Source organism: Onychostoma macrolepis, chromosome 03, assembly GCF_012432095.1.
Source record: "Onychostoma macrolepis isolate SWU-2019 chromosome 03, ASM1243209v1, whole genome shotgun sequence".
Classification (NCBI taxonomy): Eukaryota; Metazoa; Chordata; class Actinopteri; order Cypriniformes; family Cyprinidae; genus Onychostoma; species Onychostoma macrolepis.
The window spans coordinates 14539470-14611558 of NC_081157.1; the positions used below are offsets into that span (position 1 = coordinate 14539470).

The 72089-nt window shown below is 38.0% G+C and overlaps 1 protein-coding gene, 1 long non-coding RNA gene and 1 pseudogene across 2 annotated transcripts; 2 read left to right on the forward strand and 1 right to left on the reverse strand.

Moving 5' to 3' along the window:
- Positions 1-8425: 8425 nt before the first annotated feature.
- On the forward strand, positions 8426-12697 carry LOC131537260 (uncharacterized). Its single transcript, XR_009270218.1, has 4 exons — positions 8426-8882; positions 8985-9058; positions 10403-10437; positions 12007-12697. It is a non-coding gene; the product is annotated as an uncharacterized LOC131537260 (long non-coding RNA).
- Positions 12698-16424: 3727 nt separating this feature from the next.
- LOC131537173 (uncharacterized) lies at positions 16425-18719 on the reverse strand (annotated as a pseudogene).
- A 9496-nt stretch (positions 18720-28215) lies between these two features.
- On the forward strand, positions 28216-30557 carry LOC131537213 (uncharacterized protein C01G6.5-like). Its single transcript, XM_058770518.1, has 2 exons — positions 28216-28502; positions 28598-30557. Exons 1-2 carry the CDS (start codon positions 28218-28220, stop codon positions 29234-29236), a joined length of 924 nt encoding a protein of 307 aa, XP_058626501.1. The 5' UTR covers positions 28216-28217; the 3' UTR covers positions 29237-30557.
- Positions 30558-72089: the final 41532 nt, after the last annotated feature.

Sequence of the window (72089 nt, forward strand, 5' to 3'; positions counted from 1 at the left end):
ATTATACTGTATGTAAAATGCAGGCATCAGGGAGCCGCTATTAATACGCGGGGCATTGAAACTGCTTTTGAACGATCGCGTTATAGTTTCGCTTTCGAGATTCGCGATCGCACATACTTTGTTTATACTATGGAGCGGCAGTACTTACCACACATTTTACAAGATCAGATGCTTGTCAGTGATGCTCAAGATCTGTAAATCATTCGCCATCATCCGCAGTCATCTCTCCTCACTCTGTTTATGTGGTAAGTGAAATCTTATGTAACTGTAATGCAACAGACTACTACTAAGAAGCTAACCATGTCTCTTTAGTGGCTCGCATTATTTGCTTTCCGTGCTTTTCTGAATACAGACACCAACCCATCCCTGCACTTCACGTCCCCTGCACAGCCTGGAACACAACATTTATTTCCACGATATGCCATTTTCGCTGTTGTCCTCAATCATTTCTTTACAATACCTGCAGAACTTTTGATGATTCGGCTGTGTAGGTTCTGCTGGAGGCTGGCTTAGAACATGGGCAGGTAGACGTTATGCAAATGTTGGGGGCGTAGTGATCCCGACTGTTACGTCACAGTCAGTGTTAAGTTCTGATTCGCCTGTTTTTCAGTAGTCATTTTTATGCACGAGATTTACATAAGAAGGAGGAAACTATGATGTTTGAGGCTCACGGTATGTCATTTCCATGTACAGAACTGTTATTATTTAACTATGCCAAGGTAAATATAGTTTTCCATTCTATGGCACCTTTAAAACTAGCTACAGTGTGGATACTAGCCAGCAGTCTGCCCAAGGACAACTAAACTAATAAAAATACTAAAATAATGGTTTAATTAATATGTAGAAATGTAGAAAGTCTATGAAAAACACAATTTACCAAAACAAATGTGTGTGCATGTATATGTTTCTGATTGTTTCAAATGTGCAAGATGTGACACTGTATGTGTTTTGTAGTGTGGGTCATGGAGGGGAGTTCAGGATTAAAGCAGGACTACACAAATGTATGTCTACACACACACAAACAAATACACAAACACACATTTAATGATGTGTTTTGTTATAAATGTTGTCTCTTCTTGTGTTCAGATTTCTGTGATCTCACACTGGAGCCAATCACAGCCAACAAAAACCTCATTCTGTCTGAAGATAACAGAAAGGTGACATATGTGGAAGAAAATCAGGCATATCCTGATCATCCAGAGAGATTTGAAAGGCTTCCTCAAGTTCTGAGTAGAGAGAGTCTGTCTGGACGCTGTTACTGGGAGGCTGAATGGAGTGGACAGGCTGAAATGTCAGTGGCATATAAAGGAATCAGCAGGAAAGGAAAGCGTGCAGACTATTGGTTTGGATTCAATAATAACTCCTGGTGTCTGGCCTGCTTTAATGACACATTCTGTGTCTGGTACAATCATAATGTCACTGACACACATGTCCCTTTAAACTCTTCTAATAGAATAGGAGTGTATGTGGATGTGTCTGCTGGCATTCTGTCCTTCTACAACGTGTCTGACACACACAAACTCACACACATACACACATTCAACAACACATTCACTGAACCTCTCTATGCTGGATTCGGGCTTATAGCTTATGCATTTAACTCCACAGTGACTCTGTGTCAGTCTGAAAACACTGTGGGCAACAACACAGATGTCACATGCACACGTGAATGAAACAAATACTCTCACTTTATATACCTTTAACGAACACATGCAGATATTCTAATTTAAATGTGTAGGCTCATTTATCTTTGCACAAAATCTGATGAATAATTTAAATAATATGTTTCTTCAACAAGGAATCAGTATTATAGCACATATACATTTTTGCTTTCATATTTATGTTGAATAATGTCCTAGGGGCTGTTACATAAAACAAGTTTACCAAATAAGCCAGGCTTATTTTAGATTGACTGACTTATTTTGAACCAAATCAAATGACAATAAGTCTTCATGTCTTTTACAGTGTGTTTATTTGTCTCAAATCTTAAATCTAAACTTGTAGGGTTAAAAAAAATCAACACAGTAGTTTATTTCTCTGTCACAGTCCCCTCAGGCCACAGAGGTGCTGATAGTGATCAAGGTCTATTAGTCAATGTGGGGCTGATGGGTCAATTTGAGTTTCTCGGGTACGTATTCACAATGTTTAAATATGAGAATCTTAAAATACTGCTTAATTATTATTTTATTGCATTTTTTGTTGTAATTCAGAAATATTAGGCTGACCATACATGCCATTTATCCCGGACACATCCTTGCCATGATTGGTTTTGGCTTTGTTTTCCTGTTTTCATCCTTGCTGAAGGTAATGATCGAAAAGTAGTTTGACCAATAACATGCAAGCAGTGTACATACTGGACCAATCATGGTGTGTGAGAAGGTGGGATCTACGGTCAAAGTGATGCAAATACGCGTACATATTAAGTGTGTTCGACTTAAAGTGGTGCGGCTCAGTCAGACTGATCAGTGTTTGACATCAAAGTACCTCGAGAGCTTTTTGAAAGCATAAGCAGCTGTCTGTATGGGACTTTGATGTTATACACCGATCAGTCTGCACACGCAAACAAAGCCAATACCAAGATATTTTAGGGAATATAGAAATCCTGGCCAGGAGGCGTCTGGGAAAAGTGTAATCATCCAGTTAGAATGCAATAAAGATGCAGATTTTACTTAAACTTTTATTCTTCACTTGGGCTGTGTGTGTATATTGTAGTTAAAACAATTGTGTTTATTCCAGTATCTGTGTTGTTAGTGTACAGTATGTGTGTACTTGTAATTTTAAACCCCATCCCTTTAACCTTTTCACTCATACAGTTTTTTTTAACAACTTTAGAATTTTAAAACATATGACACTTCCGTTTCCATGGTGACACATCAAGCTTGTCACCTGAAAGTGCCACTTGCCAGGCCAGGAGAACATATTTCAGTTTTTTTTTTTTTTTATTTGAAGGTGCAAAACATAATAAACATTTCATTTTTGTCTACCTTTTCATGCAAAATCAGACATGGAAACTCGAGTCACACTAAGAAATGTATTGTGACTTGACTTAGGACTCATGAACAACCGACTTGAAAAAAAAGACTAGTTAGTTTAGTTAGTTTTTTTGGTTTAAGATTTTTGAAGTTGGTTGAAGTTAGTTTTGAACCAGTTTATTCTTAACCAGATTGGGTTCGGTTCAGTTTACTCAGTTTCACAAAGACCACGTGGACTTCAGAATGAAGTGACAGGTAGCTTACTTGCAACCACATGACATAACTTGAACAGCTATAGAACAGTCATCAAAAATGTAAAGTAATAACAAAATATTACAATATTTAGAATATAGAAATTAAGTATCTAAATAAAAATTTATAGAAATACAACCAAAATTCTGGAAATGTTGGGACATTTTTTAAATTTGAATAAAATGAAAACTAAAAGACTTTCAAATCACATGAGCCAATATTTTATTCACAATAGAACATAGAGAACATAATAAATGTTTAAACAGAGAAATTTTACATTTTTATCCACTAAATGAGCTCATTTCAAATTTGATGCCTGCTACAGGTCTCAAAAAAGTTAGCACGGGGGCAACAAATGGCTGAAAAAGCAAGAAATTTTGAAAAGGAAAGGACGTGGCGTGTGGCCAGGTATGGTGACCCATACTCGGAATTTGTGCTCTGCATTTAACCCATCCAAGTGCACACACACAGCAGTGAGAAGTAAACAAACACACACAGTTGGGGGTTCAGTGCCTTGCTCAAGGGGTCTCACCTCAGTCGTGGTATTAAAGGTGGAGAGAGCGCTGGACATTCACTCCCCCTACCGACAATTCCTGTCGGACCTGAGACTCGAACCCGCAACCTTCGGGTTACAAGTCCGACTCTATCCATTAGGCCACGACTGCCCCAAAAGATTCAGCTGGGAGAACATCTAGCAACTAATTAAGTTAATTGTCATCAGGTCTACAACATGATTAGCTATAAAAGGTATGTCTTAGAGCGGCAGAGTCTCTCAGAAGTAAAGATGGGCAGAGGCTCTCCAATCTGTGAAAAAGTGCATAAGAAGATTGTGGAATACTTTAAAAACAACGTTCCTCAACATCAAATTGCAAAGGCTTTGCAAATCTTATCATCTACAGTGCATAACATCATCAAAAGATTCAGAGAAACTGGAGAAATCTCTGTGCTTAAGGGACAAGGCTGAAGACCTTTGTTGGATGCCCGTGGTCTTTGGGCCCTCAGACAACACTGCATCACTCATCAGCATGATTCTGTCATTGACATTACTAAATGGGCCCTGGAATACTTCCAGAAACCACTGAGGGTGAAATAATCATCAACTAAATATACCATATAGCCTAGAATGCATTTTCATTAGACTGCTTCATCAGTCGATCGCACCAAAGCTGCTAATGAGGTAACTGGAGTAAAACATGCTTTTCCAATGCTACCGCACTGTTTGTGAAACCGATATGAGCGACAACATAACTCGTTCAAATCTCTGTAGCATTTCATCAGTCAGTTAGCGTTAGCATTAGCATTAGCACTGCTCTCAAGGCAGGAGTACTCAATTGATAGTTTTCACGTGACGTCACACTCTTATAGGAACGGCCACTTGGCGGGCAAAACGAAGCTTTGCTCCACTGACCGCCAGTTATTTTTACGTAGATTGCATCAAGTAATAATGTAGTATAACGCAGATATTAAAAGGCGAAATTCAGTATACACCTTATTTATGATGTATATTTTGTACAAGAAAGCAGACGAAGCCAGAATATAAACGCAATGTGCAGTTTCACATTAAATGGTTTCCCACAGAAAACCATTAGAAGGAAAACACTGACCCATTAAGCGAACTGCGTTCATATTCCGGTCTCATCTGCTTGCCTATGTAAACTATGCATCATTAACTATAGAGATTACTGAATTTGATATTTTAATATTACTGTTTTAAATATATTAAGGCACTTTTAAGTGTTTTTACAACGTTTTGTCGCACTATTTAATGATTGAAATATTGCCGCGGTGTCTAATATGGATTGAAAATGCCCAAAACTTGCATTTTGTTCACATACCTTTGTTTTATTCTTTTGAGGGGTGATCTAAATATTTGAGGCTGTGAAACATGGAAATATATTATATATATAAAACAACAGGATATACTATTCTATAATATACGATATAATATCATATATCATATAATATCATATGAGGCATGAATATAATTTTGCATATATGTAAACACATAATTAAACACGCAACGAGCTTTATGTTATGCATTTTAAGAATATATTGAAATATATTTTACATTGTTTCACATATATGTGAATATATTACCTTTCTGTATGGGAAAACATTGGCATTTTACTCAAAAATATTTTAAATGGATTTTACATGTGGGTCAAGATCGGCCATACTTATGTGGCCCATATATCTATATTTGACATCTGGGCCAAATCCTACATTTGACATCTGGCCCATGTCTTGTGTGCCGTCTTAAACCCGGTACCACCTCTGCCAATCCCGGGCCATGTTTGGCCCACATGCTGTATGCCAGCTGTGCCAGATGCATGCCAAATCTGGGCCAAATGCTGTGTGAGACAGCGGTAATATCATTGTGTTCCCATTGGTCAGAGTTAGAGGAGCTCAGCTTAGCCTGACAGTTAGCCTGCTTTAGACCAGGTTAGATTCCCAGCATAAATTGCCACAGTGACTAAGCTTGATCTAGGCCCAGGGCCGGATTTATGCATAGGCATTCTAGGCACGTGCCTATGGTTGGGGGCCAGTCACAACGAGGGTTTTTAAAAAAAATATATTATTATTATTATTTCACAGTAAAGCTAAAACACTAAGACAATTACTATATTAAAAAACAAAATATTAAAATATTGTAAAATATGTACTTTAAGTTTGTTTAAGCTACCAGAAACTATTTATTACACATCATTTTATATCCGGATCATCATAATACCACTTTAGCGGGTAACATTATTATGTGTGAAAAACATGTCTGCGACATCGGGAGCTTATAAAAGAAAAAAAAAAGGGAATATTAGAAAATTACTTAAAAAAGCAAAGAGAAGCCATGGGGCGGTTTGTTTCATCGTGGAAAGAAGATGAAAATAACAATGAAGAATTTGAAGAACTCATTACGGTTGATTCGTCATCATCTGCTCAGCCCGTTATGGCCATACCAGAAGTGTCAGAAGCTGATGTCAGCATCCCACATGAACACCTACACTGGCACACACTGGAAGCTTGGTAAGTTATTCATCTGACCCTTCAGAATGGCCAGCGAATGAAAGTGTTCGGGATTTGTCATGAGTCCGGGTCCACGATGCTCCCCCTCACCACCAGAGGTCGCCACCTCCCGTCTTCCCGGACTCATTTGCCATTACCACACACACCTGCCACTGATCACACTCCCAGCCAGCTGTTCCCCATCACCATGGACTATTTATACGCCTCACTCCCCCTACTCTGTCTGGTGAGATTATATTATATTGTTATTTGTAATTGTAGGATCCGGTCGGTCTATGCTCTGTGGACACAAGCACTGTGTTGCCGTCAGTTGTGTCCCGTCTGTTGTGTCTCCTGTTTTGTTTTTGCCTTGTTGGCTTTTCTGTTTATCATTAAAGTAGTTTTCTCCCTGCATTTGGACCCAGACCTTGTTCCTTCCGTGCACATCCCTACCGTGCCGTGATAGGATTATTTTTGTTTCAACAAACCTGATCAAAATATCGAAGACTTCTCTGCATCGGTTCGGAAATATGGATCTGTCAGAAGGAATTTAACAAGGGAGCACTTCTACAGACGGATGACAAATGGAGAGGTACATCTGAGGGAATGGTTAGTGTACTCCCCTTCAAATGGATCTGTCTACTGCTACTGCTGTAAATTGTTTTAAAAAAAAGAGACAGCCTTTACTTCAGGATACAACGACTGGAAAAATATATCAAGTCGCTTATCAGAACATGAAGGGTCAGCAGAACATATCAGTGCAGTACTAGCTGGTTCATCGTGCGAGACTGTTGATGCTTGAATAGACTCCAGTCTTGCAAAGGATGTCCTTGCGCAACAGACATACTGATGTAATATATTAAAGCACATAATTGCCACAGTGAAATTTCTGGCCTCTTGCAGACTGCCTTTTCGTGGTGAGAACGAACAGCTCACCTCACTGAGAAATGGTAATTTTTTTAGGACACAAAGGTAGTGGAATTATGAACTTCTACAACATCTGTCTTCTACAACATGCGTTGAGTTTATTCATGTCATGGCTGACAAAGTTTGTGAAATTAGAAGCGCAAAGTATTTCTCTCTGATTGTAGATTTTACTCCAGACATCACCCAGAACGACCAACTAGCTCTAATCATTCGCTACATCAAACAGGACAGTGGTGAACCTCTGGAACGTTTTCTGCAGTTCATTCCAATACACAGCCATACTGCAGAACACATGGCAAACGTGCTTATGTTGGCCATAAAAGAACATAACATTGAGCTGATGGATTGTCACGGCCAAAGCTACGACAATGCTAGTAACATGGCTGGCAGATATTCTGGACTTCAGGCCAGAATTAAAGACGCAAATCCGGTTGTGGAGTATGTCCCGTGTTCTGCCCATTCTCCGAATTTGGTTGGATCATATGCTGCAGAGTGCTGCACTGAAGCAGCATCGTTTTTTGGATTCATTCAAACGCTGTACAATTTCTTTTCAGCATCAACTAAATGATGGAAAATTCTCATGTCTTACCTTGTGAAGTGTGAAGGACGTACTCTTACTCTGAAAAGCTTATCTGCCACTGGATGGTCAGCGAGAGCCGATGCAATGAGAGCTCTCAGAGTTGGGTACGGAGCAATCAAAGAAGATCTGGAGAGTATCCATGATGATCATGAAAATCCAAAAATGACACAATATGAAGCAGGACAGCTTTGTGCAGTTATGGATAACCTGGAAACAGCAGTTTTAACAGTTGTTTGGGACGAAGTGCTTAAGACGGTCAATGGAGTAAGCAAAGCGCTTCAGCAGGTTGATCTGAACCTGTGCACCGTATCCGTTTTGTACAATTCATTGATTGATTTCATCGGTGAAGTCAGGGAAAATTTTGTTGGAAGCAAAGGGGATGGTTGTGACAGACAGCTACAAATCAGATTTTCAATGAAAGAGAACAAAATATGTTCAAGAACAAAAAAAGGTAAATCTAGCCCTGTCTAGGCCTATGTTAAATTTGCTTTATGGAACCAAATCATTTGACAATGAGTCAGACTATGAAATATGCCTGGCTTATTTGGTTAACTTGTTTTATGAAAAAAGGCAACCCAGACAGCAGTTGACTCTGTGCCGGATCCGTTTTCAAACCGGCAAATCCGTATTACAGTCACATCCGTTTCAGTGCTGTAACACGGATCCAGCCCGGGCCCGGTTTCAGTGGCGGGAACTACTGTCGCAGAGCAGATCCGGGCCGCGTCCGAAACGAGCGCGTGTTCAGAACAGAAGACGTCAAAAGATATTTGCTTAGATCAAAGCAATAAATTGTATTTTGAAGTAAATTAAAATAGAAAACCATTATTTTAAATTGTAATACTTCTAAATATTACAGTTTTTTTCTGTATTTTTGTTCAAATAAATGCTGGCTTGATTAGCATTTTGCGGAAAGAGTAAAAACAATGTGTTGTAATATACTGTTTCAATATCTTAGAGAAACCAATTTAAGTGGAAGGATATAGTTTTTTTTAAACAATGCTTACACACAACATTCTGGTCCACACTCACACCAGATGGTGGCGGTAATGCACCAAAAAGTTGTTTGCCAACCGCCAATAAACCTTAATAGAAGAAGAAGACGTCAAGAAGATCGAGGCAGACGGACTGCACGCTGTTAAAACTTCACCAAGGTATGTCACACCGTGTGATCACACTGTTCTACTAACAAATTAATTTCTTATTATGTTGTGTACTCGGTAACTTAAAGGTTTGGTGTTTTTATTGCTCCTTAGATCGGTGTTGGACCGGCGAACACTTAGGCCTATGTTATCAGAGGACTTGCTAACATGAAGAAAACGGTCCAGAGGTCTGTAATTATACGTAATTAACGAATTTTAACTTAATTACTTAATTTAAACTTTAGTAATTTTGACTGCTTCCATTAAAATTTAATGTTTAAGATTGCTGCCTGTCATGGTGGGCTAGCAGTGTTAATGTTTAAGCGCTAACCCTCAAGGCTGCATGCATTTATTTGACCAAAAATAAAATAAAAAAAGTAATATTGTGAAATATCATTTGAATATATTTTAAAATGTAATTTATTCCTGTGAATTTTCAGCATCATTACTGCAGTCTTCAGTGCTCGATCGTTCAGAAATTATTCTAACTTGCTGATTTAGTGCTGGATTTTTATTGGTGCTCAGTTATCAGTAATGATTCTTCTTATTATTATTAGATGTAAAAAAAAAAAAAAAAAGAAAAACAGTTTTTGCTGCTTAACATTTTCTGGAAACATTTTTTATGATTCTTTGATGAATAGACAGTTCAAAAGAACATAATTTATTTGAAATATATTTTTTGCTTCATTATAAATGTTTTTACTTTTATCAATTTAATGCCTATTTGCTAAATAAAAACAGTCATTTCTATTAAATAACACACACCAAACATGTGAATGGTTGAATATCGTGGTTTCTGCATATATTAAGGAGCATAACTGTTTTTCAACTGATAATAATCAGAAATGTTGGTTGAGCAGCAAATAATAATATTAGAATGATTTCTGAAGGATCATGTGACACTGAAGACGAGTAATGATGCTGAAAATACAGCTTTGATCACAGGAATAAATTACGTTTTACAATATATTCATAAAAAACATTTTAACTGATAATTACTTTTAAAATTGTAATTAAAATATAATTTATTTCTGTGATGGCAAAGCTGAATAAATAAATGCTTTTCTTTTTAACTTTTTATTCATCAATAAATCCTGAGAAAACTATCACAGATTCCCAAAAAATTAAGCAGCACAACTGTTTCCAACATCGATAACTACGGAGTATCAAATTAGTATATTATAATGATTTCTGAAGGATCATGTGACACTGAAGACGAGTAATGATGCTGACAATTCAGCTTTGATCACAGAAATAAATTATATTTTGAAGTGTATTAAAATAGAAAACCATTTTATTTTGACGAGCCCAGTCCCCTTGAACAAGCAGGCAGAACGCTTTCAAGCACACTGAATGATAGAAACAGAGGGGGCACTGAGGAGATTACATTATATTGTTTGGTATGGTTTTTATTTATAAAATCTTTGCCAAAAAATGCTTTTATTTCTGTTAACGGTATGCTCCATGTTAATTGGGTAAATGAACTGAGAAATTGTCCAGCAACACTATATAACGATCTGTTTCAATTTCAGGTTCCACCTGAGAGCCGGGACTGTCAAATAGTAAGGTGAGTCCATTTTTTTTGTTTGTTTGTTTTTTTAGTTTTCAGTGGAGTTTGAGTTATTCAAGCTATTTGAATGCCACAATTTATAATTGAGTATTGATAATAATAAGTGCCTGATAATGTTACAACTTGTGCTGTTCAAAACATACTGTTTGTTAGGGCCGATTGAGGCTTGCAGCTTTCTGGAGAAATGCTCCTTCAAATAACATCACACTCATCCTGATCAATATACCTGTTATAACAGTCATAGTCCTCTAGCAATGCTATAGTCTGTGTGTCATTTGGGTACAAACCCTTTTTCATCTCAAGTTGGTGATTAAAGGAAGTGTGTATGACACTGATGTCCCATGCACTAATTTCCACAGTGGAGCATGTTAATAAACTGTGACTCTTATGTGTAAGGCTTAAACATTGCCTTCCTTGCTTTGTAATACTAAATTAAACAAATACATTCATAACATATCTGTGTAATATGCAATTAGTTGTGTATTTTTAATATATAAAACAGGTGGCACAGGTTCCCTTGCTTTTCTTCTCTGTTATATCAGTTATTATACTTTACACCTATGGGCAGCAAGCAGAATGAACATTATCTTTGTTACACACAAAGCAGGACAAAATTACTCGATTACAGGAAAATTAAAAAATGCTAACCATGGATAACATTTATGATGTGGAAAAGAACTGGAAGTGACAAATGCTTACTGATGCTCCAGAAGGAAACACGATACATTAAGGGGGTGAAAACTTTTAAACAGAATGAAGGTGTACATTTTTCTTATTTTACCTAAATATTTTTTTCATTTAGTACTGCCCTTCAGAAGCTACAGAAGATACTTCCCAGACAACAAGCTGTGTTTAGATCCGGCCCACATCTGGCCTGCATGGATTTCACGCTGGCCAGATGTGGGCCGGATCTGGGCCAACACTATGTTTCTGTCTGGGTTACATGTTTCCCACAAGACAAAATAAGTTAAATTTACCATGATCTTCAAATTCAAAAGTTTTCACCCCCTTAATGCATTATTTTTTTCTTCTGAAGCATCAGTGAGCGTTTAAACCTTCTGTAATAGTTGCATATGAGTCCCTCAGTTGTCCTCTGTATGATTTTGAGATCCATCTTTTCACACTGTCACTGCTGGAAAGTGTTCAAATACACAAAAATGTTGGAAAAGCACAGCATTTGTGGGAGCTGAAGGATTTTTCTGAAGAACAGCAGACAGTTTAACTGTTCAGAACAAACAAGGGACTCATGAGCAACTATCACTAAACAAAAACACACAGCTGTGGATCATTCAGGGAACAACACAGTATTAAGAATCAAGTGGATGTAAACAACGGGGTCATTTTTATAAATTAAAAAAAAATTTTCTCTTGTGGACAATATGTAAATGTCTTATCCCTCTTATTTTGGTAAAATAATTAACATTTTGCAGATTCTGCAAGGTGTATGTAAACTTTTGACCTTATGTGTGTGTTTGTGTATATATGTACTGTATGTATGTGTGTGTGTATAATATATTTAATATTAATATTTTAATATTAAAAATATGTAATTTTTTTTTTTTTTAGAGACAACGAAAAGGGGGGAACTGTCTTTAAGCTGTGGAGTCAGATGGAGGGCTCGCATTTACCTCAAAAACGGCATTGCAGAAGACTCGAACAACTAGAACCAACTCAAGCACACAATGGTGACACACATTTGTAAGACCTTTCCCTGTGATATAAAATTTCCCTGTGGTAATTATTCAGATTCTTCTCATTCTCATTGTGTAACACTGTTTTAAGCTTAGTGAATATTATGTACAGTAAGCACTAGATGTAGAGACTTATACTACTTGGGGTAGTTTTAAATTAACTTTAATTTTGCTTTTGATGCAAAAATTATCAAAAGAAAAGATGTAGTGTAGTAAAAGATGTTTTGTGTAGTAATTCAATTGTTTTAATATGAATATTGTTTTAATAGTGTTCAGGACAGTAATTGTCTATACATCTAAATCAGTTCTTTAAACTTTTTGTTGTCCAAGACCTTGATATTATACCTTAAGGAAAAAAAAAAGATATTTAATTATGTATTATGTAAGATGCTTGTAATCATTGCTTTTAAAGGTATTTATCATTTCTACTTAAATAGTCATTATCTACTTGTATGATTTGTATTATCTGGGAACTGTACAAATACTGTGGCATATGGACATTACTCTTTTTATTTGTAACTTTTAAATGCAATACTCTTTTTAAATGCATTTTCTGTCAAGCTGCATTGGAATATGTATTGTGAAAAGCACTGTACAAATAAACAAATTGTGTTTGAATTCTAGATATGTATACAACTTATTTGTGTGTGTGTATGAAGGCCTATACAGGATAGATAGATATATATATATATATATATATGTAATACACAAAATGAGCTGGCCCAGATCCGGCATGGTACTGGACCAGATCCTGCCCACATTTGGGCCGAATCACCATAAAGGAATCCGCATCTGGTCTGGAGCTGGCCCAGTTCTGGTCCAGATCCGGAAAAAACGGATCCATGCCGGTATTCGCCCGTTGTGCCAAAAGACACCGGCCCAAGTCCGTTATGCGGATCTGGTCCAGAATGTCTGATGGGTCTGGACCAGATCTGGCCCAAATGATTTTTGCTATCTGGGAAGTCAAGTCACTATTATTTGTATTTGTATTTTTAACAATGCAAATTGTGTCAAAGCAGCTTTACATCAGCTTGATATAAAGCTGGGTGGCTTTATATCAGCTTTACAGTACTTAGACGGGGAAACGGCGTGTCGAAACACTGTCACTCTCCTCTAGCCAGACAAACCCAGCAGTACAAATCTAGGCTAAAGCAGAGATAGACCTGCATATATATATATATATATATAAAACTATATGGAAAAGAGCTGCTTGCGTATTCATCAAAATATATCCTTTTTTCATTCCATGGAGGAAAGAACATCAAACAAGTTTCAAAAATATGAAGTTGAGTGACCTTCATTTTCAAAGATTGTTTTTTTTTGTTTTTTTTTTATATTAGAAAAGATAAAGCCCAAGAAGGAAAATCAGTACATTTATAACATTTATCAGCTAACTTCAAATTGGTATTTGCCTTATATTTTATGCATTCATACATTACAAGCTGCATGCAGAATGGACTGGATGAAAATCATTTTGATTGCAATACTCAACGTATAATTAATAAATGCAAATGCAAAGCGAACAATGTGACACATATTTAAACTAACAAAGCACAGGTGACTGTTAGACTCTGAATCTCAGATCCATTGTGCACTCTATTCACTAATCAATCTCATACTTCAACATGATATAATATACTTCTGTTTTTGTTTTCTTGTTGATACCATTCATTTTTGCAAACCCTCTGAGGTCTGTTAAGTTGTAAATTCACAGTTCCCATCATGTTGTCTATCTTCAGTCACTTCAGAGCCAATAATGTTCCCAGTGTAAATGCTTCTCCTGCAAGAATGAATCAAGTGGATGAACTGCACTAAATGCGGTGGGAAATGTTCAGTACAAGCAACTGCCTAAAAAGTAATTTGTTAAGTTTACTTAATTAAATTGTGCAAAATCATTGCCTTAATTCAATTAAGTAATCTTAACTTTATTGTTTTAAGTATCATTTAATTCTCTACTAATAGATTAAAAGTTTTCCTTACTTATTTTTGAGTTCAATTTACTTAAGCCATTTAAGTTTTGTTAACTTAATTGAATCTGTGATCTGAGGAACATTACTTGAATTATTGACTCCCAGAGTGCATTGCGGCATGAATAAATTATGCAATTGCTTTGTTTTACAGTTGTTTTTATTTTCCAATTTTATTTGCTGTCTTGTGTCAGTAGTAGCATAACAAAAAGAGCAAATAAAATGCTTATTGTTACAATTAATATAAATGATATTGAATTGTTAACATTGGTGTGAATCGTGTGCTGAATGTAGAAGTCTGTGTGTGACTTGAGCATATTACCACAAATATGAAAGGATTATATCAACCCAATAAAAAGCTTCTCAAGATATTCATTAAAAACAATGAAATTGTAAAAAAAAAAAAAAAAAATCGTTAACACTTTACAATAAGGTGTCATTTGTTAACATGAGTTAATGTATTAACTAACATGAACAATGATCAATGCATTTATTACACTATTTATTCATCTTTGTTAATTTTAGTTAATGAAAATACAGTTGTTCATTGTTTACTCATGTTAGTTCACAGTGCATTAACTAACGTTAACAAACACAATTTTTTGACTTTAATAATGTATTAGTAAATGCTGAAATGAACTTAACTAAGATTAATAAATGCTGTAGAAGTATTGTTCTTAGTTCATGTTTACTAATGTTGTTAACTAATGAACCTTATTGTAAAGTGTTACCAAAAAAGCATTGATAATCACAAAACAATAAACAAATGATTTAATTAAAAGATACCTCACCTTCTAAAAGCAAGCTATTTATTACTATTCTTCCCTTGAAGTCAAATAACTCCAATTTCATGTTGCATTGCTGCATTAATAGGAAAAAAATTATAATGATACAAACGAAGTTCCAAGTGCCCAAACAAAGAGAATGCTAATCACTGTAATGGTGAATAAAAAAATTAAAAAAAACATTTTAGGCAAATCAACATCCATTTATGAAGTCAGCTTATGTGATGTTCTCTCAAATATTTTAGTTGTATTTAAAATTCAACATTCAAGATGACTTTGGGAGACGAGTGAATGCAACTAGTGAAAGATAACTGCAGACATGGAGGAAATGAATGAAAAGTCTATTAAAGGCCCCAATATACTTCAAAAAAAATTGAAGAACTAACTGATATGACGTCATTTTGAACAAAATCAGGCTGAATGAAGTTCGTTTTGAGTTCGTTTCAGCAGTTCGAAACAGCTCACCAAAGCTAACTTTCTGGGGGAGTTCGTTTGGGCTCCTAAACACCATTGAGCTACCATTGGTTCGTGGCGATTACGCAATCGGTGGGCGTGTTCTGGAACTCCACCTTTGACACATTATTTTTTTTCCCCCAGTTAACTTCTCATTCAACAAAGGTCAGGCAGGGGAACATCTCCAAGTTACTAGTAACATAAATACACTGTGTCGAATAGCTGAGCTGCTACAGATATATCCGCACCTATACGATTGCTCACGGAGAGACTTTAAAGATTCAAAGAAAGCATTTAATCCCTAGAAAAAAATTGTAACGAAGCTTGGTGTCAACGACCCGGAGTTATGCAAAAAGCGACGTAGAGAAACATCAGATGCAAGTTTTCCAAAGCCATGAAAAGAATGAAACGAAAGAGTAAAAATGTAAGGTAGCAAGTACCAAATACATGTGTTTTAAATAAACGTTATACCGCACTGCTGCTGTTCTTTCAATAAGCGAATTTTTAAAGGTATACAATAAATGAAATGCCAAAAGAACAAACAATAATAAACCTTTGTTTTTATCAAATTAGGACAACACAAAATATAAAAACGTGTAATAATTTATCAAGTTTAATAAAAGACCTAGATACAACTTCATTGCATCGTTGTTGTGTTTAGGGCAGACGCGTGAGTGTCGTGACACATGTTTACATTAATCTACACCCCGCCTCCAGCAGCGCGGAGGAATGTTCGAAAACAGTATACCACCTCTCAGCCTTCTGACACTGAATTTCGTTTGAAGTATATCAGGACCTTAAGACTCTTTTTCTTTTCTTCTTCTTCAACATATTAGTGCACTGCTACCTCTCACTGGTTTATTAATGTCATTGTTTCCTTTGTGGCTACTTGATTATTTTAAGTAAGTGTCACTCAAAACAGTAAGTAAATTGTGCCTTGAAAGTAGCTGTAAATTAATAAAACCTAGTAAGTATAACAACTAAGTAAAGATAACTAAATATATCTAAGTAAGGTAAACTATTGGATTTTCAGTGGTAAGTAAAAATAATTTTTGATCATTCAAGCCTAGTTGGCTAGTGTATTCTTATCTTTTTGGTTTTGTTTTTAAAAATGAATTCAGTCAAATGGTTTCAGTTTACATTTTAAAGAGCATGGCAAAAACCAGAAGCCATGCACCTTATAAGAAGTCAGTGTAGCATTAGAATGATTATGAAACTGATATTTCAAGGAAAACAGTTTCTTTATCTGAAACTTGATTTCTTACTCATCCCTCCCATTAAAGCTGCAGGCAGTGATGCTCCACCAGTAACAGATTTCAGTGCTGCATTTCCAGCAGCTACTGTTCCTTCCATTAAAGCTTCAGATAGCGTTGCTCCTTTAGCAGCAGAGGTCAGAGCTGCAGATCCTGCAACTGCTGCTCCTGAGATTAAGGCTGAACTAAGTGTCCCTCCACCAAATACAGCTGCTGCTCCTGCACCCATTATCACACCTGTTCCAAGTACGACTTTAGCTTTATTCAGCAGCCTACATCTTTCCTCCTCCCTTATCTTTTCCTCCTCTTCAAACTTTGTTCTCTCCTCTTCTTCTCTCTTCCTCTTCTCTTCTTCCTCTATTTTCCTCTGAGCTTCCTTGTACATCTCATTTGTGTAATGCTCTCCTCCGTTCTCCATCACCATTCTGTCAATCTTCTCCAGCAGTTTAATGACCTGTGATCGATTTTCTTCATCTGTGTTAATAAAGACATGATAACTGCCTTTACATTGTTCAATTAGCTCTCTAATCTGCTTGTTTTTGGCCAGAAACTCCTTGATGGATGTTTTTAACTGATCTCCTCTAGTGAACAGAATGATGGTGTAACGTGCAGCTTCTTCTCCAAAGTTCTTCTGAATCCATTTCACTGTGTTTTTCTCCTCATCTGTGAATCTCACATCTAGTCTGATGACCATCAGAAATGCATGAGGACCAGGAACAGACATTTCTACACATCTCACTAGTTCATGCTTCAGTTGATTGATGTGTCAAACAGTCCTGGAGTGTCGATCACTGAGATGTTGTGACCTTCTACTTTCTGCTGATGTTGATGGCATTTCTTAGTCACAGATTCAGTGCATAATTCTTCTTTAAACACCTTCTGTCCCAGGATGGTGTTTCCCGTTGCACTCTTTCCAGCTCCAGTTTTCCCCACCATCACTATCCTGAGATCTGTGCACTCGTCAGGTTTTGTGTGCCTTTTCTGTATGGACTCTAAGACTGAGGCCCAGACAGTTTTAGAGCAGAAAAAAAAAACAACAACAATTTTTTAGAAGTGAGTCATGATATTAGGGAAAGGTGCAACAAAACTGATCTCACCTGCTTGGGTTTGATGATGTTCTGTCTTTCTCTGTTGTTTCTTCTGGTCCCATTTTCTTGTTCCACTTGCTTTCCAGTATTTGTTTGGTTTTTGGACTGTATTTGTTTCTTCCTTCTGTTCAAAGAAGTTTCTCTGTGATTGTGCTAATCGTTTGACCAATTCTTCTTCATTATTCTTATTTTCTTGTGGAACTCTAGAGCATCTATCTACATAAAATTCAGTTCCCTCAATTTTTTTCACATGAGAACTAAAATCTGTCTTTTCAGTCAAAACATTTGTTGTGCTCTTTTCCTTTACACTGTGCATGGGAATCATCTCCCGCACTATTTGTATTTGCTCTTGTTTTGTCTCTTGCGTTTTTGTTTCTTTCTCTTGCTTTATCTTTTCTTTTCTGCTCTTTATTGGCAAGTAAATGTCAATGTCGTAATGCTGGCCATGATTCTGTTTGATGATTTCTTTGATCGTCTTTAGAAGTTTTGTGATGTGAGTTGGAATAATGTCACTTTTACTGTTGGTCACATGATATTGTCCTCTGCAATGACTGACTAGATCCTGAAACTTTCTACTATCCATAAGAAGCTTCCATTTTCTATTTGGAATTTTTTCTCTTCCAACAAACAGCACCATGGTGAACTTTAAAGCTTGAGCTCCAAAGTTCTCCTGAATTTGCTCCACAATGTTCCTCTGCTCTTCTCTGAAGGTCTTCAGGTTGATGACAAGCAGGAACACGTGAGGACCAGGAAAACAGAGGTATATACTCTTCATCATTTCATTCCTCATCTCTTCATCAGTCAGTTGAATGTTGAAGAATCCCGGAGTGTCGATGATGGAGATGTTTCTGTCTTCTACTCTTCCTGTCTGTTTCTCACTCTCTCTGGTTCGGCTCTCTTTAAATGCCTCTTGACCCAGTATTGCATTTCCTATTGGACTCTTTCCAGCTCCAGACACTCCCAGCAGGACAATCCTAAGATCCTTTGAATCACCTGCAGTCAAATAGATCATGCCATTAGTTGGAGCTCTTGTTGCTTTTTTTATCACAGGTATTTCTTTGCTATTTCACCAGATACATTTATTCACTCATGTGCTGAGATGTTACTTTTGTGATTGTACAAAATCACAATACAGCTTGAGCACCAATGCACATTGTTCATCCATCCAGTGCTTTAGAGCATTCACCTGCATCAGTGTTCACACAAAAGGGATGGCTAAATTAAAAGTAAATAACTACCTAAATAAACGTATGTCTTGATAACTAGTTAAAACTAATAAGCTTATTAACTATGCAACCAAGGAACTAGTTCAATTATCCAACCAATTAACTAGCTAAATAATTAACTATCCAGCCAACTAACTAAAATAACTGATTGCTTGTTAACTAACTAACAAACAACTAATTAGTTTAGTTTTAAAGTGCCCCTATTATGGGTTATGAAAGGTTCATATTTTGGTTTTGGGAGTCCCCAACAACAGGTTGAAATGCATGCAAGGTCAAAAAACACTTTCATTGTCATTTATTTTTTTAACTTATTTGCTCAACGATTCACTCAGCGATTAATTTTTCCAAACCCCTCCTTTGCGTGACACCAATCTGCAGTGATTGGTCGGATCAGTCGATTTCATTTCCATTTCATCATGCCTGTAATGCCTGATAAAGCTCAATAGTATCATATCTTGATGTGAGAGCTGTGCTGCTTTGTGTACAGCGTTACTAGGGAAACAGCCATTTTTACCGCTCCAAAAGCGGCACCTAGTGGCAAAGAATGAATTTGCGTTTTCATTCAGACCAACGCGAAAATCAAGTTTTCCCAGGTCTGTGCGTGCAACAAGTGGGCGGGCAATATTCTAATGTTTCATGTTGACATCAACATGAAACGGCTTGGGATTCATTTGACAGTGTTTTACAATCATTTTTACACAAATAACAGAACCTTCATGTCATTTTTTAAAACTCTAGACACATAATTCACATTTTTCAAAACACTTAATTTTTTTTCCAAATGCTTGGATACAATACACATGAGCCAAAGATCTTTTGTTCATTGAACTAAAATCACTGGTTCAAAATGACACAACCTAACATCAAAGTATTACTGTTTCAAAATGCAACTCACACATTACATCTGAATTGAGTGTTTATTCATTTCATTACAATGATCTAACTATCAATTGATACAACTGCTTATAATAAGTTTAAAAAGTAACTGTTGCATTACTCTTGATGCATAGAATATTGTTAATCAATTTTCATAAAAGCTATGTTTAAATCATGAAAGATTTGGGATTCATCATTTGACACCAATTACCACAGAATATGACCGAGATGGACTGCATTATCTATGGTTGTCATATTGCATTCTTTATCAGATATGGTTTCTATGATCCCATGTACCACTTTTACAGAATACATTTTCATATTCAATTTTACTGTATGCAAGATGTCACTTTTACGTAATTGCTTTTGTGGTTTTAATGAGTTAATGGCTACTCATTACTGCTGATTTATTTCACATATGTGTACGCATATATAAGTAAGATGAGTGGTATCCTAGTAGCCTACTCAACATAGTGAGGACATGGAGCCAGAAGTGGAAGGTGAAAGGCAAGGATTACATGATGGTCAAAGGAATAGAAGGGGACAAGTACCCCTTTTGAGAGGTGGCCGTGGGCCTCATCATAGAGGAGGGCTTAGGGCCTCACCAGAGAGGTCACCGTGGGCCTCGTTTGAGAGGTGTGGGTGAACGTGGTAGAGGACAAGACCACAGACCTAGACACCGCAGCAACAGCAAAGGGTGTCAAATGAAATCAGAGCTATAGTTGAAGACTATGTCAAATCATGGCATGACAATGAGTGCAGCAGCTACAATGTTTCAACCAAATCTCAGTAGATCATCTGTGGCCTCAATCATCAGAACTTTTGCACAATGAGAACCGGTAAGTCTTCAGAATCCACTAAACTTCAAGCTACTTAAAACTGTTACAGCGAATTACAGTAGTGTATACAACATGGCAGTGTGTACCACAGAGTGTGATTTCTGTAAATTTGTTCTTACTGTGACTTTCTCCCTGCAGAATAGAGACTAGCCCAAATAGGGGAGGTAGAAGCAAAATTCTGACTAACCAACAAGAGCAGGCTGTGGTCAATTTGGTTCGGGCTAGAAATGATATTTGCCTTACAGAAATTCGGCAACACATCTTGGACAATGACTACGTATTCAGCAATGTGGAAGCCATAAGTTTGCCGACTATTTCAGATAGAGTGAAGCAACTGAGGACTGAGTTTTGGGGGAGAAAAAAATCCCCAAACATTCTATATCATTGTAATCAGTAATTGTTTTTGTCTTTTTAGAGGGTGATGGAGCTGGATGCTGATGAAAACCATCACAAATGCATATTTTTGGATGAGGCAGGCTTTAACCTAGCCAAGACAAGGAGGAGAGGTCGGAATTTAATTGGCCAGCAGGCAACCGTCGAAGTACCTGGACAACGCGGAGCCAATATCACCATGTGCGGCTATATCAGAAGATGGAATGGTTGGATGCAGACCTCATGTTGGGTCATATAATGCAGCTCTCCTCATAGCCTTCCTTGATGAGCTAAATCAGGTCTGTAGAGCTGATGGTGTGACCTACATAATAGGTTGGGATAATGTTCAGTTTCATCATGCTCAAATGGTCCAAGCATGGTTTCAGGCCCATACACAATTTCTCACCCTGTATTTACCTCCATACTCCCCTTTCCTTAACCCGATTGAGGAGTTTTTCTCCACATGGAGGTGGAAGGTCTATGATAGGCACCCTCACAAACAAGTCACTCTTCTCCAGGCCATGGATGATGCATGCAATGATATCACAGCAGATCAGTGTAAGGCCTGGATTCACCTTGCCAGAAGATTATTTACAAGATGTTTAGCGAATGAAAACATCCATTGTGATGTAGATGAGAACCTGTGGCCAAATCCACAAGACCAGGTTGATGGAAACATAGATGCATAGTGCAGGGAGGAACAGTTTACAGTATACTGTATTGTTTTTTTTCTCTTTTAATCAAAATTTTTCCTTTGGAAAACCTATGTTGTGATTTTATTTCATCTGTAAATTTCACATTACAGTAATTCAATGATACCACTGTGTCTGTACTATTCTCTATAGTCTACAGTAAAATAATGAAACCTGAATCACATATTTTGTACAACTATATTTAATGATTGGGTTTCACTTTATTTTGATGGTCCCTTTAACACATTCTATTGACTATAAGTAATGTTGCAGTCATTACTAATACACTACTAACACTCTAATGAGAGTTAGTAGTGTATTAGTTGACTGGTAGGGTTAGGGTTAGATTAAGTTGACACGTTCTTGCAAAGTTACTTATAGTCAGTAGAATATCTGTTGGGAGACCAACACAATAAGGAGTTAATAGATATGAAGCAGACAGTCTACTAATACTCTTATGAGATTTTGTTGACATGTAGTTGCAACATTACTTAGTGTCAACAGAATGTTCAAAAGGGACCATCAAAATAAAGTGTTACCAATGATTGTACTAGGAAATAAGCAGTGAAACTATGGATATCTTGTGTGTGGGTGATCTAAAGTAATGTTCCTATGATATTTCATAATAAATTCGTTTTTTTGAACCAGTGCAAGGCTTCTTAAAAGATATGAACGCAATATGCAAAGTTTTGAACATTGGATAGCCTGTGTTACAAATAATGACAGTTTTGTGTCTAGAGTTTTGAAAAATGACATGAAGGTTCTGTTATTAGTGCAAAAATGATTGTAAAAAACTGTAAAAACGACTTGTTTCAATGATTCAGAGTCGACTCTTTCTTTTGAGAGACAATAACTTTATACACGGTGCACTTTCAGATTTAAAACTTTACAGGATGTTTTCATTCATGTTTTCAAAAATCCATAATAGGGACACTTTAAAGGTCATATATCAGAGCAAAGGAGCCCCTCCCCTCAAATTCAGATGTGCCAATGGCAGTTGATTATCCGTTGCACAGGGACTGGAACTCTGACATCTTTAGGTTTCAGCGCCATAGAGAAACATTGGAAGATATGAAGCTCTTATCGGTTTTATGGTGTTTATGCTACAAAAATGGGAGAAAAAACATGATGTGCCTGGGGTACTTGTAACACTAATTCCAGGTATCCTGGGAGGATAGGCAATATAATTTATTTTATTCCACTTCCTAAATCCAAGCAAAACGGAGAAAAATGTCCATAAGCATTCACCTCATTCCCAATGAAGACGAAAACGTTCATTTTCTGTTTTTCATAATCTCATTAAATTACAATTTTCATCTGCTCAAGCAGAACATTAATTTCATCTTGTGCTTTAGCAAGATTACTTATCTCTGGTTGAACCAGCTAATGTTAAAATTAGTGAGTTAATGCTTACAAACCTAAATAGCGGACTGTTCTCGCGTCTTGTACAGTTTAGGTCAAAAACACATAAACAAAGGTCTACATTTCAATGCCTCTCCATATTAAACTGGTTAAATGTACATTAATCTAATCTTGCCCTGCTGAATCCTGGATGCTGTCATGTGCAATCGTGACGACCATAACATGAGGCTTCTCCCGTTTAGATTTACTTTAAAATCTTATATATATCCTTCCATGGCCTGTTTAAGTCCCACTTGAATGGTGGTCCTTCTGTGTCCAAAATTTACCAATAACTACTTGGGACAAGGTTTTCACACTGAACAGATGTCATTGTAAGACAGTTAGCAACTCCATTTGTTTGTCAGAGTTAGCGACAGTAACTAAGAGGAGTGGGCCTTACTGATAGCTCAGTTATGGTAAGTAGGTCAGTTAACTAACCAAGTAACTTGTTAACTAACTAAAATTAAATAACTAGCTAGCTACATAACTATCCAAACAACTAAATAGCCAACTGCTGGCAGTATAAACTGTATCGCTTCATTTGGACAGAGTATGTTTGCCATCTCCAAGCTGCTACAAATAGCCAGCCAACATTTACATCCCTGTAAACACCAATACAATACACTGATATTAGTAGTGTCAGTTCTAATGGATTGTTATTTTTAGTTCTTCAGGTTAGTTAACATTGCGAGAACTGACGCGTGAATACTGAATACATGTGAGACTGATGTCATTTGACCAGCTGTGCCACATTCCTTTTGTTTAAGCATGGCCGTTCAACTTGACACAGAATACAAGTGACATAACCTCACTATTATTTTAATAACATCATGTATGTTAAACATAATACTCTGGACTTGTATACTATATTTTATAAAAGGTATCAAAAGACATTCACATTCTCAATGTACTCAGTTTAAAACTTTAAGGTTGTAACATGGCCACTAAGTACTACTGAAGATTATCTTCACTATTTACATTCTGATTTCTACTCGGTGCTGTCAACTACCAGAAACAGAAAGCACAGTATAGAATTAATTTTTAAGTATTGTATAACTGTATTCTGTGAGTATCACATTAGATTATTTAATTTAGACTGACCTTGATATGCTGATGCCATTATGTGTATTGCCGTTTGTTTTTGTCATTCAAAGTCTCTCTGTATTTGTCTGTGTGAACCTGACACAAGAAATGTGTCCACACTTCCTCACACTTTAAAACAATGCCGGCATCACCCTGTGACCTGCCAATGTTTACTTAGTTTTATAATCTATCTGTGTGTGTCAGTGCTTTGTTATATTAGTCTGTTTCAAAGGTCATGCATCAGACCAAAGGTTGAATAATTATGTATCTCCAGGTAGAAATACATACAAATGTGGGTGAAAAGAAACAAGTAAAATCTAAACAAAAAAACAAACAAAAAAAACCTTGCTAATGTTCTACCTTGCTAGAGTTGCTTGTGTCCAACTCTGGGGAAAAAAATATAACACTTTAGAATAAGTATGTATTTATTTATGTATATAAATACATAACTATGTATTTTACTTTTTTTTTTTTTATTATTACTTGTACTTATTTTATTTTATTTATTTATTTATTTAAACAATATAGTTAAATTTGTATTTATTTACTTGAGAACTGTTTTCTTCCTCCAGCCATTTGTGAAGTTTGTCATTTGGAGTTCAACATCACCTGCGCTCTTCTTTCTCTGACTGAATGGAAAAAGAAAAGAAAGTACATGCTCTACAAGTTTATCTAACTGATCTCCTCTAGTGAACAGAATGATGGTGTATCATGCAGAATCTTCTTCAAAGTTTGCCTTAATCAATTTCACTGTGATTTTCTCCTCTTCTGTGAATCTCACATCCAGTCTAATGACCAGTAGAGAGGAGGGACAGCTCACTAATTTATCCTTTGGTTGTTGTTCACTGACTGATGTATCAAACAGTGTCGATCACTGATTTGACCTTTTACAGTCTGCTGATATTTTTGACATTTCTCAGTCAGTGATTCAAACCGTAATTCTTTTTTAAACACTTTTTGTCCAGCCAGCTTTTGGCTGCATTAACTGTACCACACCATTACTCAAAGCCTTTCAACACGGCATATGTTGTGGATGAACTGCACCTACCAAGCTGCTGTGTCCTGAAAGACTTGTTGAGTGACGTACATCCCATTGCTTTCATTTCCTATTAGGCTTTTCACTATTAGAAACACCACAGCTGTAAAATAATGATTATGCAGTGGAAAGTTGATAAGCATGTTTTATTCTCCAAGCTGCTGCAAATTGATGAGCAGCCAACACTTACATCCCTGTAAACACCAATACAATCCACCAACACGTCAATAGTGTGAATAGATTTAAATAACAGATGTTTATTTGTAGCTTTTCATGTTAACATTGTGAGAACTAATATATTAACACATACTGTAACAAAACAGTACACATACTGCATATACTGTAACAAAATATATCATGGTTTTTTTTTTTTTGCACCACTGACATCACTTATATTAGTGTTTGTAGTGCCCTGCTGCATTTATGTAAATTCATAATTTTTATTAAGTTTAATCTTCTACTTCTGCTGCTACAGCTGCTTGAAAGCTGTTAATGCTCCGAGACCAAATGCCGCTCCTAATGCTCCCACAAATAAACTGTTTCTCCTCATTGTCCTAAAACTCTGTGCCATCTTGAAGTTCTCAGTTGTAGGGTGATGTCTCATATTGATTTCCACCATTTCATTAATCTTCTCCTGCAGCTCTGTGACCTGTCATTGATTTTCTTTGTCCTTGTTGTTAAGAGTGATATCTGCTGTCCCAGCTCTCAATAAGTGCTTGCAGATCATAACTTTCCATGATGAACTCCTCTAAAGGTTCATCATTCAGGTGGTCAGCGTGAGTCTACAGAACAATGATGTAGTGCGAAGCGTCTACTCCAAAGTTCATCTGAATGTATTTCACAATGTTCCTCTCTTTCTCTGTGAATCCCACATCCAGTCTGACGACCAGCAGAAATGCATGCAGACCAGGATCCGACATGCATGCGCAGTTCTCCATCTGGACCTTCAGCTGCCCCTCAGTCAGTGATGTGTCAAACAGTTCTGGAGTGTCAATGACTAAGATGGTCTTTCCGTTCACTGCTCCTATCTTTCTTTCGCATGTTTGGGTGACGGCGCATGGAAATATGCCGGGACACACAAAGCCGACAATCGGTTGGCCGACGATCGGTTGGCCGACGGCGAGCGACGGTCGGACTAGTTTGTTTGGTGTGTTCCACTCGTCGGCTCTCATCGGGCTCATGTCAGCGGCAGTTTGCCTGATTCAACATGTTGAATCGCCGTCGGGGCCATTGGGACCGTCAGCGAGACGGATAATTCTGATTGGATGTTCAGTTTAGCGAATGAGTCAGTGCCCGAGAATTACAGCAAAAGTGATGAAAACAAGCACGTAACGTAGACTAACCATGTTCCGTACACAACGATGTTCCGTACAGATTACCTTGTACCGCCAATCACTGAATAAATACTTCCGGGTCATACATAAAATATATATCTGTGTCATCTTTATTTCTCCCTCTTTCACCCCTGATCACGACAGAGACCCTCCCACCATTTGTTTCAGTGAGATTTCAGTAAGTTTGCTAGGTGCGCCCACTGCGCTTGAAAATGGACGGTGGGCAAGCTAAACGCGAGACTGCCGCTTGGGTGGGGAGACAGCTAGAGCAGCGAAAACGTACATTTCGATTTAAATTATGCTTCTCACAGTACTACAGGCTTTATGAAAGGAATATTATGTTATCACAAATTGTTAAATAAATTACCTTTTGTTGAATAAATGATTTGAAATGGGAATATTTAAACGTCAATTGTGGGCGATGACCACTTGGCGCCACTCTCCGCCTGAGACGTGCAGCAGGCGCTGTTTGCTCATCATCCTGCGCGCAGTGATGTTTATATTCATAAAGGATCAATTAAGTTAGCATTAACTTACATTCACTTAATTAAACATTTTTAATTGTCAGCTAAAACTCAATTGATAGTGTTATTTCATTGCCAAGTTATTTAACTTAACATTAACAAAGTTAAACACAATGATAGGATATTCAGACATTTAAGTTATTTAATAAGATTTCATACGTTACATCAAGTTAACTAATATAATTACAAGAATATAAACAATATAAACAATTAAAAGGTTAAATTAACATTAAGTTACATGATTAACATAACATCATATTTCAAAGGAAAGGCAGTAAAGAAAGATGTCAGGAAAGAAAAAACAGTACTCAAAGGAGAAGTTACAGGAGGCAGTTGAGGAAGTAAAGGCAGGAGCAAGTTTAAGGGCAACAGCAAAAAAATTTGGCATTCCCCACACCACTCTACAGGACTATAAAAAAAAAATATATGTCCACAACCCTCATCCTAATTCGGCCCTGACACCTGGAGAGGAAGAGGCTCTCCTTTCCTTTATATTCTGGATGGCGGACCATGGCTTCCCAGTGACAAGATCCCTTGTCAAGGTGCTGGCTACTGGGATAATAAAGGAGAGTGGCAGAACCGAGTCCACCACTGTAAACCTGGAGAAGGGGCCAAGTGATGTGTGGTGGTCCAGGTTTAAGGCCCGCCATCCAGAATTGGCCTCAAGGACGGCAGATTCACTGGACAGAGCCAGAGTCCATGGTGCTACACCAGAAGCCATTGAAGGGTTCTTCAAGTTGTATGAGGCCCTTTATGTGAAGCATAGTTTGGAGGACAAGCCGCATCTCATCTACAATTGCGATGAGACCGGCTTTGGAGACAAGCCTCGGTCCAGGGAAAAGGTCCTGTGCCAGACTGGGAGGAAACATGTCTACCAGCAGCAGCAGACGACCAGGGAGCACATCACGGTCCACTGCTGTGTGAATGCAGCCGGGAACAGCATTCCACCCTTCATTATTTACCCCGGCTGCCTCCCAAGTAACGCCTATAGGCTGGATGGGCCCCCCAACGCCCTCTATGGCATCCAGGAGAAGGGTTACATGGACTCGGAGCTCTTCCTGAAATGGCTCCACCATTTTATTAGATATGCTCCTAAGGAGAGACCACTAATATTAATCATGGACCAACACGAGAGACATGTCTCAAGAGACGTAATCATGTTCTGCAGAGAAAATAAAGTTGAAATTCTCTGCCTACCTGCCCACACCACACACATTCTACAGCCCCTGGATATCGCGGTTTTCAACCCACTGAAAACTGCTTTCTCCACCATGGCCTCCAGGATGGGTCTGGTACGAGGGGACATTGTTGTGGGGAAGAAGCAGTTTTCAGCTCTCCTCAAACATGTGTATCCAACTGCTGTCACAGCCCAAAATGTCAAGGCTGGGTTCCGCAAGGCTGGCATCGTTCCTCTGTCCAGGGCTGCTGTGGACACAACCCAGGTAATTTTAACATTAATACAATAATTCATCCTCTAAGCTACTTGCATTTCTTTTCAAGTGTGTTAATGAGTTTTACATACGTTTTATTTTCTTAGGTGGTGAGAGTGCTCCCATCTGCAGATGGAAGTGACACCACACCATCCATCGCTCCCGCCACTCCATCAGACACACCATCTATCACTCCCACCACTCAATCCAGCACTCAACCTACTGACACATCATCCATCACTCAAACACCTTGCCCCACCTGCAACATTAATAAAGTGGCCCACAAAAATTATCTGGTAACAGCAGGTGTAATTCCAGAGAGTCTGGCTAACATCCTCATAAGTCCAGCCCTGGAGAGGAAGGAGAAGGTGAGGCGTCGCATTCTGTTGCCAGCCCGTGTCATCACCAGCGACGAGTACTTCGACCTGCTGGTAGAAAAAGAAACTGAGGAGAAAGAGAAGGAAGAAAAGAAGAGAAAGCGCAAGGAAGAGATGGCAAAGAAGGACGAGGAAAAAAGACAAGCCCAGGAGGCCAAAAGGCAAAAGAAGCAGGCACCTCCTCCGACTGAAGATGGAGAACACTGCGCTCTCTGCCGTAGAGTGGTCCCACCTGGCTCAGCAGATGAGGCCATTGATGAATGGGTCCAGTGTGACCTGTGCCATTTGTGGTTCCACCTGGAATGCGCAGAGGTGGAGGAAGTGCCAGACACCGACTGGCTTTGCCATAAATGTTGTCTGTCCACATAAACACACACACACACACACACACAATGTAAATAGTGCACACAGAAAATGAACATGTTAACTTCTAGTTATGGTATTTTTTTTAATCAGTTTAGTGTTGAATGTAAATAGTTGTAAACACACACACACAGACGCATCCTGATCATTTATGTTTTTAAATCACATTGGTTAATCATTAAATATTTAGAATCAGTTCAAATTGTTTGCTCTTCTTTGTCTTCACTAATGTTTCACATGGTTCATCCTTAACCCACATGCCATAATCAATATCACGACACAATAAGGCCTAGCTCACATGGTCCTCTAGCTTATTAAAGTAATTTAAAGTAAATTTTAAACAAATAAAAAGGTACTCACCCTTCTTATTCGTTGAAATGTTGTTTTCTTCAGTTAAAATAAATAAATAGCTCTCAGTTGACCCGTTAAATGTCCATTTTCGTCATTGAAATCAAAGTATGCGCTCTGTACGGAACATCATTATAGCCTGTACGGAACACCGTTAACGCTTATCATCTTCCGTACACGTGCGGAGGAGGTACTTTTCCCCACTTTTCTCAAAAACTATTGGTCCAAAAGACATCAATCAAAGTGTGGACTGTGCAATGGGTATTCCCCCAGAGAATGATCACACAAACATGCTTGTCTGGCTTACAACAGCGGAGGAGTGGTCGATGGCGTGCGGTGAAGGGCGAAAAGTGTACGGAACATGGTTAGTCTACATTAAATGAAGGCGGTACAGATTGAAGGCTGTTTAAATGTTACATGATCTTTCCCAATCATTCTAATACGCAAATGTTTTCATAACAACATGAGCCGCTTAAAATGATTAAAGTTATCAACGTTACTGATATTCAAAATGGTAAGCAAGCGCTGATTTGTTAACGTTTCGAATATCTGCGTTTATCTCGTATATATCTTTGTTTTGGTTTCTCCTTTCCAGTGACAAATATATACTATTGATAGCTGCTGATATAGAGCGAGAAGCGATTAGCTTCTCCCAACAGGCAATCGGACGGTCGGAAGAATTTCTGACATGTCCGAAATTTTGGTCCCTCCTCGTGAGGCTATCGCACAATTGAAGCAAAGCTATAAACCGACTGCCCTAAATGCAGTGCTTTTTCCATCACTGCGCCTGCTCGGAAACAGTATGCTTTAGACATTTAAATACACATACGTACTAGTAAAACAATACATTTAGAGTTCGTAAAATACACTCAGATGTTTATGGAAGCAGCAATAACAATCCATTCAAATATAATTTTCAGACGTGTTTTATTAATATCAAATAGACATAGTGTAAGTAACTAGAAAGTTCACTCTATTCTTCTCCCATTTCACCCACCACTTACTTGCATGTATTTCGCGAGAAATTGATGAATTTACGTGATGTAAATCCTACTGACAGGACTCTCTGAACTGCAGTGCGAATAAACATGGCGGTGCCCATCTCACATTACAGATCACGATCAAGATCATTTAGAACGGTTTTTAAACGATAAAACACACTCATTTGCACATATTTGTGAATCGGAATATCAGATAGTTGATTATATGGTAAGCAAGTTCATGAATATTTTGAATAAAAAAGGAAAAATGAAATAAAAGCGATCCATCTGTCATACAGTGTTATTGTGGCCGCGGTGTGTCACGTTACAATCATGACGCATCGCCATGGAAACATTAAGGGGAAACGTTCTAAAATAACGGTCGCCTAAAAAAAACTCACTCTGGGGGGACCGCTGGAATATTTTAAACTCACCACTGAAAAGGTTAAAACATCTGTACTATTTAGACACGCAGACATCAAGAATCAGCATATGGGGGAGATCAAGTGACCCTTCAACAGCAATACATGCGTAGTCCTTCGCTCTGCTCACGCTGTCAAATATTATATAATCCTGTCAGTAAATTTCGAACCACTCTGTTTAACCCATCATGAATACTTCAACAGTCAAAGACAGTCGGTTGTGGCCTCAACAGTAGAGGTCTGCGTGGGACTGTTTTTTTTAGTCCCGCTCCCACGAGGTTCTATTCCGCACCCACCCGCTCCCGCGATATATTCACTCTTTGTTCACCCACTGTCCGCTTAGAATAATTTTCTTCCCGACTCGACCGTACCTGCTAAATTTAGATCTTGTTTCTAGAATCTCACATTTAAATTTCCTCTAGCCTACTAAAAGAAAGAGAGATAGGCTAACAAATAAACGTATAGTCTGCACAAAATTGTATTTGTTATTTTATTCGTCTTGTCAAGAGTCTTGAATTTATTGACAGCAAAAAGTTAAACAAATTTTCTGTCTTAAGACATAAAATTCGTTTAACATTTTGCTGCCAACACAGTAGGAAAAAGTGTTTTTTTTATTCATCTTGTCAGGATACAATTCGTTTAACATTTACAACACAATAGGAAAAAGTGTCCAGAGAAAAAAAAAGTAAGTTGTACAAAAATAGCCTATTAGTAATCTTATTTGGCTGTGTTTGAAATGCCATACTATCATACTACTCTTACTATTTCTGCAGTATCCAGTATGTATGCTGCGCATAGTATGCAAATTTTCTGAAATACCCGGATGACCTACTATATTTGCCAAAATCTGCTAAATATAACTCAAGTACACTGAAATCAGTACAGAAGCTGTGTTCCGAATGGCATACTATCATACAACTGCTTTATTGCAGTATGCTGTGTGAATACTGTGAATAGTATGTGAATTTTCTGTATGCATGAAATGCCCAGATTACCTGCTACATTTGCTGAAATTTGATGTATGCATCTGAAGACACTGCGTGGGATACTGTTTCCCAGAATGCAACGCGCTCCACGTGACGTTTCATCTTCAAACGCTTGAGTGAACTGGAGGCGGGGAATAGTTATAAATGTAAGACTTATATATGTACGTATATACATGTAAACTACAAACCATCGCTGTGCATGTAAAAACAATATCATTAGTAGGACATAAATTGTACTTTAATCTCTACGGCACTTTTCCAATCAAGTCAAATCACGTCACCTTTATCTCTGTAGCGCTTTATACATCGTTTCAAAGTTATTAAATAATAATATTAATATTGCAGAAATATAATATATAAATAGAGTAAATACACTCGTTTCTTTTGCTTGACAGCGGAATTTAATTCTGTTTGCATAATTGAAATATTAACTTTAAGGACAAATAGACCAATTTGTTAGCCGAGGCTTTTTACATTAACTCCGCCCACCAAAGCCTGACTGCGATAAACAGCACTGCAAAAGACACGTGTATTCCTATAGTATCAGTGGCGCAGTGAGTAAAAGACACGAGATGTGTGTTGTTGATGCGAGCGATCCGAGTTCGAGTCTACCTTTTGTCAATCTCGTGCAACTCCTTTTCCCATCACATACCAGATCAGAAAGGCATTTGTTTTCAATAAAAAATTAAGTAAATATTTGAAAAGTGGAAATTAAATGCCTCATTAATAATACCACTGTTTAGCTATAGGTAGGTTGTCCCAGTAAAGTGGCGTTCATCAAATAAAATGTATGATAATTTACGCTCAATGAGTTATTGCACACTGTTTTATAATGTACTGAAGTATAAATATCTGCCACCTAACTACTACTTACACACCTGTTGCTAAAGAAAATGGTGCTATTTTAGTGTAAACAGAATTTATCATTAGTTGCACTTAGTGTAACTACAATATATCACTTTTTCCAATTAGTGTAACTGCCAAAAATATCAATGTTCAGTTAAAGACAGCTCAGTGTTGATTCAGTTCTGTCCAATAGCCTATGTAAAGTTCTTCAATTATGAAATGAGTTCAACTGGGCAATATAGCATTGTTTACTAATATGAAGCCTACTTCACAAGCCTTTGTAAAAAGAATAGTTTGTTTGTAAGGTAACAACCTTGACAGCTGTGCTGAATTAATGTTTGTGTCTGTCATGTGACAAATTAAGCATACTACTCTGAAACATTTGTTGCTTATTGTATACTGTTTCACACACTATTCTTTAAAAAAACAGTAGGCAGTATGCACTGTGTACTGGGCAGTAAGCAGTAAGCAAGTATGCCATTTCGAACACAGCCTTTGTCTTGTCAAAATACTAAAGTTTAACATTTTGCTGTTAACATAGTAGAAAAAGTGTCGCAGAGAAAAATAAATAAATAAATATGACACCTGTCATTAAAATTATAGGCTAAAGAAAATATAAACAAAACCTCACTTTGCTCCATCCTTATTCTGCTCTGTCACTCTTCGACAACCTGCCTGTTCTGTCACCACCTGCTCTGTAGGACCGTTATGCACATGCTGCGTGCACATACCCCGCAAATGAAACACGTGACGCAGAGAGCAGTGGTTCCAGTCATATGAGAATAAAGTGCAGATATGTTGTTCTGAATGGACGTCGGGAACAGGATATTGTTAAACCGCCCACTCCCGTTCAAATTACACCAGAGTTACCGACCGCTACCGCGTTTTATTTAGGAATTGAATCCCGCGTCGCAAGAAATCTGGTCAGGTCCCGTGGTTCCCTGGAGAGCCGCAGGAATGCAGACCTCTACTCGACAGTAAGAGATGCGGTAGACTCTGTACTGACCCCAGCATTGCGTGACCTGCATGCGGACATACAAGCAACCAGCAATTCTGTTAAAGAGCTAAGAGCGGCGCTTGAGGGACTAGCTAGCGCGGTGAAGCAGACACGTGACAGGGTTGATTCCGTTCAAGCAGCTGCACGTGAGGATAGTCACAAACTTACGAAATCAGCTGGAGCAACTCCCTGAGAAGATGACGGACATTGAAGATAGGAGCAGGAGAAATAACATACGACTGGTGGGGTTGCCGGAGAGGGCGGAGGGCTCCGATGCAGCTGGCTTCCTCAGAGCTAATCTTCCCTGAAAGGCCGTGACATCGAGATTGACCGGGCCCATCACGTGTATGATGGAAGGAAAAACTCCAATCGGCCGCATACTCTCATCTTCCGTGTACTAAGATGGCATGACAGATCGGCGATTCTGAAGAGTGCTCGGCAGACATATCTGGTGAAATACACGCAGGACAATGTCACGCTACTATTTTTTGCCGACTTTAGTCCAGCCACAACTACCAAGAGAAAGAGCTTTAATCCAGACTTGAAGATGACACCACTCAGTCTCCAGCCCTTTCTCACCTGTCCGGCGGTAATTAAACAACGATATAAAGGTTTGATTCTCCTCAGAAAGCAGAGGATTTTATCAACTCACTGTCACAGAAGAAGACATATGCTGCAGCTCTACAAGGCAACAAGAAAACAGCTGCCACCATCTCCATCTCTTCGGCCCAGCGATAAGAAATTAATGACTGGGATGGAGGCAATTCCAGCTGCCCAGAAGAGAATAATAACAAGGTGGACATGGACACTTGTTAAATCTAATCCCTTTTCTTATTTTCTTCCTCTCTCTCTCTCTCTCTCTCTCTCTCTCCTCCTGGGATATTGTTCCTATTTATCCGGCACAACTGTCTCTTTATTGGTAAGACTAACAACCTTTTTATGGAGGGGTCTAATGGAGAGTAGGTTTAATTTCAATAATTTTTGACTATGTGGGCCTTTTGGGGACATGTCTTGTGTTGAAGTGGACCGGTCACGTATCATCACCATTTTCTGTTGCTCAATCAGACCTACGTTCTCGGTAATGTGTGGTCGGAGTTGTTTCTTGTTTATAGTTGTTTGATGTTCCTGTTTCTGTGTTGCTTTTATTTTTTACAACAGAAAATCACACTTTTATTTATTTTACTTTATTTTTAAATGGATTTTTCATCTAGGTGGTTTGGTATCTAGAATACACACCGGCGTTTAGATGTTACTTACAAAATGGGAGTGCTTTTGCTTTTCTTCATTTACTGAATACAATTTTGGGATTCTGAATACTCAATGCATACTCTAAATATTTTATCATTGAATGTGAATGGCCTAAATTCTGCTGTGAAACGTACTCGTGTATTAGAATATTTACACCGTAAATCAATTTCCTATGCACTGATACAAGAGACACATTTAAAGCAATCTGACGTGGCACGTTTCCAGAATAAGTATTATAAATTGGCAGCCTTCTCCTGTGCTCTTAATAAAACTAAGGGTGTGCTTATCCTTGTTAACAGGAAGTTACATTTAACAATTGAACATATCGGAAGTGATGAAGAGGGTAGATTTCTGATGTGGATCCTCAAATACTGTGGGAAACGACTAAGTTGTACTATATGAGGATTCTGTATATCTTTCTTTTCTACTCTTGCCAAAGTGAAAATTCACCAGTTTACACAATTAGAAAATAAAATCCAATCATTACAAAACCTACAAAAACAACATATTACTCAGCAACAGGCTACACAGCTGCCCTCTTTAAAAGAAGAATAAGATTTACTTTCACACTCAAAGGCGAAATTTATCTTACATAGGACTAGGCAAAAATATTATTTCGAATCAGAGAGACCTAGTCACCTACTGGCCCTTAGGCTGAAAGAATGTGAGTCTAAGGCATATACATCACTACGATTAACAACGATTAACGACGTATTTAAAGGTTTTTACACAAATCTGTATAAAGCTGAAACATATTTTGATGAACCGATTTGTAAGCAGTATTTAGATAAATTGGAATTGTCTCAGATCTCACAGCTGGATAAAGAATCTTTGGAGGCCCCATTAAGTTTGAAGGAGCGCCACGTCTCTCTAAAAAGCCTTCAAAAGGGCAAATCCCCCCCCCCCCAAAGAAAAAAAAAATCCCTAAAATTTTTGCTTCTCGTATGGAGAAGGTAATTCATAGTTTTATCAAGGGGCGCAATGCTTCTGACAATATGCGACGACTCTTTCATATTCTTGACTTTGCAGACTCTCATCCGAGCATTTTTTTTTTCACTTGATGCAGAAAAAGCCTTTGACAGGCTAGAGTAGAACTATAGACAGTTTTAACGGCAACAACATAAACAAACGCTACTGGGCATGCACGCTTTTGTGGCCCTAACTTAACTTCCGGTAGACATCCAAATGCAATCAGTAACAACAGCTAAGTCCCTCTAGAGTAGATTATGTTTTGATAAAAAGCAAAATATGTTTTCTGCGTAAATCAGACGGACTGAGATGCAGCGATAACTACTTATTAAAAATGCAAATTCATTCTCTGCCAGCAGGAGGCGCTTTAAAGCGGGAGAACTAGAGGTTTCGCCGGAAACGGCTGTTGGGCTGTACGTTACACAAAGCAGTGCTGAGCTTACAAACGCGGCTTTATCAGGCATATAACATGCAAGATGAAATGAAAATGACATCGAACATTTTCTAAAGACAGTGTTCCTTCAGAAATACAGTGATATAAAAACACCTGCGCCTCGTTTTGATTTTTAAACGTGTGTTATACGCTCATGTTTATTCAATGAAGCCTCTTGGAAAATTGGTCAGTTTTGATATCGTGGCGGGTCGCCACAAATAAATACATGTATGTGAAACACATCCCACAGCACAACAACATGAGCCCAACTTCATTACTCATCACTTTAACTTTAACTGTGTTTGTAGCCAGTGCCACTAACAAGACCGATAAACAAACACAGACATTAAGTTAACTTAGGTCCAGGCGCGTACGCCTGATGAAACCGTCTATACGTGAACATTTAATTTCTATGATTAAGACATTATACCACTCACCTGCAGCATCAGTCTTGATTGGTAATATTACCCCCCCCCCCGTTCCCTTTACAGCGAGGAACGAGGCAGTGATGTCCGCTTTCCCCCTTATTGTTTTGCTTATCTCTTGCACCCTTAGCACAAGCCATCAGGAAATCTGAAGTATCGATTAAGATCCACGATCATAATCATAGTATTTTATTGTACGCTGATGATATTATTCTATATTTAGACCACTTTGAAGTTTCAGTCTCTAGTGTAATTAAGGAATTTGATCACTTTAGTAGCTTATCGGGATACAAAATGAATTGGAACAAATCTGCTTTAATGCCAATTAATAATGTTAAGGTTAATTCTTCTATTCCCTCATTTATTCCTATTAAGGTATCTTTCATCTATTTGGGCATTACCATATATAAAAACAACCAAAAGATTGCCAGAGACAATTTTAATAGTATTCTAGTTAAGGTCAAAAATGACATTCAAAGATGGAAGAATCTTAAAGTCTCTCTTCAAGGAAGAATCTCCACAGTTAAGGTGAATTTGTTACTTCGGTTTCACTTTCTTTTCTCTATGCTACCACTTTCTCCCCCTCCAGGTTACTTTAAGGAGATCAACTCCATACTTTCTCAATTTATCTGGAATGATAAATGCCCCAGAATCAAACTTACCACAATACAACATTCTATACGCGCAGGAGGACTGGCTGTACTAAATTTTGAATTGTATTATTGGTCGTTCCAACTTAAGGCTCTTTATAATTGGGTTAATCCTCAATCGAAAGTTTCATGGAGAGTGATTGAAGCTAACAAGGTTAAACCAAATAGACTCCAAGATATTTTATTTACTGGCACAGGGAAAAAAAGGTGACAATTATAAATTTGTTCCGGTTGTGGCTAATTCCATTAAAATCTGGAAAACGGTTAAACGTCTGATAGGAGGACCCTTCAAATTTAGTAACAGTACACATTTATGGCATAATTTTAATTTTGTATGCGGAAATCGTCCATTTGTCCAACCCTCTTGGTCTTCTTTAGGCGTAAACACGTGTGGTGATATATATGATAACCAGGCCCTCTGTTCACTTCAGACATTAAAAACTACATTTTGTTTAACAGCATCCGCATATTTTGTCTTTCTTCAATTATACTCTGCTCTCAAAGTGTATGGAGTTCCTTGGGCATCTCCCATTTCCTCTCATCCTATGCAGGATTGGATTGCACCATCTTCTGGTCGGCCATCTGTTTCCTTAATATATAATAAAATTATTGACTGCATTACAAAACGTCTTTCTATTAAATCTATTTAGAATAGGGAATTATCTGACCTTAATTTATCTGTCGATTGGGAGAGAGTGTGGTCTAACCTCAACTCAATATTCATATTACTGTTATTTTTACTGAACTATCCACTTCTCTAAAGGGGAGGAGTACTCAATATTCATATTACTGTTATTTTTTTCTGAACTATTCGCTGCTCTTAGGGCAGGAATAACGTTACTCAATATTCATATTACTGTTATTTTTACGGAACTATGCGCTGTTCTCGGGGCAGGAGTACTCAATATTCATATTACTGTTATTTTTACTGAACTGTGCTCCTCTCAGGGGCGGGAGTACTCAATAGGTTCGTATTACTGTTATTTTTAGTGTACTATGTGCTAGTATATTCATATCACTGTTGTTTTTACTGAACTATGCACTGCTTTCAGGGCAGGAATACTCAATAGGTTCATATCACTGTTACTTTTAGTGTACTATGCACTACTCTCATCAAAGTATTTCTGTATGACTATACTTTGCTTGGGCATTTAAGAATGACCTCAAGTACATTTGAAATGCTGTGCAATAAGATTGGTCCGCTGGTTAGTGAGGTTATGCCGCTCTGTTTCGAGTAAATTTTTTATGTGCATAGAGGAATTTATACGGCAATTGGATTTCCATCTCACATTATTTGCATTTACTCATAATCACACAAGCCTAAAACCACCTTGAGCAGTTTTTTTTTTCCTGGAGCCTCCCCAGTCGACAGCATTGTACTTTTTGAATGTTTTCCTTATTCCTTGGTTTCCTTGGATTACCTTGAGAGACTCTGGGAACAATTTTAAAACCCTTGGTTTAAACTAATCCTGTTCTTAGAGATCTACCTCTCTGCAAAGTTCAGCTTCAGCCTTAACACTAGAACTGCCACGGGGGAAATTTTACCCGTTGCTGTTTTTCAAATTTTCAACAAAACATTCAAGTCTCCCAGTCATTGACTTTTACTAAAATTATGTAATTTACAATCCAATGTTGTTAAAAGTTATTTAGATAAAACCAGATCAAAAAACGGAGCATTTATACCTATAAGTCAAATTTACCTGCTATAATGCATGTATTTTCGTGCTGTCATTGTCTTGCCGCTTATGTTTTAACATTGTGCATTTCTAGGCAACGCCTTTCACTCACTGATTTAGCGGTTATCAGTTTCATAAATAAAGTCAAAATGACTAAAAGAAGGCGATTTATGGAAGGTAGGTATTAGAAACACTAAATGCGATGAGTGATGGAGAGTCTGATGGTAAGTTATGCGTCCTGGGTCGGCTCAGCATCTGACAGTGATCCAGACATCATATTTAGATATTTTAGCCTAACGTTACTCATAATTGCTCAAACTTTGGTTTTATTATTTAATTTTTGTCTTGCCATATCGTTTATTGTTCGATACTGTGTTGCTATTTATTGTAGTCTGGCCATTTCCTGAAGAAAAAAAAAATCAGATCTATGATGTAATGAATAAAACTTTTTTTTTTTTTTTTGATTACCCAAAGTTTATTGGTGTTGTTCTCTCATTCAGATTCTAAATGATATAACTAAACAAATTAATAATTGGGCCTAGTTGAAGCTGTGCGCTTGAATTTGTCATAGCATCATCCTATGCAGTGTGGTGAATTATTATTGCTCATTATTGTCTATTGTCTATTTTAGTAATTTAAATAATATGGGTTATCCTAATATATTGATTAATGACATTGTATTATAATATTACACCACCCAAATATTTACTACCTTCTAATTTTCGTTGTCAATGCAGGCTTTTTTTTTTTTTTTTTTTTTTTTAGCTTACTGACCATTATGGATTAGTGTAGGCTGTATTAAAAAGTCTTGAACATAAAACAACAGGGTAAAAATAGTTGACGACTAAACATAATAATTTCATGACTCTAGACACTTATTTGTGAAGACAGTGGCATAATACAGTGAAATAATATGTTCTTTAAAATGCCATATAAAAACAATTGCCGTGTGTGGGTAAAATGTACCCGCTGGCACTTTTAGGTTTACAGCGACCTCTGGCGGTTCTAGTGTTAAGCCCGGAACACACTGCACGATTTTCAGCTGTCCCAGACGAAAGACTGGCATCATGAAACAATTGTGGCCAATCAGAAATTGCTTCACAAAGGCAGTCTTTTGTCTGTGACAGCCGAAAATCGTGCAGTGTGTTTCGGGCTTTAATCAAACAAGAACCAGCTAATTAAGATTTACAGACAGGTGTGTTTGATCAGGATTGGAGCTGAACTCTGCAGGAAGGTAGATCTCCAGGAACAGGACTGGGCACTCCTGGTTTAAACTGTATGTAGCTGAAAATACAGTAGTCTAAGAAAAAAATTATTATAACTGATTTGTTGAATATAACTTGCCTGCAAATAATAATAATGCACTGTACCATACATTTTTTTTTTTTATATTTCAGGACAGTGAGATCAGAATTGGGAAGAAAAAAAAAATCTGGGCTATATTCCCTTTGTATCAGCAGCTTCCTGATTATGTAAATTAAATTAATAATAATAATAATAGGTTTCTATTACAATTCATATTTGTAAAACTTGATTGACTTTTGCCAAGGTAATTTTTCCATCTTTTCTATGAATTAGTTAGTATTTCTTAGTAGATGTATAGAGAGTAGTAATTCTATTGCAGTGAAGTGCAGATGGTTTACCAAAAACTAAAATGTACTGTATATTTGTTATCTTATTCAATATGCACTGGTAACTACACACAGAGAAGGTATCTGTTTTCTGTATATATTCATAATTGTTTCTGTCTATAGTCCTGGAGAACTGACAAATGCACTGTATGCTGCATTGTAGATTCAAGAAACTACTTTTTTTAAATTTTATTTACATTTTCACATGCTTATAATGACAACAAACCTTTTTGCAGAATAACTTTCTTGAAAAAGCAGAAGCCATCATTGGTCCATACTTGGAGTAAGAGAATCTCTGGACTTTCTTTGTCAGTTCCTCTAGTTTTAGTTGAGAATCTTGTTGATATTTGAAGTGCCCATATTATTTTTTCCCCCAAATATTACTTTTCATGCATTATAAAATAGATGTTTGTAAATGTAAAAGGTCTGCAAAGGGTTTAAAGATCAAATTGCATGACAAATAGTTTTGTCTCCTAAAAGTAAGAATTGATTCTGAACTGCTGTGCTGAAATGAGTGTCAGAAACTCCAGTCTCCCTTCCTGTTAGCAATTACCTTTTAGGTTTGTTTGCATAATACCAGCCTATGGACTTCATCTCCTGTCCCTCAAACATCTCTAATCTGCCCTCAATCACTGTAGTTGTAGCTGAGGCCAAATAGAGTACAGTAGGCTCTAGGAATGACAGGGTGATGTATTATGTGTCATTAAAAAATTTTCCACGTAAAGTGCAAAAACGTTTACCGTTAATCTCCATCTCGATAGTTAGACTTGGATAATTATTCATTGTCATAAGGTATTATTAAACCTTGCTCTTATGAAGCATTAATAAATTCAGTTAGGTTTCCCCTTGTTATACGTACGCATTCTTTCCTATCAACCCTCAGCACAAAATGCCGTTAAATATTTATAATCACTGATTCTGAAAATCTAAGTTAACTCTAAACGCTGTGAAATGAACACTTTTTAGCCAATGTTGACAGGCATTGGCCTATTAATCGCCTGATGAAAACTTATATCCATTTGTGAGTGATTTAATTGCAGTTTGGTAATATTTAACCTTATAGGCCTACCTCAAAAAAAAATTCTGTGATGACACTCGACGAAATATGCCGTCGATATGATTTAAAAACGTGTGGAGCTATCTTAAAACACTATTGTTGCATTTAATCTGACAATGACTGCATTTTTAGAATTATCATACGAATTTTTAAAATGAAATTCTTACCTTTTAACGAGCTTTGGAAACAAGTCAGTCAGTCCCCTCAAGTGTCCTTTCCCAGACCAGCGGTCCTGGTTTTCAAAGCGCATGAGTGGATGCTCTCATGCGCATTGCTCTTGCGTAAATGATAAGAGAACTTCACAAAACTGAATTAGATTAATTGTACGCAATGGAATTAAGTTGAGAAGAAAATGTAAAGTAATCGTGTGACACGAGGCAATTTTAATTAAGTAAATCAAACAGCAGAAAAAATCATTTTACGTGAACACCATTTGTTGGAAATCTGAATCAATTTGAACATTTTCTTGCAAAGTGATTATATCATGTTTTGATGACTGTGTTGAATTTCATTTAGACTTTACATTACTGACCAGCTCACTGCACAGCATCTGAAATGTAGCAATGTGCACTGAAAAAAAGGAAAGGCTACTTAATAAATTTATGTTTGAGATGCAAACATAATTTTATTCTGTAATGTTCCTGGTATGCAAGTTTGCTCCACAAAATAAAGTGGTCCAGGAAATATATGAGGATGTTCATGATTCAATATCCAAAACCCTTCAGGTAAAATACATTTGTTTAAATTTTTATACATTTTTATTTTTTTCATGACTATCAGCGTAAATTGAAACCAGATTCTTTATGCATTTCAAATACAGGAAGACGTTGCAAACCCGTCTGGAGGCTTTGAGAAGATATCTGGCAAGGCAACTATGGCCTGGTTTAAAGGGAGCACATTCAAACTACAGCAGTTTAATGATACACCTGCTATACCTTTTTGTTGTGAAATGTTCCTGTGGATTATACATGCATTTAATTCTCTGGATTTGTTTGTAATTGTATAAAAAAGGAAAGAAGTCATAATTATACTTGATTATTCTATTGTAATATTGGACCTGTAAACTGATTATTTTCAATCAACCTTTTTCATTTTGTTCTTACACAAACAATCTGTGCAACAGACATTGAATGAAACAACATTAACAGCACGGGGGGGAATTTTTTTTTTTTTTAATTACAAGTCTTAATTTCTCTGCAATAGACTTTGAGAACATTTATGTATCACCAAGTCAACTCTGTGAGAGAAGTCCTATCAGACGGTGATTTTTACGTATGATCACATGAGAAACAATGTATTTACATGGCACATGGATTTGATGCTTTATTCACAGTGGAGAAGCAAGATGTATGATCATATGAACCTAGGAATGCACTGCTGACATGGCCAGTTGCATGGTTGTCTGCTATACTGTAAATAAAATATCATATGTTTGGAATAATAAATACATTTAAATGTAATAATATACCATTCGTTATTTATTTAAATCTTTGGTTTAAAAATAGGAAAATTGACCCACTATAGTTGAAATGATTTTCTTAAATTTTATTTCTCAAAATGATGGGTATCATTAAAAATGTGGAGATTAGCAGAAATAAGTTAATGCAACCTCTTATTTACACGAGGTAAACAAAGCTGCTTGGTTTACATTTTTATGTATGTAATTGTAGGCCTATACATATTATTATGGCAGTAACAGGTATACAATACAACTTTAAAATGACTCATTTCAAATGTTTACATGCTTTCTGGTCTTTTTGTTCTTAACAGCACGCAATCGTTGTGGTGGAGCAGTTATGAAATATTGATCTTGTAAATACTTTCTTTCATTTCAGTTTTTTTTTCAGTAATTAGTATATCATGTTAAATGGTGGTCAAAAAGGATTTAAACAGTTAATTTTGAATCGATTCCTTCTTCTCAGAGACGTGGATTCGGACAGCAATTCAATTACCACATGACCTTGTTAATTCGGATGGCAATAAAAATCACAGAATAACCCCTGTAAATGTTGAAAATTGCTTACGTCCCCATGAGAACTAATTAACGTTCAAATCTGGCTATTATGTGCTTTTATCAGGTGGAAACAAACATACACCATTTTTCATACATCTCCATTTTTGCACCATTTTGGACTCGGCAGCATCAGATGACTCTTCAGCGTTAGCTCCTTTGATTTGCACAGCATGCAATGACTGTGGCAACTTTAACATTTGAAAGGATACTATGGATAAGTTATTGTTCTCCTTATTCAAACTGATCCCCCCCAAAATATTTTGAAATATTTAACTAATCTAGGGCTGTAACTAATTATTATTTTGGTAATCAAGTAATCTACTTATTGTTTTGACAATAGAGTAACATGATATTTTTATTAACACAAATAGACCTAAGTGAAAACCAGGCTTTAGTATGACTATTTATATATAAAATAGCGATGAGGCAATAATAATTGCCTCAAATAAAATATCAAAACCAAGTAATTACATGGTTTTATTGAACAACACTGTTAAAATAGATAATGTAATGTGCCTATACATAATATGAACACAACCAACTTAAGTACATTACGTATTATAACAAATACCTACAGAGGGCGCCAACGGCCTAGTGACGTTTCATTTTACAGCGTGATTAAACAATGTTTAAATCTATTAAATTTTTATATTTGGCCACATGCAAACTCAGAAACTTTTATTTTGAAATTGCGATTTACAATAAATGGCATTAGAAATAGGTTGATGTAGCAAATTAGCACAAAAAGGAAAATATTTATAATTAATTAAAACGTTATAATTAATAATAAATTATTAGATTCGATCTTAGAATAAACTGTAGCAGAATCAATATAACAATTATTTGATCTGTCCATCCACTGAGCAGACAATATAATTATTACATATAATATTATAATATACTGAGCCCCACTAATGATGGCAGTGTCTGGGACATCCAGTTGGTGATCATTGCCATGGTGCTGAGCACCACACCGATCTTCAGCAAAGGCACCGACATCTCCACGCACTGACCCAAACTCTCATTCTACACGAGCCACCGGGGAACCTTAACGGCGAGCATTGCTGCCCGTGAGCACCTAGTGCATCACCATCATCCGCATCATCTCCTCTGACGGTCCTGGTTCGGACGGTCTCATGGTGCTCATCTTGATGTATGCCAGTGATTTAATGGAGTTCGGTGTTGTTAAATTGATCAAAACTGAGCGGTTGTGACCCTCATCTCCGTGCACTGCTCCCTGATGTCTTTTCTGTTATCCGTGCCTCTTTTGTGTGTGTTCACGCCCTTATTGGTCCGCCTTCCCCACGCAAGTGAATTACTGAGGATGGATTACAACTGCACACACCGACTGCTCTCCGTGGATGAGAAAGGAGGCGGTGCCACGCGTTGCTATAGACCAGTTCAAGGACGTAAACAATAACAAAGGCGTTGGAACTCTACTGCGCATGTCTGGTCCTGAAGCATTTCCGGTAGCGCCATTTTTAAATCTCAGATCTGTCAAAACAAGCACGTACTATTTAAGACTAGTGAAAACGTAATCAAGCGCTTGCCGCCATTGTTTTGAATGCGCTCAAACACTAACTGGAAACGTCAGAGGAAACGTCACTTCCTTAAACAGCCGAATAGCCGTTGGAATGGTCTATATAAGGAAACGCGTGAACGCGTCAGGCACTCCTCTTCGCTTAAGAGACGTGGCACCGGGGATTTGCACTTGGCAATGGATCACGTTAATGGCCCGATATTGTCATAGCCACGGTTGTAAACCGAGCATCCCAATATCACGCCCCAGTCCGGGTCAATGCTAGTGAAGCGATCACATTTCTCCCGCGGGCCCTTTCTTACTGTTGCTCTATTGTAATCATTTTTAAATGTCAACACTGTGCAAATGATAAAAACACTTTGAGGGGCGTAAAATTTTCGGTCAGTAATTTTCGGAGGTTCTTTTCATGCAACCAAAGTTTTCTCTTTGGCGCCAAACAGTTAACCGTCTATGAAGACGTTTTAAACAAAACATTTGAGCTTTTTTGTGATTAAAATTATAATATGTGAATCTATAATAAGGTTAAAAGGCCAGTTTTATAGTTTTCCTGTTCTATTCAGAAGAAAGAAAAAAAAAAAAACGCAAGCAGCGTACTATTGCTATGGATACCGCTTCAGGCAAACGCAACTTCTGGCTTGTAATGTCACTTGTTGTTAATGAAACGTTGTTTGACTTTAAATACACAAAGCTAAAGGGTTATTTTAACAAGCACCCTGTCATAAATCACTTTTATCAGTGCTCATATTATAATATTAGTACACTTGAGTGTACTAGAGTATGAAAGATGGGTTCAAGTGTGCTACAAGTGGTAACTAAATACATATTTTAAGTGCAGAGATAGTCTGTTAAAAGTGCATTTTAGTTCATATTCATGGTGTCTCAAAATAGCACAGTTGAGTATACTTAGATGATCTTAGATTGAGGATGGCCGGAGGCCGCCATCCTTTTAGGGACGAGGAAGTAACGGCTGTAGAAGCCTGACTTGCTCTGGGCTGGAGAGACCGTTCTACGGCACCCCTTGCCAGCAAAGTCATCACCTCGGAGCGCAGGACATGTGCCTTTTTGCTCTGAACTAAATTTACATAACTCAAAAAAACAAAAAAACAAATTTTAATCAACCTACAGAGCTGAGGTTACCCACAGGAGTATCGACAGAACGACAGAGCTGTAACAATAATCGCCAGAACGAAAGGGAGAATCCTGAGGTAAATACGAACAATAGAACACAAAACAGTATTACTAATAGAACACGTCACCCACTAAAATTTCCCACTCGTAACCACATACAAGACACTTACCAAACGAGAATGTGCTCTATAATTGTTCACAGGCCAGGATACACAGCCTTCATATAACCCACTGCTATACTGAAGTACAGGGAACTGCACATTACTCAAACCACCCGCCAATCGTCAAGCCAACTAAAGTTAGACCGTCTATTTGCTACGACACAGCTTTAACTCATACCTGAAAGGAGGGCAGTCATCAAATCCACTATTGAAGCAACCGACGGAGACACACAGATGAAAAGACAGGCTAGGATGCAACAAACGAATTGTTAGTGCCACACGAGCAATAATTAAAAGGTTACCAAACTGCTAAGTGCTAGCAGCACATACCTAAAGCCACCGTCAAAACGAACAGAAAGAGGAGGATCCGGACGTGACGCATCACCAGCTGTAACTAACCAGCTCTAAAATAAGAAGCACTGATTGGTGATGACAAGTGTCAATCACCACCATTTACCTCATTCATACGGCCACATATGCAAATAAGTTCCACAGTAGGAAAGAAGGGTGGGCCACAACGTGTTCCCACACTCTGATGGAAACAACCAATCACAGCCTGGAAATGGAGAAGTGCCAGATTGCAATCTCCTCCTCATCGGAAAGAGATAAAGGTACCTTCCCAAAAGAGTCTGAGTCCCGAAAGGGAGAGACACTAACAGAAACAAGTTTCTGAGTCTCCAGCACGTCCAGAGAGAACTTGTTCCAGGCTAAGGACTTTCTGCACCTACTCCCGGGCCACATCTGCGTGTTCCAGATTTTAGGAAGATCAGCATCCTCCAGCGCTTCATGTTCAAGGCTGTCGAAATGGATTCCTGCTCCTTTCCCCACTGCATTGTTACCAGCACAACCAGTAGATGAAGTCACCACCACCGGACTGCTCACTCGCCACAGAGAACGTAACTATCATCTATCCAAACCTCTTCCAGAGACCTTGTTGTGTATTATCAGTATATGATTATTTTAAATGACATTAGATATTATATAGCTGATTGCAGTTGATAACAAATAATCTTTCAGGTATTTGTTTGATCCATAACACGGTTCTTCACCTTACTTGTTTCAGAGTAGTGACAGTTTATCTTTCCAGATAACATAGCAACATCCAACATAACCACTTGCACTTTATGCATCTTATGCACTTTATTCCTTTCCCATTCATGGTATTCATATAGTAGTTGTTGATTACTCTTGTCTATCTTTTGTTAATAAAATGTATTTTATTACCCTTGTGTCTTCCTTGCGTTGATAATGCAGTAAAGGTTCTACAAGTTAGATATCCCACCAATCTTTCTTATGTGATGTACTTCTAACCACACCCGAAGTGACACGTGATCCAAAAATCCCTGTCACCTGTGACGTGAGTACCCATCACTACGCTATTTCGCCTCCCTGGGTTGGCGAAAGCAAAATTCACTACATGATCGTGCCGGTGCCTCATCAGTTAAGTATTAGTTATTAGTAATTATTAGTTTAAGCATTACTAACTCGACAACGCAGCTTGTTCATTGTCATAAGAAGTCAGCCAAACATATTGAAAAAATATGCTATTTTATTTCCCCTCATTAAATTTAACGGTAGAACAGTATCAGAACAGAACAAGAATAAAAATATAAGAAGCTACTAACAAGCCAGAACGAATTCATTTAAAATCTTGTACTTATCATTCCAAAATCCACGTAAAACAAGATCTTCAGAACAAAATGAATAAATTGTAACTTGCAACGTAACCTACTAAAAGAACATCAAATTAAGATGTATATTTGAGAGGTCAATTTAATAATATGAATATGATTTATGCGCTTTTGAACCAGGAAACGGTGCTTTAACATGAGCAACACGAACACGGACGCTGCCTATATTAGCCTTCTGTCATGTGACAAAACATTTATTTGCGTTAAAGCCCGTTTTCTTGACAAAAAGTGTTTCCAAACAGATTTCTTTTGATATAGAATTCATGCGCTAAAGTTAAACGGAAAAAGATTGTCTCGACACATGAGAAATTTTATCGATAAATAGCATTTCCTCTGCTATCGGTAAAAACTTCTTTTTTTTTTCGCAAAAAAATCCTTGGATGAAACCTGGCAACTGATATACATGGCCTTTGCCTCATTGCCTGCCCGCTCGTTCCCACCACCTGCCCCTTCCTGGACTTTTATTTATTTCGAAATTGGAAAATGAAACAAATCTATCCGCAGAATAAAGGGGGGAAATTGACGATGAGAAGGGACAAGCACAAGGTAATTTTTAGTAACATAATTTTTAAGTGGTAACATTACGTTGATGTTAAAGACCTAATCTGGTCTTTATTGAAAATAGGTAATTAAAGATTAATAAACATTGTATACTACTATTAATATTTTATCTTTTTAAATTGCCCATTTTTACAGACGAGGCTTAAGCTATAGTCCCAGTCTAAAATGCATTATTGAGCTGCTTCAACTGAAAGCATATCACTGGCATATCTATGTGTAAAATGTGTTAGATTGTATACAGTTGCTGGTTTGCGATGGCAATACTCCACTATTCACTGCAAGGCAGGGCCCCAAAATTATCTTGCTTAGGGCCCCCAGATGTACAGGGCCGGCCCTGCATGTAATTTATCTGCAGAAAGAAACAAAACAAGCATGCGAGTGCATGAAAAATGCTAACTAAAAATTATACAAAAATCTAAAGAAATATTAGTATTGAAATGCATCAATGTAACCAATGAAATCTGTTTCTGCAATCCTGTTTTTGTGCACCTATTTGTGCTTCAGTGAATTAAAGTGACCACGCCTAATTTCCTAGCTGCTGTCGGTGAAATGTTAATCCAAGAAATTAAATGAGAAAATCACTTACTGCTCTTCACTGAATTACTTTAATTATCTAAAAAACTTGAATTAATTTATATTTAATTTATACAATGAAGACTATGCAATGCTATTTTACATTTGATTATTTTGTTTCTGTACCTGAACACCTACACACTTGAAAAACCTAAACATTGTTTAAATTGCATATTTGTCCTAGTTATTTATTTGTGCTATTTACATGGTTTCAAACAGGGCCCATGGGTGCAACCTGCACCGGGGCCCTACAAACCCCAGCTACGGCTCTGCCTGGAGGTGTATGCATCACTTAAAATGACAACATTCTGACCCTTTGAAAAAAATAGAAGTATGAAAGTGGAATTTTTACAAGAAGTGGATGATGGCTGGTTTCTCCACAGTCACATGACAGGTAAAACCAGGTAAAACCAGTCACATTATATAGGGGAATTAAACCTTTGTTATATTAAAGTGGAAACAATGAGGATTTTTAGAATCATACATTGTGTTTGAAACCTTTACCCTTCTCCACTGCCTTTCATTCATTTATTTAAGTACACAATAAAAGTTACACAAACACAATTTGTTCACCTCACTTATAATAATAATAATAATTCATTACATACATATAGCACTTTTCTAGGCACTCAGTTTCATATATTTTCATGTCACATCACTGAGATTGTACTAGCTAACATGCAATAGCATGAATTTGCATAGTAAATAAGAACTAAAAACTCCTGGATTCTGGAATGAAGCACCAAAACGTCCTTTCCCCAGTCTGTAAAAACCCAACTCTTCCCACAATGCTAACTAACCCAGTGTAACTGAAATATGTCTAAATCCAAACATAATTGGACAATAAACACACTCAAAACTCCTGCTTTTCTGATCTTGCCCAAAAACGCATACCTGAAAAAAATACTGGATTTCAGCATTCCATACTCTACCCATTAAGTCACACGCAAAACACTGTAGAAACTACAATTGCAGTAATGTAAATAGCAAAAAAAAAAAAAAAAAAAACTTGAACATACTTGGTTCATAATCACTCTATATAGTTTCATCTACTGTAAATTTTACAGTAATTAAAATGAAATGTATTATTTATTTTATTATTTATTTCTTTTTTTATGAAGAGCACATTGTACATTTATAGCATATAAGGCATAGTTCAACCTGATATGATGTGATTTACTGGAAACCGCTGTTATTTCCATCTGTTATTTTTTGGTCTGTCACCACTCATCCTCTTGCTCATTCATAATACATTCTTCTCATTTTCTCAAAGGGTTGTAACTACTCAGGTACACACTGTTTTGATGGCTCTGTTGACACAAGAATCTTTAAAGATTGACTGTTGTGTAAAATCTTGAAGAGTGTTGACTGTACATACTGGTTTTCTCACATTCTGAGAAAAAAAGCATCAAAATGCCCTGCTTCCCATGGTGGCGAGGCGAACAGTAGGGGCAGTAAGGTGAAGAGAAGAGGCAGATCTGAGAGAACGAGAGGGTATGAAGGGGCGAGATTGTGGATGGCCTTAAAAGTGAGCAGGAGGATCTTAAAAGTCAATGGGAAACTTAACCAGAAGCCAGTGGATCTACTGTAGAACAGGGGTGATGTGGTGAAAAGAAGGGATTTCAGTGATAATATGAACTGCTGAATTTTGAACCAGCTGAAGCTTATAAAGGGATTTGTGAGTAAGACCAAAGAGAAGGGAATTACAGTAATCGATCTGGGAGGTGACAAGACTGAACAAAAGCAGTAGTATGGGGGGTGAGGGAGGGATGAATGCGGTTAATATTACATAGATGAAAATAAGCGGACCGGGTGATTAATATGTGATTGAAATCTTAAGCTGAGAAGGCGGCGAAACAGAGAAGTTCTCAATTGAAAAACTGTCAATTTTGGATGAGGTTTATTTAGTGCCAATTAGAATAAATTCAGTTTTGTCACTGATTAATTTAAGGAAGGAGGAAGGGTGGAGTTATGTTTGCTTGAGAAAAAGAGTTGGGTGTTTTCCGCGTAATAGTGGAAAAAGCATATTTATGAAAGATATTGCCAAGAGAAATAAGGTTAATGATGAAAAGAACACATCCCAGGACAGAGCCCTGGGGCACACCAGTGTTAACGAGTGCGAACTGAGTGTGCCCTGAAAGATAAGATTTAAACCAATTTAAAGTACACCAAGCCAATCGGTCGGCCGTCGGCCAATGTCAGACCTTCGGTGAGCATCTGTCAGGCTAGTTTGTTTGGTGTGTTTCATTCGTCGGATCTCATCAGGCTCATGTTGGCAGTAGTTTGACAGATTCAATATGTTGAATTGGCATCGGGACCGTCGGTGCGAGAGAGAAATGAAAGCTTTAGCGCAAGTTCTACCAGGAAGACTTAATGCTAAGTCACATAATACAATTAGATCTGGCCAATCATCATCCTACACAAGGAATATATAAGCTCTCTACTCACCCTTTCCTGTGGTTGCATATACTTCCAATCAAAACATTCCCCCCCATCCTCCCCACCACCAGGTTGGCCCTGTCCATGCGGGGGGTAGGCTCCGTTCCTGCCTTCGTCTTCGGCAGTACTAGCTGGAATCTACGACTACAGATTCAAGCTATGGACGGGGCCTACGCCAAAGAATACAATTTATATATATATATATATATATATATGTATGTATGTATGTATATGTATATGTATGTAGGTTTTGTTAAATAAATACTTTTGAGTCTTAATTTCATCAGCAGAGTCTATCTGGTAGAATTCTGATTGGATGTTCAGTTTAGCAAATGAGTCCATGCAGGAGAATTAAAGCGAAAGTGATGAAAACGGGCAAGTAAATGAAGGCAGCACAGACAGAAGGCTGTTTTTGATGTGACATGATCCAAGCATTCCAATATGCGAATGTTTTCATAACATGAGCCGCTTAAAATGATTAAATTATCAACGTTACTGATATTCAAAATGGTAAGCAAGTGCTGCGTTGTTTACGTTTCGCATATCTGCGTTTATCTCATATGTCTTTGTTTCAGTTTGAATAACAGATATTTACTATTGATAGCTGCTGATATAGATAGCTAACTCCTCTCACGCAGGCACAGAACACATTTTTTCTGAAGTGAAAGACTTTGACTTTTGAATGAAAATGTCTCGGTTACGTATGTAACCCTCGTTCCCTGAAGGAGGGAACGGAGATGTCCCAATCACCTCTGAGCTTTAGAAGAAAAGGCCAATGAGAATTGGGGAGTGGAATTTGCATGCCAAGTCACTCCCTCGTACATACGGGTATATAAGATGCCGGCGTGCATCCACTCGGGAGACAAGCGGTATCAGCGGTTACCGACGTACCCGCAGTGGGGCAGCTGAGGGAAGAAAGGTGGCTCAACACAGGAAGCTTAGCGTCCCGAAGTAGAGATGAACTGCTGGAAGCAGCACTTACCTGATCCTCCCGCCCCCACGGAGAAGACAGTGGAGTGTGAGAAAGCAGTGCATCCTGCTACTCCAAGGTGTTGAGAGGCGAATTCATGCCCCGAGTCTGAGTGTGAGGAATCAGAGCATCGCTCACAATCAGAACCTGATATGATAGACCCAGAGATGAAGGAAATTGCTCTTTTATTGAGAAGGTGCTTACCGCATGGCCGTCAACTCAGCCTTGGACTTTGACTGAGCAGGTACTCGGGCGGCTAAGAAGGGCCGGACATCTGTGGGGGCTGACCCAACGAAGCACTCCTGACCATGATTCCTCAGGTCACCCTTGTCCCTAACCAACGTAGCCGCAGAGTCTTTACGACCTGACAAACTGGGCTGGCTAGAGCCTTAGGGAAGCCTCATTGTGAATGAGAGCCGTGACCTTAGTGTAGCCATGGACATCCACTCACAATGTGGGCACGAGCCTTCCATGAACACAGTCTCAGTATGCTTACAGTCCAGACACGTGTGACAGCGATCGTGTCTGTCGTCAGAGGTAAGGAAACTACAGCACCCAGAAGCACATGGTCGTAAAGACATCTCAAAAGGCACTCTCGACAACCGTGCTTGCTGTAGGAAATTGCTTGTAGGCTGGTTTGCTCAGGGATGGACTGCAACACTTATCTGTGCGCAACTAGGGTAATCTCTCCACTGAAATTCAAGAGAAAGCTGAAGATCCTCCACAGCCGAGAACTCCTGCAGCTTGTCCAGATGGTGAAGATTTCTTTTCTTCTTTTAGACAGTAGCGCTCACGAAGCAATCGGCTCTGAAGCAAAAATCTGAAAGAGTGGATGCACGCAGCCATCTTATATATCCGTATGTACGGGGGAGTGGCTTGGCATGCAAATTCCACTCGCCAATTCTCATTGGCTTTTTCTTCTAAAGCTCAGAGTTGTTTGGGGCTCCCGAGTGAGACTCCTGTCTTTCGATTGATTGCTTCTGTCTGTTCCTGTCTGTCGTGTGAGAGGTTTGCGATTGTAGCTCCGTGTAGCTTCGCTTTTCTATTGAATCTCTATCTTACTTTCACTCTCTGATGTCTAAAGTGATAATATATAACTTAATTCCCACCATATTTCTGGTATTATCTATCAAACTAATTTGATCGTTCGCTTTTTAAAACCATGAGTGCAACGTGTGCAGCGCGTTAGCATTCGTTAGCCGGTTAGCTTGTCACTTGCGTTTCCATTCGCATTTCTATTCGCGCCTATTATTGTTTTCTTTTTTCTCGCTCCGTTTCATTTCTCTCTCGCTCCATTTTTCATGAGTTCATCAAACAACAGTGGTAAGTGCATCATTCTTCATGAGTAATGGCTTCTTCTCCTGCTGTTGTTGTTTGCACTGTTTGCCACATGTACAGTTTATCTCTCTCTGTCAGCGACGAGGGATTCACGTGTGATAAATGTAGGGAAATAGTTAGGCTGACAGAGAAGATTTCGGAATTAGAGACACGCATCCAAACTTTAGTTGAGGACCGTAAGAATGTGAGGGCTGTAGATACTGCTTTGGATGCGACGAGCTCAGGGAGTCCTGTACATTGTTCGGTTCCGGTATTAGAGCCCGTGCAACAGGGCAACTGGGTGACTGTGAGGCGGCCTAGTCGCGGGTCAAAACGCCGCTCTTCCATTCCAATCAAAACATCAAACAGGTTCTCCCCACTCAGTGACGCACCCACTGAGAAACCTGATGAAAGTGCTCTAGTTATTGGCGATTCTATTGTACGGAATGTGAAAATAGAGACACCAGCCACCATAGTCCAATGTTTACCGGGAGCCAGAGGGCCTGACATCTTGGCAAATTTAAAATTGCTGGCTAATGCTAAAGGTAAATTCAGTAAGATTGTTATTCACGTTGGCGCTAATGATGTTCGACTTCGTCAGTCGGAGATCACTAAAAATAATGTTAAGGAGGTGTGTGAACTTGCAAGTACGATGTCAGACACTGTAATATGCTCTGGTCCCCTCCCTGCTTACCGGGGTGATGAGATTCATAGCAGACTGTCGTCACTCAATGGCTGGAAGTCTAAGTGGTGCAGAATAACATAGGTTTTATAGACCATTGGAATTTTTGGGGCAGACCTGACCTGTTGAAAAGAGATGGTCTTCATCCCTCCTGGGGTGGTGCTTCTCTTCTCTCTAGAAATATGGCACGTAGTCTTAGAGTTCATACTTGACTAACTGGGGCCCAGGTCAGGAAGCAGACAGACTGGCTAAACCGACCGTCTGCTAGCCGCCTCACGTCACAGAAGTTAGTTAACTCTCACCACATAGAGACTCCTTCACCTAGATATCACACTATAGAGACTGTGTCTATTCCCCGAACTAGAAAATACAGAAAACATCCAAACCAAAGTAAGAGTAACAATTTAATTGATGTTCAACAAATAAAAAACAGATATAATACAGAAACAAATTATAAAGCTTGGCTTATTGAATATTAGATCCCTTTCTACAAAATCGGTTTTTGTAAATGATATGATCACTGACCATAAACTAGATGTGCTTTGTTTGACAGAAACCTGGCTAAAACCAGATGATTACATTACTTTAAACGAGTCTACACCCCAAGATTACTGTTACAAACATGAACCGCGTCCAAAAGGTAAAGGGGGAGGTGTTGCTACAATTTATAGCAATATTTTCAATATTTCTCAGGGGTCGGGTTTCAAGTATAATTCGTTCTAAGTAACGGTGTTTCATATAACGTTATCCAAAGAAAAAAGTTTTAATGATAAATTCCCTGTGATGTTTGTACTGGCTACTGTATACAGGCCACCAGGACACCATACAGACTTTATTAAAGAATTTGGTGATTTTCTATCTGAGTTAGTGCTGGCTGCAGATAAAGTCCTAATTGCTGGTGATTTTAATATCCATGTTGATAATGAAAAAGATTCGTTGGGATCAGCATTTATAGACATTCTAAACTCTATTGGTGTTAAACAACATGTGTCAGGACCTACTCATTGTCGAAATCATACTCTAGATTTAATACTGTCATATGGAATGGAATGTGATGTGATGTCTGTTTGCAGCAGAGCGATGATATCTCAGATCATTATCTAGTTTTGTGTATATTCCATATAGCTAAAGCTGTAAAGCCAACTCCTTGTCACAAATATGGTAGAACCATCACTTCTACCACAAAAGACCACTTTATAAATAATCTTCCTGATTTATCTCAGTTCCTCAGCATATCCAATAGCTCAGAACAACTTCATGATGTAACAGAAACTATGGACTCTCTCTTTTCTAGCACTTTAGATACGGTTGCTCCTTTATGCTTTAGGAAGATTAAGGAAAAGAGTCCAACACCGTGGTACAATGAGCACATTCGGGCCCTAAAGAGAGCAGCCCGGAAAATGGAGCGCAGCTGGAGAAAAACAAAATTAGAGGTATTTCGTATTGCTTGGCAGGAAAATACTCTCTCCTACAGGAAAGCCTTAAAAACTGCTAGATCTGCTTACTTTACGTCTCTTTTAGAAGAAAACAAACACAACCCCAAGTACTTATTCAATACAGTGGTTAAATTAACAAAAAATATAACATCAGCAGGTGCAAACATTACCCAGCAGCACAGTAGTAATGAACTACTTTACTTCCAAGATCGAAACTATTAGAGATAAAATTGTAACCATGCAGCTGTCAGTCACAGTATAGCATTAGATAGTGCACTATAGATCCCCTGAGGAACAATTCCACTCATTCTCTTCTATTGGAAATGAAGAATTGTATAAACTTGTTAAATCATCTAAACCAACAACCTGTATGTTAGACCCTGTTCCATCGAAGCTCCTAAAAGAAGTGCTTCCAGAAGTAATAGATCCTCTTCTGAATATTATTAACTCATCATTGTCATTAGGATATGTCCAAAAAACCTTCAAACTGGCTGTTATTAAGCCTCTCTTTAAAAAAAAAACAGGAAACCAGGTTTCTTGATTTAAGGATTATTGGCTGATTAAGATATTTTGGCTGGAAACGACAAAAAAATCTAAGTAAAAAAAGCATTTTTTTGCAGTGAAGGAATAAGACCAGGGGCCGTATGTATAAAGCCGCTCAGGGTAAAATTTTAGCCTTAAGTGTCAAAATTCTAAGAATTACGTCATTTCACTCCTATACTTAGACTTAAGAATAAGTGTGATTCATAAAGGTTCCTAAGTGTTAAGACTAGGTCTCAGCTCCTAAATTATTTAAGAGTGCTGGGGAGGTCTCCTAACCTAGTTAGGAGTAACAAGATGGCAGTACAGAGGAGGAGACCATGCACTTTCCAAGAACAAAAGAATGTGCTGGAATTATATGATGACAGGGAGTTGATAAAACAGTACAGACTTGATCATCAAGGTATTCTTTTTGTTATCGACTAAGTCAGAAATTCAATAACTCCTCAAACTCTACGAAACAATGCTTTAACTGCAGAACTGAAGGTAATAATGACTCTGCGTTTTTTGGCAACTGGAAAAATGCAGCAGTGCACCAGTGATGACCTGGGCCCATCACAGTCCACAGTCAGCAGGGTCTTAAATGGCACTATCGCAGCACTAACCACCCCAAACATAGTAAGGCAGTTCATTGACTTCCCAACTGACCTTCAAACTTTACAGCAAAAGCAAGAAGCTTTTATGAGAATTGCAGGCTTCCCCGGAGTTGTTGGAGCCATCGATGGCACTCACATTCGCATAATTTCTCCAACTGTAAATGAGGAGGCATACATCAATAGAAAAGGATTCCACAGCATCAATGTTCAAGTTGTGTTTGATGCTGCTTACAAGATCCTGGATCTTGTGCCAAAATGGCCAGGGTCAACACATGATTCTCGGGTTCTTTCTGAGAGTGGCTTCACTGGGTTATTTGAACAAAATTATGTTCGCCCTGGATGTCATCTGGTGGGTAACTCAGGATACCCTTTAAAACGCTGGCTTTTTACCCTTACAGAAGACCACAAGGTGAACAGAAGCTCAATTATAACAGGTACTGTACAGGACTGAACTTCAGGCAATACACCAGTTTTGTTCAATAAGTGCATTCTTGATTTTTTCTTGTAACATGTTTCGCCTTGAAGAGCACACAAAACAACAAGAGCTGTGGTGGAGAGAGGAATTGACCTATTGGTAAGCCCCGCCCCCCTTAGTTACTGTTGCTCCCTCGGAAAAACAAACAGAGTTGCTCACTGTCTTTCAATGACACCTACAGTGTGAAAACCTTGTCCCACTATGTTTTTGCACAATTTTGGACACAGAAGGCCACCAAATGGGAATTAAATATTCCATGGAGGGACTTATAAAATATTTAAAAATAAATTCGGTGGGTAACTCGAAGTGAGGGTTTACAGATCACAATGCAAGCGGGAGAAGTTTCATACTACGGTCGGTCATCACAATCGCGGATGACAACATGCAGGATCAACACTGTTCATGTATTGCGGGGTACGATTAAATTAATGTACATTTAACCAGTTTAATATGGAGAGGCACTGAAATGTTGACCTTCATTTGTGTGTTTTTGACCTACACTGTATAAGAGACACGCGAACAGTCCGCTATTTAGGTTTGTACGTTAGCATGGACTCACTAACTTTAACGTTAGCTAGTTTTAGCCAGAGATGCCTTGCTAAAGCACAAGATAACATTAACGTTCTGCTTGAGCAGATGAAAACTTTAACTTAATGAGTGTATGACAACCAGAAAATGAACGTTTTTGTCTTCATTTGTATTAGTGTGAATACTTGGGGACATTTTGCTCTGTTTTGTTAGGATTCAGGAAATGTAATAAAATAAATTGTATTGCCCATCCTCTCAGGACACCTGGAATCAGTGTTACAAGTACCCCAGGCACATCGTTTTTCCATTTTTGAAGCATAAACCCCATAAAACCGAGGCGAGCTTTGGATCTTCCAATGTTTCTCTATGGTGCTGAAACCTAAAGATGTCTGAGTTCTGCTCCCCATGCAACTGATACTCGACTGCCATTGGCTAGTCTTTTTATTTTTTTAAGAGACTCAATTTCATCTTCAGGGCCTACACTCTGTGCAGCGTCATCACCAGTACATTCACATGCAAAAAATATTAAAGTGCAAACATGTTTATTCAATCCGATGTGGTGTGGTGTTTTTTTTTTTTTTTTTCCAGTGTCCATAGATTAAAGTAACTAATGTCAATTTAATAAAGAAATTATTAATTCACATTCATTATCTTACCATCTTTAACTCCTTTAATTTCAGCAGTGCAGGGTCCGGGGCATCTGCAATGCCACAAATGGAAGGGTTGCCCGTTCCCAGTATCTCCTCTACTATTTCAGCAATCTCAGACAGAGGATTACATGGAGGGCCTCCACCTATTTGACAAGAACTCAGCTACTGACCAGAAACAATCATTTCATAATTAAAAAAAAAAAAAAAAAGAGTTTAGTAAGATTAAAATCAATTGTACCAGTGGCACTAATGCTTTCCTTGTATGCTGCAATCTCTTTGCAAGATGTTACCAATACATTGTACCACCTTTTCTCACAGTCTTCAGCAGACCGGCTTGTCCGAGGAAATACTGCATTTATAGTCATGGCAATTTGTTGCCATGCATTTTTTTTTTCTTTACTTGTTACAGTTGGACTGAATTTTCCTCGTATGATGTCCTTCCATTTAAGGACTGATTGCACTAGAAGAATACTTTCTTCCTTGGACCAGTTTGGTTTTCTTTTTGATTCCATTTTTAAGAGTTTGGAATATTGGTCTTTCTTTTATGTAAAGCTGAGAGTGCTATTTGGGTGATGTGATTAGTCAGCTTAATAACATAATTAGAATCCATTTGTGAATTTAATTAATCTGTAAACCTGTTAATAAAATCGTGCAAGATTGTGAAATATAAAAGCACTTATTTGTAGTTGTGTAAAATAAGTGTAGTTATTTGTAATGCTTTTACACATAATGCAAAGCTACATTTTAAAATAAATTTAAATAACAGAACAATTGTATTGTCTTGATTTATAAACGATGTCATGTTCCTGTGACTTCACCCTTGTAGACTTCAGAGACTGAGGGCTTTGTCTTGAAATCATTGCAGTCCTTAATTCACAGCACTTAAGTCAGCTCTTAGACTTTACTGTAAGTTGCTTTTAGCCTCTTCATAAAACTCTCCTACTCTTAGATAACTCCTACTTGTAGCTAAGAATTTTTTTTACACTTAAGTCAAAACTTAAGACTATTCTTAAGAGCATTTCTGAGAAGTTTTATACATACGGGCCCAGAACAACAGATTAAATCCAAAATATGTCCCTTTGAATGAGTAGGAAAGTCAATATGCTGCTGAAGTCCAAAACTCACTAGACAAGAGACAAAGTCTCTGGTAAGAGTGTGATTCATATTGTCCATGTGTATGTCAAAGTCCCACAGCAATATTATATTTGACAAAAAAGTGGCTAGATGGGTGAGCAGAGCAGCAAAATCAGTTATGAAGTGATTGTTTGGTTTAGGGGGCGGTAAACCATTGCAACAATGGTAGGAGTGGGCCCAGAAAGTTGACACACAGTTGATTCAAATGAGTCAAAGGCAGGAGCGGACACAGGCAAGACTTTCCATTTCTCGCAATAAATAATCACGAGACCCCCTCCATGGTCAGAGCCACTTGGTTGACAGATGTAAACATACCCAGAGGGAGTTGACTCATTGAGTAGGGAAGAGTCAAGTCAAGTCAAGTCACCTTTATTTATATAGCGCTTTTACAATACAGATTGTGTCAAAGCACTTAACAGTATCAAATTGGAGGATAGAGTGTCAGTAATGTATAATGATAAGATTAAACACTCAATTTTCAGTTAAAGGCATTTCATTATTGAATTCAGAGATGTCATTGTCTAGCTCAGTTTAGTTTAAATAGTATCTGTGCAATCAAATCGGCGATAATCGCTAGAAATTAAGTGTCCCCAACTGAGCAAGCCAGAGGCGACAGCGGCAAGGAACCAAAACTCCCTCTGTGACAGAATGGAGAAAAAAAAAACCTTGGGAGAAACCAGACTCAGTCGGGGGGCCAGTTCTCCTCTGACCAGACGAAACCCGCAGTTCAAAAGTTTATATTTCTATTTTAATTTTGTTGCAATTTCTAACAATAGTAGTATTATGTAGTTAGGTATTTTATTATATTTTAGTTATTTTGTTATTTTTGGTTGATATATCTGGGGATATATCTCTGGGGGTCATCTGGGTGTCCTGGTCTCCGCCGACGATCAGGGCCGCAGACATCACCTCCCGGCGCCGACCCACCATCTGATCGGCCATCGTGTGTTATGGGGAGTGTTCCTGGTTCCGGTTGATCTAATTAATGCAGCCTAACAATCCTTTAACAGATTTGAATAATAGAAGCGTATTAGTGTGTTATGTGTAAGCCAGGCTAAAGAGATGGGTCTTTAATCTAGATTTAAACTGACAGAGTGTGTCTGCCTCCCGAACAGTGTTAGGTAGACTGTTCCAGAGTTTGGGTGCTAAATAGGAATAGGATCTGCCGCCCGCAGTCGATTTTGATATTCTAGGTATTATCAAACGGCCAGAGTTTTGAGAACGCAGCGGACGTGGAGGACTATAATGCGATAAGAGCTCGCTCAAGTACTGAGGAGCTAAACCATTCAGGGCTTTATAAGTAACTCTTCATTCACTGCTACGAACTGATGGCGGTCAGATTAGTACGATTTGAACCATGCTAAGGCACTTCCACTAATGCCAACAAAGTTTTGTAGTCTATTCAAAAGAATGGTGTGGTCGATAGTGTCGAACGCAGCGCTAAGATCCAGTAGAACTAATAAAGAGATACAACCACGATCAGATGATAGAAGCAGGTCATTTGTAACTCTAATGAGAGCAGTCTCAGTACTATGATACGATCTAAATCCTGACTGGAATTCCTCACAGATATCATTTTTCTCTAGGAAGGAATATAATTGTGAGGATACTACCTTTTCTAGTATCTTTGACAGAAAAGGGAGATTTGAGATCGGTCTGTAATTAACTAGATCTTTGGGGTCAAGTTGTGGTTTTTTAATGAGAGGCTTAATAACAGCCAATTTGAAGGTTTTGGGGACATATCCTAATGACAATGATGAATTAATAATAGCCAAAAGAGGATCTATGACTTCTGGAAGCAGCTCTTTTAGTAGTTTAGATGGAATCGGGTCTAACATACATGTTGTTGGTTTAGATGATTTAACAAGTTTATACAATTCTTCCTCTCCCACAGTAGAGAATGAGTGGAATTGTTCCTCAGGGGGTCTATAGTGCGCTATCTGATGCGATACTGTAGCTGACGGCTGCAGGGATACAATTTTATCTCTGATAGTATCGATCTTGGAAGTGAAGTAGTTCATAAAGTCATTACTGCTATGCTCTTGGGAAATGCCAACACCTGTTGATGCTTGATTTTTCGTTAATTTAGTTACTGTATTGAATAAATACCGGGGGTTATGTTTGTTTTCTTCTAGAAGAGACGAAAAGTAATCAGATCTAGCAGTTTTTAATGCTTTTCTGTAGGATAGGGTACTTTCTCGCCAAGCTAAACAAAATACCTCTAATTTAGTTTTCCTCCAGCTGCGCTCCGTTTTCCGGGCTGCTCTCTTTAGGGCGCGAGTGTGCTCATTATACCATGGTGTTGGACTCTTATCCTTAATCTTCCTTAAGCGTAAAGGAGCAACCGCATCTAAAGTGCTAGAAAAGAGAGAGTCCATAGTTCCTGTTACATCATCAAGTTGTTCTGAGCTATTGGATATGCTGAGGAACTGAGATAAATCAGGAAGATTATTTATAAAGCAGTCTTTTGTGGTAGAGGTAATGGTTCTACCATATTTGTAACAAGAAGTTGGCTTTACAGCTTTAGCTATATGGAATATACAGAAGACTAGATAATGATCTGAGATATCATCGCTCTGCTGCAAAATTTCAACGCCACTGACATCAATTCCATGTGACAGTATTAAATCTAGAGTATGATTTCGACAATGAGTAGGTCCTGACACGTGTTGTTTAACACCAGCATTTATAGACATTCTAAACTCAATTGATCCCAACGAATCTCTGTCATTATCAACATGGATATTAAAATCACCAACGATTAGGACTTTATCTGCAGTCAGCACTAACTCCGATAGAAGATCAGAAAATTCTTTAATAAAGTCTGTATGGTGCCCTGGTGGCCTGTATACAGTAGCCAGTACAAACATCACAGGGGATTTATCATTAATACTTGTTTCTTTGGATAACGTTATATGAAGCACCATTACTTCGAACGAATTATACTTGAAACCCAACCTCTGAGAGATACTGAAAATATTTCTATAAATTGTAGCAACACCTCCCCCTTTACCTTTTGGACGTGGTTCATGTTTGTAACAGTAATCTTGGGGTGTAGACTCGTTTAAAGTAATGTAATCATCTTGTTTTAGCCAGGTTTCTGTCAGACAAAGCACATCTAGTTTATGGTCAGTGAACATATCATTTACAAAAAGTGCTTTTGAAGAAAGGGATCTAATATTTAATAAGCCAAGCTTTATCATGTGTTTATCTGTATTATATTGTTGAACATCAATTAAATTGTTACTATTACTTTGGTTTGGATGTTTTCTGTATTTTCTAGTTCGGGGAACAGACACAGTCTCTATAGAGTGATATCTAGGTGAAAAAGTTTCTATGTGCTGAGAGTTAACTGACTTTGGTGACGTGAGGCGGCTAGCAGACGATCGGTTTAGCCAGTCTGTCTGCTTCCTGACCTGGGCTCCAGTTAGTCAAGTACAAACTCTAAGACTATGTGCCATATTTCTAGAGAGAAGAGCGGCACCACCCCAGGAGGGATGAACACCATCTCTTTTCAACAGGTCAGGTCTGCCCCAAAAATTCTTCCAATTGTCTATAAAGCCTATGTTATTTTGCGGGCACCACTTAGACATCCAGCCATTGAGTGATGACAGTCTGCTATGAATCTCATCACCCGGTAAGCAGGAGCGGACCAGAGCATATTACAGTGTCTGACATCGTACTTGCAAGTTCACACACCTCTTTAACATTATTTTTGGTGATCTCCGACTGGCGAAGTCGAACATCATTAGCGCCGACGTGGATAACAATCTTACTGAATTTACGTTTAGCATTAGTCAGCACTTTTAAATTTGCCAAGATGTCAGGCGCTCTGGCTCCGGGTAAACAATGGACTATGGTGGCTGGTGTCTCTATTTTCACGTTCCGTACAATAGAATCACCAATAACTAGAGCACTTTCATCAGGTTTCTCAGTGGGTGCATCACTGAGTGGGGAGAACCTGTTTGATGTTCTGATCGGAACGGAAGAGTGGTGTTTTGACCCGCGACTATGCCGCCTCACTGTGACCCAGCTGCCCTGCTGCACGGGCTCAACCGAAACCGAACAATGTACAGGACTCCCTGAGCTAGTTGCATCCAAAGCAGTATCTACAGCCCTCACATTCTTACTGTCCTCAACTAAAGTTTGGATGCGTGTCTCTAGTTCTAAAACCTTCTCTGTCAGCCTAACTATTTCCCTGCATTTATCACATGTGAATCCCTCGCTGCTGACAGAGACAGATAAACTATACATGTGGCAAACAGTGCAAACAACAATAGCAGGAGAAGAAGCCATTACTCACCGTGATTGATGAATGATACCAACTTAACTTACCACTTACCACTGTTGTTTGATGAGCTCGTGAAAAACGGAGCGAGGAAAAAATAAAATAATAATAGACGCGAATAGAAATGCAAATGGAACCGTGAGTGACAAGCTAACGGGCTAACAAGCTGCACTCGCGGTTTTTAAAGGAGAACGATCAAATTAGTTAGATTAGTTTGAAAGATAACACCAGAAATATGGTGGGAATTAAGTTATATATTATCACTTTAGACAAAAGGGATTGAAAGTAAAGTAGAGATTCAATAAAAAGCGAAGGTACACGGAGCTACAAACACAAACCTCTCAGCAGCGCAACAGACTGAAGCAATCGAAACAGACTCCATCTCCAGACTCCAACAATGAAAAGTCATTGGGTTGTTGCCACGTTTCTGTCAAACAAAGGAAATCAAACTTATGGTTGTGACGAGTGGCGATGTAAGATTACAAAGGGTTAAAAGAATTACTAAACATTGAAACTTTGCTACTAAATCACACAATCATGACTACGCCACCCGGGAAATTAACACCCGGGAAACCCCACAGGTTCGCCCCCTCTCACAAAATGACCCAGAGACGTGAATACCTTGTATAAAAAATAACAAATCTGTATTAAACAATTTCTCAATTAAAATGAATCTTATTCAATAAGGAAAAAGGGAAAACTATACACAGCAGATACAAGAACTGCCGTGAAAATCACACAAAACAACAAAAAGCCAGAAGAGCAGGAGCTTCGCAATAGGGAGGCGGCTAGACACCGGGCTTCAATAGAGCCCGTACTACTGAAAACCCACACGTGTACAAGACCACACTTACACCCAAGGAAATTCACTGCAAAGCCACACCACTTTGGAAAAGAGGGATATTTCTGCACGGGAACAGCCAGCCTGCCTTCTCCAAGCCCCTGCTCCCCCCAAATACAACAAAAGAAAGAAAATTAGACAAACAATTAAAGCACAGCAAACGCCAAAATGCAGACTTGTTGCCACAAAACAAAGGAAAAAAATAATTAAATACCAAACCAAATGATTAACTACAAAACAAACATGAATACTATAACAACCTTAAATGCAAACAAAATAATTACATACAAACATCCATTCAAACAAAACAAGTTAACAAATGCAGCCAATCAAATAAATTGACTGCAAAGAAAACAAATGCAAAACAACTAATTGAATGCAAACCAAATAATTAACCAAAAAAAACTTGCATGCAAAGCATGCATTAAAGCAAAACAAAATCAACAAAGGCCAACATAATACAATATTAAGGAGAAACAACTGGATTAACAATTTATAGAAGCAAAACAGCAGCGTTGAAATTTCAAGCCATGCCGTAGTCCCTGCTATAGGCCACGCAGCACCGGGAGCACAAAAGCAGGCACGCTCACAGGATGATTTAAATACCTAGGACACAGAAAAAGTTACAACCCAAACTAATACCCTTTTATGCGGGCTGGAGAGTGGGTTGTACATACATACCGGATAATGGGAGCCACATCATCTATCCAACAGCCCTTACTTCAATAGATCACATACAGGCAGCGGCAATCACTCAAGCAGACGGCGCCCGCAATTTCTCAAATACAGAGAAACGCAACAGCAGAGGACTGGCGATTTCCCAAATACGGGTGCAACATGCGGCCGAACCAAATGCCAGCGTCGCAGGGATTACTAATATCAAACAACAACAGTTAAAAATCACTATTAAAAAGTCTACAACCTAGATGAAAAAATGCCAATACATACCCCCTCGTGCAACGCAACGCCGAAAGTACGATCAGCTGAGTATGACATAACACCCTTCTATTTTGCCTCCCCCTTTATATACATTCCCATAACTAGGATGCAATAACACACAATTACCTAGGGGGCGTGATCAACCAAACAGCGGCAAACCCCCCACACTAACTGCATTTCACCACATGGTCAATAAAGAGATCCTGGATAAGATTGTAACGTGTCTGCCTGTCTAAGTCCCCGTTTGCCTTATTTGGTTTAGTTCCGTTCCTCATTTGTTAATTATCTGTCATTGTCCCCACCTGAGTTTGATTATGTTGTTTGCTCTTTTGTTCCTGTTCCTTTATAAGCCTTGAGTTCTCCATTTGGGTTGGTCTGTTCTACTTGTTGAATAAAGGGAAAAGTGTGTTGAAGCCGTTTTGTTCTCTCGCCTTTGTTATTTAATACTCCTTTTGCTTTCGCCACAACCACAAGACCCGTAACAAAGATGTCCCTTGCTTGTAAGTGAGCATGGGCCTGTACCATGAAGCCAGATTAGCTGGCTGGCCAGGTAAATTTCAATTTAGTTTGCACCAATCCTGGGTTTTAGGTACCATGAAAGTGGCTTGGCTTTTAGCTGCGGTCAGTGCCATAGTAACTGTTCTGTGGAGAGCGTGACAACGGAGTTGGAGGATCCAGTGCAAGGCTTTATTAATACACGTGGTCAAAACAGGCAGGGTCAAACACCAGCAAACAGTACAATCCAGGTAGGGGCAAAAGAGTATTCCAATAAACTGGCAATGGTCAGGGCAGGCAGCAATAGATCAAGAAACTAGGGACAGTTCAGGGTCATAAGTCAGGGACACAAGGAAACAAAGAAAGGAAAACTCGGAAACTAGGTACTTAGGAATAGGCTATACAATAATCAGCCCCCAAGAGTGGGTGAGAGCATATTTTATACAAGACCAGGAGAACACATGACAAAACCAACCAATAAAACAAGACACATGCAACCAGGGAACCAATAAGAACATGACACATGCAAACTAGGAACCAATCAGAACATAACACACAGACAGGGGTAGCATGAACACATGAGGGGCAAGGGGCACATGGGAAATAGAGTCCAGAAACAAATGGCAAGAGTCCTGGGTGGAGTACAATCTAATGGAGTTCATGGGCACTCCAGATGGCGATTGTGACACTTACACTCCATGGCTAACCTGCTCAGGGGCAGGTTATGTTCTGAGTTAGAGACCTCAAACTGAAATTGGACCAATCAGATGTGAGAAAAGTGACACATGTCTGACACAAAAAAAGTCACTACCCCAGTTTCTCTTGCTCCAAATTAAAGGTCACTAGTACTAAAAAAAATTGTCATATAATTATCTTTATTTGATCCTCTACCTCTAGAAATCTCTATTCTAATTCTATTCTTAAAAAAACTTGCCCCTTTTAGACTTGCACTCTATTCATTTACTGCTTGTTTTCTTTAAAAAAATCACTAGCTTCTATATTCTTTTTCTATTCTATCAATTCCTTTTCTTTTTATTTATTATACAATTAACAAAAGCAAAAAGGCCTCTAACACTAGCTTGCTCTATTTTTTCTTTTTTTATGTTTTCTTTTTATTTGTTATATAATTTAAAAAAAAACCTTGCTACGTGTACTACATTAAGTTAACTTGTGTATCATTGCTCTTTTGTTGATTTTGATTGCTTCCATTGTCCACATTTGTAAGTCACTTTGGATGAAAGCGTCTGCTAAATGACTAAATATAAATGTAAATGTAATATTATTATTAATCCATTACACACAAGCAATTTTAGTTTAACAGTTATTATAAATCATTTATTTTAAAAGAATTTTATACAGATTGTATGTAATATAAATAAGCTGTAAAATCAATAGATAACATTTTAAAAATGACTGTGACCTTACATGTTTGAGTCTCCATCGCTTTATATTTCCAATTATATAACTTAACAAGTTTCACTTGTGACTACACTGATAAAGCAAGATAATTTCTTTTATTTGTCATCTTTCATGAACAAGTACCTTTTTCATTGTAAATGCATTTAAATTCATCATATTCTTCAATCGCTTAACGTTTAGCAAAACTCTTAACCTGTAACCAAGGCTCGTGATTGACTGTTCGCCAGTGATGTCACACATTCATGTGCATATGCTCCACAAACTCAAGATCAAAGCCTGAGTTGACAAAGAATTGGTTGGATAGCAGAAGAAATGGCACTAACAATGTATTTAGTAAATATGAAATATAGTGATGTAGTGGCTAAAGCTGCACTTCCACTATGGTTAATTAAAATTCTACTAGAAGTGGAAAAATCAAAAAGTGGTGTAATTAATGAAGTAAATAATTACATTGAACGGTTGTACTGACAATGTACAAATTTATACAGATGGATCAAAAGATCCAGAATCTAATAAGACAGGAATAGCAATAGTTATACCACATCTAGAAGCAATTATTACAAAAAGAACACCAGATTACTTATCTGTATTTACTACAGAGTTGATAGCTGTTGTTTTAGCTTTACATTGGTTGGAAGAGACACAGATTAAGAAAGCGGTTTTATGCTCAGATTCACTGGCGGCTCTAAGAAGTATTCAGTCGGGACAATCAAATTGCAGACAAGATATTATTATAGAAATAATGCAACTGCTATATACAGGGCTGCTGCAAAAAAGAAAATTAAGCAGTTTTACTACGATAAAACCATGGTTAATTTTTGTAAGGATTGTGATGTCCACATGTTTTTTTGTTGAAGAAATTATAGAGTCTGTGTCATCTATAGTAAAAAGGTTATTAGTGCCCTTTACAGGCATTTATAACATGTAATGTTGAAAAAAAACAATAGACACCATCACAAAATTTGTAATGGTTTTCCTGGTTATAATGGGACTTGTATTGGTTTTAATGGAAACATAATGGACTCTACTGGTAATTGATAACCTTCTATTGGTGGCCTGTTAAAATCAATACATCCTAATGGAATATATCCCAAAACACACTACAGAAAACCATTTTTTAATGGTTTTAATGGTTAAAACTGATGGTTTGTAATGTTTGTAATGGTATTTGTGATTTATTTGTGATGGTATTAGAATTTTCTGTGTTGGTTCTATTGGGTTTTTTTTTTTTTCCAGCAGGGTTAACTCATTGTTTTTATATAATGTATTTTAAGTAATTTTAAAGGCTGTTGTTGGCTTAGGTTTGTTTTTATAACCACAAAAATATTATCTTAATACTTTTTTGTATATTATTATTTGAAGTAACAAAACCATGGTTAATCTGCGGTTACCATGGCTACAAGAACCATGTTTTTTTGTTGTTGTTGTTTTATTCATGTTAAAACCATGGCTAACTTTCATTAGGGAACATGGAACCTCGAAGAGAATATTAGATGCGTCGGTGGTGGTGAAATAATTACCGACATTAAAATGCATTATTAACCTCAACACCCAAAAAACTTTCACAGGATTATGAATGTAGTAACTTGAAAGTGAAGCACGGGCTTCGTTTTCATCTTTTTTTTTTCCTTCTTTTCTTGTCACCGGATTTCTGATGTCTTTTCACGGGCATAGTTGTCCATCAATTATGATCATTTGCATTCAGCTGCGAGCAGGCGCGGGCGCCGATGCCAAGTATGTATCGCTGCAGCCCGGAGACCTGCAAGTGGGAGGGGCTGCAGCCCGGAGACCTCCAAGTGGGAGGGACTTACGCCGCAAATAGGTTGGGAGAGGGTAGGTTTAGGGTTGGGTTTGGTGTAGACAATACACCCATTTGCAGCTGACCCGCCCATTTGGAGCTGGCTCCGACCTCCATTTATACCTAACTCGCCAATGCGGGAATGGCACGTTATGTTTTTTTTGGGGGGGGGTTTTCTGAGCAACTGGGATGGTGCCATCCTGGGAGTTGGTGCCCTACGCAAACTGCGTACTCTGCGTATAGGAACGGTGGTACTGGCTATGTAGACTTGCTCATGACAGGGTTGTTTCATTTCTATGGGTCCCAGCATATGTTGGAATAGATGGAAATGAGATGGCAGATAAACACGCTAAGAGATCGTTGAATGAAAATAATGTAGAAATTGATGTAACAATCAGCAAAACAGAAGCAAAGACAATTATTAAGCAAGCTGTTATTAAATCTTGGCAACATAAATGGGACATGGAGAAGACAGATAGGCATCTGTATAAAATCCAAAAGAAAGTAGGATTTCAAAATAATGAGACTGGAAGTGACTTTAAAAGAAGAGAAGAAGTAATAATAGCAAAATTAATATTAGGACATTCATCTTTAAATGGAAACCTACATCAAATCAGGAAACATCCTTCTGGATTATGTGGTTTTTGTGGTGAAATTGAAACAGTTGAGCATATTTTATTACAGTGTAGAGCATATAGTAAAGAGAAACAGATGCTGGAAACAAAGATACAATCAGAAAGTGTAAATAAAATGACATTAGAACTAATATTAGGTAATAGAATGATAATAAGTTATTTAAAAAAATAAATAAATGATGCAGTTAACGCACAGGCCCCACCCCCAGACCTGTACATCATCTTACATTTTCATATAGTTGACTGTTGACAAATATGTTGCAAGGCAACAACTCCAGAAATGCAGTTCTGCCCTATAATTCAAGATATTGGTACAAAAATGTCCCTGTGAGTTTTTTTCTCATACGATATCTCACGAGCAGGGATAGCAGTTTTACTAGCATTATTAGAGTGCCAATTTTGTCCCAAATATTACTAGTTTAAATGTGATTTTATACAACAGTTCAGTAAATAAGAAGTTGATATTGTTACCCAATAATATGTGTTATTGCTAAATTTTGCAGAGAACATATTACCTTTAAAGCCATAGCAGAATTGATGCGCATCTCCAAATACAGCAGTGTTTAGTTTCTGAATGAATCCGAGTTTTGTATGAATCGGGTAAACCAATGATTCAAACCCCCATTCACAAAGAGAACCATTTACTTAATTCCTGAATGAATCAGCCCTTTGAACCAATCTAATGAATGAATAACTCAAAGACATTTACTGCCACCTGCTGGCAGATTAGTTTCTTTTTAAGTGTATTTAAATAATAATAATAAAGGGACAGTTCACCCAAAAACGTAAAATTCTGTCATCATTTACTCACCCTTATGTCGTTTCAAAACTTTCTTTTGTGGAATAATTTACTAATAACTTGACAGGATTGTTCCAGTACTTTTTCTGAGCTTCTTTGGGTCCATTTCCACCTGTCTGAGCCTCCGCCGGCATTACACCTTCATCCAGACATTGCTCGCCTGCCTCGCCATAGATAACATCCATCGCGGGTCGTGCCGGTGTTTCCACTTTAACAACTCTAAGCCAATAAAACCCATCTGGTCCTCTTCTCGACGTCCTCTGCATAACACTGGCCAGGTTGGTGATCACAGCATGTTAGCCAGCCCAGCTTGGTCGGCTAACGCTATTGTCAAATGTGATAACAGCACTGTACACGTCAGTCTACTAAACATCTGGGGCCTGTACCATGATGGTAAATGAAAAAATTCAGTTACAGGATTATCTTCAAGTTGACAAAACTAAAAACCACTCCAATCTGGCTTTGTTGGTATCATGATGCTGATCATCAACTTTCTTTTTGTTTATTGGTGGTGGAAAGCCAACTTTTGGTGCATTACCGCC

Bases quoted from the DNA above. Each gene is read 5' to 3' on its own strand.
- LOC131537213 (XM_058770518.1), top strand. From the start codon at position 28,218: ATGTTCTGCAGAGAAAATAAAGTTGAAATTCTCTGCCTACCTGCCCAC. The intron at 28,503-28,597 runs GTAATTTTAACA...TTATTTTCTTAG, and splicing joins CTGCTGTGGACACAACCCAG to GTGGTGAGAGTGCTCCCATC.